The sequence below is a fragment of the Diplotaxodon limnothrissa genome, linkage group LG19 (assembly GCF_057381915.1).
Source record: "Diplotaxodon limnothrissa isolate DT_005_m linkage group LG19, D_limnothrissa_male_GT1.1, whole genome shotgun sequence".
NCBI lineage: Eukaryota > Metazoa > Chordata > Actinopteri > Cichliformes > Cichlidae > Diplotaxodon > Diplotaxodon limnothrissa.
The window spans coordinates 15,382,858-15,454,946 of NC_140614.1; the positions used below are offsets into that span (position 1 = coordinate 15,382,858).

The following is a 72,089-nucleotide window of genomic DNA, read 5'->3' on the forward strand; positions in this document are numbered from 1 at the left end:
TCGGACAATGGGATTATTTGTTTCTTTCTTTAATTGTTTTGGCTGCGCAGAGTATAAGTACAAGTTTAATGGCATTTTAAGAGAATTTGCTTCCATCCCCACCCAAGATGGGGTATTTTGGGATGGAAAATAAAACATTATTGTCCTTAGTTGAACAGCCAGATAGTACCAGTAAAAATTGGGGCATTTCAACCCCCCTGCATCAAAGGGAAGATACAACAAAGACAAGCGAATGTGGAGATGCTTCTTGTTCCAAATAAACTCTCTGACTAATGACGCTAGTTTTGTAAACAATCCAGTAGGAGGAGCCAGTGGGACATTCTGAAACATATGCAAGAGTTTAGGTAATACATTAATTTTAAGAACATTAATCCTTCCAATAATAGATAGTGGTAAACTTGTCCAACGCTCCAAATCTTTGGAAATTTTCTGTAGAATTGTATTATAGTTAAGTACCACCACATCTTTTAGTGAAGGAACTATTTTAATGCCTAGATAAGTGTGTTCAGAATTAACAGTAAAGCCAGATATATTCTGACTTACGTTTTGATTATACCCTTGTTTAAGTAACATTAATGATGATTTTGTTACATTTACTTTATACCCTGAGAAGGCCCCAAACTGATCTATTAAATCCTTTATAGCAGGCACAGAAGTTTTTAGTTGCTTTAAAAATAGCATGACATCATCAGCAAATAAAGCAATTCTATGCTCCTTTCTACCAATCCTAACACCTTGTATTTGTCCACTGGTTCTAACAGCTATTGCCAGAGGTTCAATAGCTAAAAGGAATAAACGTGGAGATAATGGTGAACCCTCCTTTAATGTCAAATGGTACAAAAATTACCTCATTTGTCTGAACCTGAGCAACAGACTGACAGTGTAGTAGCTTGATCCAATGCAGAAATAAATTACCAAACCCAAATCTAACAATGACATCAAAGAAATATGGCCATTCGATTCTATCAAAAGCCTTCTCCGCGGCAAGCGAAAGGATGACTGTATCTTCCTGTTCACTTTGATTATGAAGAATGTTGAGGACTCGTCTTACATTATGAAAACCCTGCCTATGTTTAACAAATCCATTTTGATCATCTCCTATAATAACTGGAAGAGCACTTTCTAATCTTTTGGCGAGAATTATACAGATAATTTAGTGTCTGTGTTAATTAAGCTTATAGGACGCATGTTTTCACACTTGTTATTTAGTTTTCCAGGTTTAGGAAGGAATATTATCAGGGACTCCCTCAATGAAGCAGTAAGATTACCAGTATTAAAACATTCTATATACATATCTAAGAGGGGCTGTGCTAATTTATCTTTAAAGTATTTATAAAGGTCGATTGGAAATCCGTCTGGGCCAGCTGTTTTACCAGCATTTAGAGAGTTTATAGCATCAATAATTTCATGCATACTAATTTGCCTGTCAACATTTTCTTTGTCCTCGTCTGAAATTTTTGGTATACCAGTTTTATCTAGAAATAAAGATTGTATTCGAGTTGCATTGTTGAATTCAGAATTATATAATGTTTCATAAAACACTTTAAATGCATTGTTTATCTCTAATGGGTCTACTATGATATTTCCATTTAAAGTTTCAAGTTTTGTAATTGCCTTTTCAGATTCCTGCTGTTTTATACGCCAAGCCAGGAATTTGCTGGGTTTTTCATTTTGGACATAGAATTGTTGCTTTAATCTCAATAAATTTACAGCTGCTTTTTCGCTTGTCATTTCGTTATATTGCGTTCTCAATAGTAATAATTCTTTTACATTGTCCTCATTATTTTGGCCTGATTGAAAGCTTGTCTCTCCTAACATTTTAATTTTTTCTTCCAGATATTTTATCCTTTGGTTTCTTTCTCTTGTTTTCTTACTAGAATAGCTTATGATTAGCCCTCTTAAGTATGTCTTGAAGGCTTCCCAACTCACACTTGCCGATGTTTGATCTGAATTGTGCTCAAAGTATTCATTAATTTGCTTGCCTAAAAACTCAAGAAACTGTACACTGTCAAACTGGATGTGTGGAAGGAGCAAAAGATGAATAGCAATCGTGTGCCAAAGATCGTGGCACAAACTCCAAAATAAAAAAATCTAACCAAAAAGAAAATAATGGCTCATTGTCACAAAGCTGGTTCGTCATATGTAGGATGAGATTATTATTAAAGATAGAGACTAAAAACACATGTTAAAAGCCAACTGTTTTTTTACCCGCATCAAGTTTTTCTTCCATTATCTTGAATAACACAATATGTTAGGCATGAATGATTTCACCACAAGAAACATTTTAGCTGCAGTTTCCAGAGGGACTTCTGTTCAAGTCTATGCAACAATCCCCTGTACCCCGTGTGTTTGATGCCAAGACCACCCTGACTGGTCCTTTACTTTGCAACATGGCCTGTTTTTCACCATTAGATGTCAGGCTTTATACATAGTCTAAGAATTTGGGATATTGTCCTTCTTTTAGAAGGAAAGCAACTGGATCTTGTACTATGGTGTCCAACAGATGTTCATATTTTTCTAATTAACTCACCTTTTTCCACAGTTTCACTGTTATGTCTCCAAGGCACACTTCTAGCCAACCCCTTATTCCTCCAGATGACTCACACTTCAGCTGGTGCTTGATCAGATGGTCTCCATTAGACTGCTCTTCCATATCCTGTTCCCCAGCTATGGATCACTCTTCACCACAGTTATTTATTCATTTAGCATCTTACTCAGAATATTAACAGAAATATACTGCAAATTCCTCAGATTATTACTTTAATCTTCTTCTCTGTTAAAAAAACCCGATCATTCACTGTATAAAATCTGCTCTTAAATCCCCAAAATATAAAATCAGAAATGAAAGAACCACAGTGGGAGGGTGGAAAGGGAAAGAGAGCTGGGCTTAAAGGGAAAGAAATTGAGGAAGAAGGATACAGGGAGGGATATTCTCCTCCAAAGCCTCTTACCATTAAGCATTCACAGCTTAAGGCAGGCATTTGAAGGTCAATTGAGGAGGTGTGAACCAGGAGATATGCTTTTAAAGTGAGGAAGCTTATGAATGTGTTCCCTGTGTTGGTGGGGTGAGCTCTTCGATTGGCTGCCGATGGGAGAGGTTGGGCTCGATGGGACAGCTCAGGTGAGGTGAGTGACACACCTGTTCTGCAGATTCTAATCAGTCCCTCTCCATATTTCAGTACTGCCTCCTCTGCCGGGCCTCCAGAGGTGGTGCACGTAGCTAGCAAGGAAAAGAGGACTGTTAAGAAAGCATGTGCAGAGTTGGGCTTGTAATAAAGAAGCTCTGTTAATGTGTTTCTCATGTTTGCTGAAAGTGTTTGTGAGAAACCCTAGAACTGGGTTGGCATTCTTTGCTGGCGGTAAACCTACGAATGAGTGAGCTTCGTGTCATATTCCCATTTGTGAATGAACAGGACAGCTGTCCACCAGTAACCGTGGACTTTTTACACAAATTAATCAAGGAGAGTTGTAGGAAGGGGTTTTGTTTCCCCTCTCATCTTCTCCTGTAACTCTCCAGTGGCTCGAGTTCCTGTTTAAACATTTACTCCATGTCTGCTTGCCTCATCAGCTGCTGTAATTTAACACCAGGGAGTGATATGGTGATGGGGGGGAGGGTTTTGGTTTTGAAGACTCTCACTCTAATTAAATTGTGTTATCAGAATAAAACACATAATTTTCATTGATATTAATATTAATATATTAACCTAAATGCCACCCAAAGCGGGAAGAAGAACCACAATAAACACTCAAATTGCTTGTAAAGGTCAGCAATGACTCACCATTAGTTCTGTCAATTCAATTTACTTAATTAAAACAACAGTGTCTGTTAATTGAAGTGAGAACATCAATTGGAAATTGGCTGTCAGAACAGTTTCATGTCAAACAATTTTTTGGTAATTTAATTTAAAAGTGAATCAATTTCCTGCATTGATGTTAACTAATATCGACTTCACCCATACTGAGTGTGGCCCACAGCCTTGTTACTCTTTGTGTTTGTTGATGTGGAAATTCTATTTGGAAATTCTTTGTGTTCTTATTTTGCGCGAGTATATGGCACATTCTGATTGTGGAGTTTACAGGCTACATTATGGAGGTTTTTGTCCGTTTGAAATATTTCTAAAATCGACAAATCTACTAGCACAAAATTGCACAACAGAATGTTTGAGAAAAATCAGCTTTTAGTGTCGAGGTAACACCAGGACTGCCAAGAGATATAATCTCTCCAGTGTGTCCTGCATGGGTCTACCCAAGGCCTCCTCCCAGTGGGAGCCCTTTGTTGTGCTATGGGAGTTAGCCCTTCAAGCAGGATGTCAAAATGCCAATTTGCCGACTTTCATTTTTGAGCAGCGTAGTCTCATGTTTGATGTTAAAATACACAACCCAGTAAATGTTGGGGAAAAAATAACTACTGTGCACTGGTCTCATTTGAAGCGCTGCCTTATGGTTCCACAGCTGTGGACTGTTCAACTGAAAATTGTCTGGTTGTAGCTGTAGCCCAACCTCTCATCAGCAGTGATGATTCTTAAATTTGGGTCAGTATGAAAAAGACGTTGATGTTTGATGTCTGGTTTGTCAGCTGTAGTGGGAAACAACACCCAGGCTCCTCTCTAATTTTCTTGCTCTCGTTTTGATCTCCAGTTTTGTAATCAAGTTCTTCTCGTGCCCTAGATTTCCTTTGTGTGCCAGCAAGACAGGCATCTGTTAATTCTACTCACCACCAAATCAACCTCATGCTTGCAAATATAGCAAGCATGACTGCCACTGTTCACCGGCTTCTCTGGCATCAGCGACATATGTCATCACAACCCCATTCACCTGGAATCATCAGCCCTTCAACTCTACTGTCTCTTTTGAGGAAATAATCTGGGTTTAAACGTTTTGTTATAACACAGAGTCCTGCAAAGTCCACCAGTTTTAGTTCAGAAATATACCCAGTATATGATAATTCAGTAATAATGCTTTTATTACACCTAGGCTGGACTATTGTAATTCATTATTCTCAATTTGCTCGAAAAGCTGCATAGAAAGCCTTCAGTTGATTCAGGATGCTGCAGCAACACTACTGACAGTGAATAGAAAGAAAGGATATTTCTCCCACATCGGCTTCTCTTCATCAGCTGCCTGTTAAATTTATTTAAAATCCTGCTCCTCACTTAGTTCTTGAATAATCGGACGCAGTCTTATCCTAAAGACCTTATAGTACCATATAACTCCAACAGAGCTTTGCTCTCAGACAGCTGGCTTACTCATGGTTCCTAGGGTATTTAAAAGTAGAATGGGAGGCAGAACCTTCAGCTTCCAGGTCCTCTTCTATGGAACCAGTTTGGATTTGGGAGACAGACACCCTCACTATTTATAAGATTAGGTCTAAAACATTCCCTTTTGATTAAGGTTATAGTTAGGGATATATTAGGTGACCTTGAACCCTCCCTTAGTTATGCTGTATTAGGCCTAAAATAGAACAGAATAGAATAGAACTTAACTGTAGCCTTCACTGCAACCTTCTGAATCCACGTAATATTAACCCTCCTGTCTTCTGTACACAAGTGAAGATTTTTATGGTTCTTGCCTGTAAGTCAACAAAAATCATTTTCTTTGGCAACTTTGCTGTGCTTCTGTGTGTCCTTGTTACCACATTCAGATTTTGGATGTAGATTTTGTTGAATATCATTCTGGTCCACACATAAGACCTTTTAAAAACTCACCACAGACAGAGATACAACAGAAGGTTTCCTTTGAGTGGGGAGGATAGAAGCTCTTCTGTTATAAGAAGTGCCTGTTACTTTAGAAGAGTGCTCTATATGAGAATCATAAAGCACTGTATGGAGCTGAATTATTACTCCCTCTCTTATTTCTCACGTGCTACACAACAGTCTGTTTTTCATGTGAGCGCTATGATTGTTTTGTAAGCACTTAAAAACAGGTCACGTGAGCCTTACTCATTGGCACATTGGCAAACTGTCAAAGCCTCACAGGGAGCACTTTTTCCTAAATTGCTTCCCTCTAATAAATGCAGTCAGTGAGAGGTGGGAGGTATGGAAATCAGATTCTGTGCTGTGAATAAACCTCCAGACTACGTCTGTGTGTGTGTGTGTGTGTGTGTGTGTGTGTGTGTGTGTGTGTGTGTGTGTGTGTGTGTAACTATGCCTGAGGTTTTAAGGTAAACATCGATACATCGAATTATCAAAATATGAATGAAAAGCCGCATCATTCAAACAATTTTCCAATTGAAAAGATAATATAATATATAATAATGATATGAAAAACTGGAGCAATATGCCAGCACAGTATATTTTTTGACATGCTGTATATTCGCTGTAAAGCACACCCATAACATTCCCATTTTCATTTTATCCCTTTTTTATTTTACACAACATAACAACAGTACATGTTGTCTTTTTCTGTACAGAAGCTTTCCGTGAGCTTGTGACCAACACAGGCTGTATTATACCAGTGTCAGTGAAAAGCTCACAAGGTTCTCACGTTGCTTTTTTTCTTTGCTTTTTTTTTTAATACTTCGCTTTAAAAAATATCAATTTCATAAGAGGTTCATTAAAGTCTTCATCTGTCTGCAACATTTTGTCTTTATGTGTCCAGAAAAGGTCTGTACTCCGCAGTAGGTAAGAAAGGCTATGTGTGAAATCTCTCTTCCTTAATCCGTCCCCTCATTCGTGGAGCCATGGTGGAGTCCTAAATCCGGTTAAAGTATCTGTTAGTGAGGGTCTGTTAGTGCAAAAGAAGGCACCGACTGCTATTCTCTTGCCACATTATGGATGCACATCTCTGTGAGCGTGTGAACATTAAGAATGGTGTGCTTTTCCCGTTTTTGTATTTTTTTATTCCTCTTATTTCCTGTATTAATTCCCTTTTTGTGGTATTTTTCAGATAAGGTGATAGTGAATCGGGAAATGACGTGGCGAGTCCATTGTCTTGTTTTTCTTTTGTGCTATAAAGTGGAACCAACGAGACAACTCGAGGACGCTACGAGACAAGGCAAGTTATCCACTCGCTGAATGATTGACTGCAAAATGGATACTGTTGAAGTGGAAACAAAAGCAAAAAACAAAACTGTAAACTGTAAATCAAGTACAAATAACTGTGGAGAAAAGTTATGAAAAGACTGATTATTTTTTTAAAAAGCGAGCACACACACACACACACGTTTACCAGAAACACAGTCAACCTCTCACACGTTTAGAAAGAAAATTCAAACAGGAAAACACACAGTAACAACACGCAAAGTTTTTCGTGACACAAGCAGGCTTTTCACACATACGCCTATAAACAAAACTTTGATTCACACTGCACGCATCCACTCACACAAAGGACAAACAATGAATAAACCAAAGTTCATTTTATGGTCGCTGGCTCATTCCAGTTCAAACTGTGCTTTCTAAGATCCAGTCAGAGTCACACCGCCCTTTGTCCGACTCTTCGTCCCCATCTTTTGGGAGTAGCATACCGCTCATTGATTGGCTCCTTTTGTTCCGTATTACGCGCCCTATTTTGGGTGCTCCTCCTCCTCCCTGATGGGCGGAGTGAGTTTTTGAGCCTCCTTCACTGAGTGAGTACCTCCTCCTAGCTCTGCTCCTTCCTCCCTCCTCCACAGGAAGAGTCTGATATCTGGCAGAAGAGGCGGCGGTGCGAGGAGCCCGGCGCAGGATGGGCGTCTCTCTGAATCGCACAGATGGGACTGGGCTCGGTGTGGCGATGGGGCTGAAGAAAGGGGAAGAGGCAAAGGGAGGTGGTGGGGTCTGAGAGAGAGCGGTGGAGTTATTTCGGTTGGTGTTGAGGTTCTCCAGGGCACCGGGGGATGAGGAATGAAGGAGGGCAGAGGAGGCGGTGGAAGTAGAGGAAGGTGGTCGTGTCGAGGAGGCAGTTGGGAGGTTCTCGATCATCCCCTGGCCACTGGAGCAAGCAGAGCCAGGCTTAGTTGGGGCGGGCTTTCGCTTTGGCTTGTGTAGGGAGCCTGTGGTGGCGGTGGGTGATGCAATGCCGGCTTGAGCTCTCTCTTCAACTGTTTTCTCTCGTTCCTCGGCTCCAGCTGTTGGGCTTCTGGCCGACCAAGCCTGGCTGAGAACTGATGTGGCTGTGGAGCAGTCAGGCAGGGAAGACTCAGAGGCCTGAGCTATTGTATCCTTTCTCCCACCTCCCGCTGCTGCAGCACCACTCCTCTTTGTGCCTCCTGAGAGGTCGTCTAATCCGATTGAGCCGTGTTTAGAGGAGCTTGGAGTCACGGTGCAACCCTGAGATTGCTGCCCATTGGTCTGTGAGTGAACGTTGGTCATTGACATTGAAATGCCTTTGCCACCCTCACTAGGGTTGCACACCTGAGGAAAAAACATAGGGAAAAGGGAAAATTAGATCCGATTTTTCTCATCTTGAGTGTCTCCCTTTGAACCCTTTCAAGTAACAAGAAAAACACTTTTTGAGTTATACTTTTATGCATTTTAAGGCACACGTTTAGTCCTTTATGTCTTCACCTGGTTCTTCCCTTTTAAAATTCACGTTGAGTCCAACCTGTTGGTCCCTGTATCAGGACTAAGTTGCTGTTGTAAATAAAACAAAATATGCTATGATATTTAAAAATTTACAGGAGACCTAATACCACTATGACTATAACAGATGTAGCTTTTGCATCAGTTAAGGATACTTTAAAATGCTTCAAAATATCAGTTTATGTAGACAAATCATTTTAATGCTTTTATTTAAGCTCTAATTTACAGTTTTGATTAGAAAGATACAAAGAAGACCAAAAGATTAAAAAAAAAAAAAAAATCACTAGATCACTTTGTGACTTTTTCTTGTTACATGATCACCATAACGACAATCATTCAGCTAAATGAAAAGCTCTCTTGCCTCATTCCTGCTGCCTTATGGCTAGACTGGACAAGAGCGACAGAGATAGACCCACCTTATATCGTATCATCAGGATGATAATAAAAACTAGAACCGAGGCCACTATTATCCCTCCGATGATAATGATCATGGTCCCACCCAGGAACTGAGACTGCATAAAATGACATCTCATGTACTCTGACTCGGTGGTGAACTGCACGCAGCCGACCACTCGCGTCGCTGTCAGAGAGGTGATAACGTCATCGTAGATGGCCAGGACACAGAGGTCGTACTGGGTGCCTGCTGCCAGGTTGTTGACTAGGAAGTTCTTGCTTGATGGAGGGATCATTCTGTGGCAGGAAGACAGGGAAGGCAAAATGACAGTTCAACATGTGTGTCAGCAGTTTCTTGGCTTCAAGCTTCTTGAAGCCTTTTTGAGATGGCTAATATAGTCTACCTTAGTGGAAAACAGTAGCCTTCATAGAGAAACAAATAAACTAGTAATTATATTTGACTCAACATCTATTATTTGGATTTCATAACTAATGCTGTGTTTGCCTGCCTAAGGAGTGCAGATAGAAAGTCAATACTAGTTAAATGCTTCTATGCATGGTTCCCGACAAATAAAGAACTAAAGCAGTAGCAATAGTGCCTAAGAGGCAGAATAGCAAGAATCATGAGCAGTTACATACAGCGTTAATTAGCCTAGTCTATTCCCTTTCTGTGGCTGTTTTGGAGATTCAACATTTGTAAGTTGAAGGAAATTAAAATAATTAGCACTTTAAGAGATAGTTTAGGTGCAGTATCACAATTGCAACAAAATGCAACAAGGCTGAGTGGCCTCGCTATATTCAGTTGTTCTATTCTGTCCATGAAATGTTAAAAATAAAGTCGAACTAAACAGGGAGGTTTTCATAAAAATATGAAAAGTACATGAAATAATTGCTGTGGGAGGACATTACTCTTTTTTTTTTTAATTTCAAATGAACCATCATTCATAACCTTAAACAAATTTCTAACATCAGGTGAACTTCTGTCAGTTCTCTTGTGTACGACTGTAAGAAGATAGGCTCCTCATGTCATCATAGTGAAAACACTGTGCAGAAAATATGCACAATCTAAATAATGAATATACCCACTGCTTTGTTTCTACAAACATGTGACACCATCCTCCAGAGTAATAAAACAGTACAGTGCATTTTTAAAAGAAGACAGGAATGCAGAAAAAAATATCAAGAGTGACGAAAAGTGAAGTGAATGAAATGACACAGAGTAAACACACTCCGCTCCTTTGGATGCTGAATCCTCAAATAAAGGATAATTAAATGACTTATTATGGCACAGAAGGTTTGAGCCGACAACCTTTGACAGCATGGACCTGCGACGATGCACAAGTATACTTAAACCGTTCAGTCTTTCCTCGTCAGTTCTGACAATAAGGATGAATAAAGAATGAATCATTTTGGATATTCTCTTGGACACTCGGACATTTTGAGTCCAATTTGTTGCTCTTTACTGGACACTTGTCACATTGAGTGGAGGTTTTGCATATTTGCCCTTCAGTTTCTCTAAAATAAAGTCTTGTCAGCGGTCCTGGAATTTGTCATTAAAATGCTAATGAAATTCCTCATTAAATCCAAAGAGGGCAGCTAGTTCAGAAGCCCGTGGTCGAGCGTGCACTGAGAGCAGCAGAGGGCTACTTTGGCCAGGTTAAAGCATCTGGTTTTGAGTTCGAGTTAAGCGAAGGTTAGAAGACTTGTTAAGGTTTAATGGTTAGTATTAAGAGCTCGGGGATGAATTTAATGGCAGGTCATGACTATACCCTCTATGGAATAACAGCACAAGGCTTTAAGTGAATGTGAGTGCATGTGAGGAAGGGTATTCATACAACCCTATGAATACTAATAGGATCATCTGAACAGTGGATGACCATGAGAATTCTACCCTTTGCTTCTCTTAATGGTTTTATCACAATAGTGGTGAACCTTGACTGCACGTAAACACACATCCTGAAAATGCCATTAGTTCTATGGTGGGACACATACAAGGATACTGAAGATAGCAGGTTAATGACAGGAATGAAAGTCACTGGTACCTACAAGCTCAAACACAAGCAGCTGCATTTGGATACACATGCATCCACAGACAGGGATTAATTTCTCTATTAACTGCTGTGCTTGCTTTGGGCTTCGTTTGTGTGCAAGAATGTATGTGTGGCTGTGTTTAAAGCAGTAATATCTTTCTATAAAAAGCGTTTGTTTTCATAATTCCTGGTAGGTCTCTGCATTTTAACTTAAACTATAGGCATTTATTGATTATCTTTTGACAGCTCATACCAGCATTTCTTCTTTTAAAAAGTCAAAAATTTGGACAAACCCTCTCATTTAATGGCTTTTATTTATTTTTACTACTTCCTAAATTGTAGATACATAATGAAGAAATCAAATATATGAAGCAAGATACATGATGACACCCAGCTCTACATTTCTTCTAAACCCAATTTATCCCTCTCACCTACCTACAATCATGGTTCTCCTCCAATTTTCTTAAACTAAACAGTAATAAAACAGAAGTTTTAGTTGTTGGTACAGCCTCTATCTTATCCAAATCCCACAGTTTTTCCATTAACACTGAAAGTTCTCCCACCCTCCCCTCAGGTTAAGAGTTTGGGTGTCATACTTGATAATACTCTCTCATTCCAGTCCCACATTAATTACATACTTCCACTTAGGTAATATTAACCGACTCCATCCCTTCCTTACTCCCCATGCTGCTGCCATCCGTGTCCATAGTCGTATTACATCCCGCATTGATTACTGCAATTACCTCTTATTTGGTCTCCCTAAAAGGTCCCTTCATAAACTCCAACTTCTTCAAAATTCTGCAGCTCGGGTCACAACTCGTACTCTGTCAAGGGCTCATATTACGCCAGTTCTTCAGCAGCTTCACTGGTTGCCCATAGAAGCCAGGATAAATTTTAAACTCTTACTTCTCACGTACAAGTGTGTCCATAAATCTGCTCCTTCCTATTTGTGTGACCTGCTCCATATCACCACTGTTTCCCGATCCTCATCTGCTATTCATCTTACCAAGGTTATTATCGTTAACGAAAACTAACGAAATAACGAAAACTAGAAGTGAAAAAACATTTTCGTTAACGGAAATAAAAATAAAAAGAGGAAAACTAACTAAAACTGTAATGAGTGTTCACAAAACTAACTAAAATTAACTGAATTTATAGCAAAAATGTGTTTAGTTTTCGTAGATGTGTGTGTGTCATACAATAGTCAAGGGTGAAAATGAAGTTTAGTTTCCAGATTTTTTTCTTGCTGTCTCATTATGCCAGCAGGTGGCCAGTACGTTAGTCGAGTCGTCTGTGTTGCTGCGTCCACGCGCAGAATCATGTCAGGAAAAGTCAGGAGAAAGCGCCAGAGTCCAATTTGGGATTACTTTGAATATGATTGTGTTTTGGATAAAGCAAGTGTCTTGTAGTGGAAAGAGACAAATTATGAGGGACATTATGAGGGAAAAAAAAATCCCACAAACCTTAAAGTGCACTTGAAAAGCTCACACAAGAAGGCTAACCTAGCTTACCTTGAAAAGGTAAGGGAGCACACTCAACCCTCATCCCCAGAAACAGAAGCTAACCCCAGGCAAGGCAGCGTGATGCATCCCGAGACAACAGGACGGGCACATCTACATAACTGTGTGAGTCAATTGCCTTCAAAAAAATGTATCAATTCACTTGAACCAAAATTACGAACACCCGGTGCTGCAAGAGTTAATAGTCTCATTGGGGCCAAGATATACATTTTATAGTTGCCTGGTATCAATGGTTGTTCATCTGCCTTTATTTATTTATTTATTTATTTAAAGAACCCATAGGTGGGAATGTGAGTTGTCTGTCTCTGCGTGTTAGCCCTGCGACAGACAGGCGACCTGTCCAGGGTGCAGGGTATGGTAGCTGGAATAGCAACATACCCAAGGATAAGCAGAAGAGCATGACTGATATGATGAAACTGGGATTTTGTTGCACTTAATTATTGCAAACACAACTAAAACTATAACTGACACTAATCAAAACTAAACTGAAACTAAGGATTTTCCAAAAAATAAAAACTAAACTAAACTAGCAAACAACTGGTAAAAACTAATTAAAACTGATATAAAATTGAAAATCTGAAGTCAAAACTAAATAAAAATAAAAACTAATGAAAATTGCAAAACTATTAAAACTATTACTGTTCCGTCCGCACGTCTTACCACTATGGGGAACAGAGCCTTCAGTCGTTCTGCTCTTCCAGCCACTCTCTTCCTCCAGCCATAAGAAATATGACTCTCTTCCCGCATTTAAGTCACAGCTCAAAACACATCTGTTCAAACGTATTCGCTTTAGTGCTGATTTTATCTGTTGTCAAGTTCTGCTTTGCAATTATTTATTTAATCACTTATTTTTATGTATTTTATGACTATTGCTTTTATTAATTTTGTTCTTTTGTAAGGTGACCTTGGGTTTTTGAAAGGCGCCCTCAAATAAAATCTATTATTATTATTATTATGTAATTATGTAGCAAAGACAAAATTGATAAATAACTTGTCTTATATTTTATATTTTAGACTCCTCAAAGTAGCCACCCTTTGCTTTTTGACAGCACTGCAAATCCTTGGCCTTCTCTCAGTGCGCTTCAAGATGTAGTCAACTGAAATGGTTTCCATTTCACAGGTGTGCTTTGTCAGGGTTCATTTGTGGAATTTCTTGACTTCTTAATGGGGTTGGGACCATCAGTTGTGTTGTGTAGAAGTCAGGTTGGTACACAGCTGACAGCTGTTAGAATTATATTATGGCAAGAACCAATCAGTTAAGTAAAGAGAAATGGCAGTCCATCATTACTTTAAGAACTCAAGGTAGTCAGTCCAGAAAATAGCTAAAATTTGGAATGAGTTTCCAAGTGAAGTTGCAAAAACCAGCAACTGCTATGACGAAACTGGATTGCTGAGCCAGATATCCTGGCCTCCACAGTCACCTGACCTAAACCCAGTCAAGACGGTTTGGGATGAGATGGACCGCAGAGTGAAGGCAAAAGGGCCAACAAGTGCTCGGCATCTCTGGGAACTCCTTCAAGACTGTTGGAAAACCATTTCAGGTGACGACCTCATAAAGCTCATCGAGAGAATGCCAAGAGTGTGCAAAGCAGTAATCAAAGCAAAGGGTGAGTATTTTGAAGAATCTAAAATATGTTTTGAGTTATGAAAATAAATGTCATGAAAATAAAGAAAAGCCATTAAATGTGAAGGTGTGTCCAAACCTTTGACTGGTAGTGTATATTGCTTTTCAAGGTTATGCGGGTTTAAAAGTCATCAACTTTCAATGCAAAGTAGGAAATTGTGTTTCTAGTTTTATACTATAGAATCTTTCAAAAGTTTCTAGCCCCCATTTATTTGCTTTCAAATAGTCAGACTTCCTTGTAGTATTATTATTTTTATTATTATTTATTTATTATAATGGTTTTGAGGAATATTTCTTCAGGCCTTCTGATGTCTTTCAAAGTTTTGCTTTGGACATTGTTTTTGCTCCAGTCATTTTCAGTCCAGTTCTTGGATCACAAAATCTAGGCTGTTTAAATATAGTTTAAGCATATGTATCATAATCATCAACAGTTTTTGTCCACCTTTGTCTGTTAGAAAAGTAACTTAAAATAGGAAAATAAAATATTGCAGGGGAAATGCTGTTCTTCCTAAACAGTCTGGTGTTTTGTTGCTCCAAAGATGGAAATGTACATTTTCCGCTTTTACAATGGAGGCAGAAAAAATATGATTTTAAATAGTAAAAAAGCATTTTCTACTGTCAAAAACAAACCGGGAAAAGAATAGGGAGGAATAATGCACTGGGCTCGAGGGCTTGTTTGCTTCTTTGCCATACATGAATCTTTCCAAGAAACCATTAGCTGCACGAACCCTCCTTTTTACAGGTACTAAATCAGAATGTTTCTTCATTAAAATATCAGCATTTTCTGGCCAATGAAATAAGGAAAAACTTTTTCATTTTCAGTGTGCAAGCAAAGCTATCACCATTTATAATTTATGTATACAATCAACAATCAAGATGTTGAAAATCTGTTTGAGCTTTACTCAGCACACAAAAGTACATTTTTTTCCCATTTTTATGTGTTTTTTTTTTCTTCTTTTTTCTGTTTTTCCCTTACATTCCTTCTTGAGCTGTTAGCAGTGTGAACTCATCCAAAGTGACTCATTCATTGTGGTTAATTTCTTTGTGTCTGAGCTGGATCTTGCTGCCAGTCTTTGAAGCCCTACAGTGGGCAGATGATTGCCTTGGCCGAGACTATTACACTAATCTATCTACTCTGCTCTGCCAAGCCCTCAGCCCAGGGCGCCTCTGTGTGAGTGTGTGTGTGTTTCAGGGTTTCATTACACTTTCATTACACAAGAGAAAATGTCAGCTTGGATGTTTCTCTATGAGTATCCATTTATGTACTTATATGTGTCTGTACATGTATGTAATTATGTGTGTGAGTTCCATTACAGTAATATTCTTTACCACTGCAAGTCTACTATTCCTGCCGTTTGTCACCATACCTGGACTCCTGGACTTCATCACTGAAATGACTATATGATTGTAAACAGAAGCCTGCATGTGCACGGTTGTGGCTTCTGCGTTGTATTAGAGTGCATGTTAATCGAGTTTCACTTCTCTCGCCCCGGTCCAGGTCAAAGCAAGCATCTCAATTTGTTGCTTCCTGCTTTCTGTCTCATGACAAATGTTTCCATCCATGAATGGAACAGTGAACTCTGATACCAGATTGTTCTGTTTCAGACATTTTCACTTGATTAAACATTGGAGAAAGCCTAAAGGCCACAGATATGCAGTCTTTCAGGAGGTTTGAAGGCATGCATGGCAGTGGTGCAACACACAAAACCAGGACCTTCAGGTCAAGCTGGAGTTTTGCAATATGGGCCGAGGACTTCTAATAACTCAGCTGTAGTCTTTGCCCCCAGCAGCACGGTCCAGTTAGATCATATGTGACACCGTGGGTGAACAACACACAATTATTTTCACTGCTTTGTCTAGCTCATTAGTCGTTTTAGATATCTGCAGGGAAATCATTTTCTTTTCCATTTCAGAGAAGAGAGAGAGTTTTCTAGTTTTGCGTATGTGGCATTGCTGGCCATTGAAACAAAAATGAAGTGAAAGCCATAGCACTATATGAGTGAGCCACAGTGGAAATGTCCCTTTAAGACCTCCCTGTTTCTGACCTGCAAAATCCTGCCTTTTTATTTTTCTTTTCCAACTTCAGAGTTTGAGGGTTTTTTTTTAAGTCTGCAAGTGAATGCAAGCTGAGCAACTCTGGCAACAACAAAACAGGCACTGTTTGGGGTCATGCATGGATGATCTGATGTCAGTTTGATGTGAGAAGAGGGGACAACATTGGGCCTGAAGCCTGGATTTTGTGATTTACTTCCTTACATACTTTATTTACTTGTGATTACTTTAAGTTTGAGAGTGACCATGCAAAAAAGTACATTTGAGACAACAAAACAGTGTTTGCACATAAATGACCACCCATGACACCCCAACCACCAAGAGGGAAAATTAATAGAACTGGTCATCTCATTAACAATACTGATGGAGTTCATGTGATATGACGCACTACAACTGAATTCTATTTTAATTTTTCATTATTTGACCTGCTGTATTTAACCACTATCTTCTTTCCTTTCCACAGTAAAACTGCACAGCTGTGTTACTCAAACAGAGAAAGGACCAAAATGTGGGTCACAGATATCTAAGAGTAGGTTGTCCAATTATTTCAGAAAATTGTATGCAGTGCTTCTGGCTAGAGCTTTCCATGTTACTGCAATGGAAGCTAGTCTAGATTAAATAGCCCGAAACATAGAAAACTTTGTCAGATAAGCTCAGAAAAATAGCCTGCAAAAGCAGTTATAGGTTTTAAAAAACTTTTCTTTGCATAGCACTTTTTAAACATGCCTTAGCTTAATTTTATTACATACTTTTTTTGGTTTTGTGCAGTAAAAACGGTTCGCATTGCACAGCAATCACTCACATTAGTCATTACTTTCACAGGCTACTGAAAATAACTTTCTTCAACTTAATTTTCTAAACAATTGAGCAAACAATCTGACAACACAAATACAATCAAACCAGTTACGTATAACAGGTTTATATACACAAAGTGAAGAAGATTAATGGTAGCTCCACATCTGCTCCATTACTGCTAACCTCAAAGCTAATGTAGCTTACACAGCAGATGGCACCATGCCATGCTAATAGGTCCAAGTCTCTCGGGCAGACAGAAAACATTGCAGTAGTGAGCTTTATATCTCTGTGTTACCGTGCATAGTGCCCCTGACACCAGAACTAATGGTTAACAAGCACCTACGCAGCTTGTAGTCATAGGTGGGACAAGGACAGGTGGGCACTCCTAACAACTTGTGCATTTCTTTCCCATTTAACCCTGTATGCATTCAGATTGTCGGCAGCAAAGGAATAAAACAAAAGCTTTGAAAAACATTTCTACAAACAGTGTTAAGAAATTACTTTAATTACAGTCATAATATCACAGTTCCCAAGAAAACACACTGCCACCTCATTTAAATGTCAGAGTGTATCAGCATTATCTAAAAACTATAATTATCCCAACCCTTCAAATTGCTTTCCAGATAATCATCCTTACACACTAAATTAGTGAAAAATAAACGTAGCTTACAGTGTTCGTTCTCACTTGGCTGTAAAAATTTCAATCTGTTCAAAGACGACATTTTAGGGGTCTTGAGAAATCATAATGAATTACTGCTTGCAGTGAGAATCAATAAAAGATTTCACGAGTGAAGGAAGTTTAGTTCTAAAATTAGTTTTATGAATATTAAAAACACTCTTAGGGGTAACGTAACAGAGCGGACCAAACTGAGTTTATTTGTGATCAAAAGTTCCTAATTCAAAAACTGCTCTAGTCGAGATGTTTATAGTAACAGTACATTAAAATATTTCAAATGTGAAAAGGTTCTGCCTACAGTGTCAAACTAACAGAAAACTCTTAATAAACTGTGCAGCTTTTCATTTGCTTATTATAGTTTTGGCATTTTTACAACACATTCCACTATGAGCTAGACTTACCCACTTATGCACATTTCATACAGCACTAATTGTACTCATGCAGTGCTGCAATGTGCATGAGTGATAACATGGCCTCACATATGGATCAGGGTAATTTGGAGATGGAAGCTTGCCAAAAACAAAGGACTTGAGAAGGAACATGCAGACTGAAGAATGGCCTGCTCTAGCTCCTGTACCGCAGTCACCTGCTACACTTTAATACTGTATTTTGGATGATTTCTCTCATCATCATAATTTCCAAAGAAATTAACGTATAAACAGCCCAGATGAAACAACCGCAAATTACCAAAGAGCATCCAAAGATAGCCTCTAAAACACACCGTAAATCTTTGTGTGACGTCAGTGGGAAGCAAAACATTCACGTTTCTTTGCAAGCTCCTTTGACCAGAAATATGATGGTGAATGAAACCTAAGACTGCTCGACTTCTAAACCAAATGAGGCAGTAGAGCAGGATCGGGTAACACAAGAGTGAATAAATTCATTTATATAAGTAAAGTATACAAAACCACTGACTTCATTTAAAATATGTAGAGTGAGGAAAACAAAATTAGTAACTTATATAAGATAAACAACCTGCAGTGAGACTAAACAATTATTAAATAAATAATGTAAAAAAGTCTTAGCTGAATCTCATTATAGTTATGACTAGATGTCAACGTGTCATGTAGCTAAAGCTGTCCCAGATGTTCAAAAGATGTTTCAGCATTATCTGCTGCAAGCCGTAGACCTCCATCTGCCCAGCTCAGCTCCATTCTTCCAGCTTCGCTGAGTCATCTGCATCTCCTTAATGCTGTGGCTGGCTGCTTCTATATATCCTTCCTGCATAATGTTACTTCTTGAATCTGTTGTTTTGATCTCCCATTAGCTTTTTCATGTTTTTTCTGTTCCTTTCCTTATGCCTCCTTTCCATCCTCCATCTTTGCCATTTACTTTCTTGCTTTTCATCTCTGCTGCCTTCTTTTTTCAGCCTCTTTCTCCCTTTCCTAAATCATTCCTTTTCTGAACAACTTCAGTGTGGTTATTCTTCCAGCTGCCCTCACATTCCCTCCCCTTCTCACACCCCCTTTATTACCACATACCTCCATGTTTATTTTATCATTTTACCCTCTTTTTATCATTCTTTTCTCCCTCCTTCTCTTTTCCCAACTGTTCCACATTTTCAGCCTTTCTCTGCTGCACCAAGGCATATAAATCATTATGTTCCCTTTGTCTACCCCTTGTTTCACTTTTATCATGACTTCTTTCCTTTAGACTCATCCTCACTGCTGTGGTACTTTCCTTGTACTTCTTATGTTAGCTTAAAACCCAATAGACTACTTACAGCAATAAAAGTGTTATGTTAGTCCTGCTATGGCACTATAAAATCAGAACTGGAACATTACGGCAGGATAAAGGCGGATGCTTTTTCATGTCTTAAGCGCAGTTGAGCTAGGTGTTACTGTATACTTGGGCCACAGGGACCACTGGCAAGGGTAAACTACTGTACTTCCTGTTACAGAAAGAGGAGAGAGAGAAACAGAGGGAGTGAATGTAAGCTTGGATTCATCCCCCGCCCCCTGTTGTGTGGTCTCATAAAAAAGCTTTCCACACAACTTGCTTGATGTGTAGTTTTTCTGGCAAATGGCAACCAGCCCCTGTAGCTCGATGGATCTGCTGGACTGGAAAACAACAGCTGAAAAAAAATATCAAAGAACAAATGGCAGCACAGTTCACAATAGAGGTTGTGTGCATTTCTATATTACTTAGAGAGTGTCAACGCTGAGTTAATGTCTTTTGATACGCCATAGCCTCAGATTTGGCAGATATTTTGAAGTCTTTATGTCACTGGACCTGTTGTAGCTTTAAATAAATTGCTACTCCAGGGCTTGAGTTTATGGGTGTATACAGTACAGCACAAGTTCTTTTATTTAGTCATTTTCAAAAGTCAGTTTGGTTTCGCTCTTAGCTATGATGTCAATTTTCTCTGTCTCTCTCTCCCTCTCTATAGACAAGTAAATTTCTGTTTTTTCTGCTCTGAGGAACCAAGACTTAACTGGATATACTCACACATAGTTGTTATCTGAGTGGATATTAATGGAGCACTGTGCACGTCGTTTCAAACGATCTAAGTTGTTGTTCTAAACTGTTTTTTAATTAATGGATGTGACTATGTTCAAGTGTCTCTGGAATTTTTTGAAAATGTTTTTTTTTCATAAAGTTTCAAACATCATGTATGCACATCAGGTTCAGTTAGGTTTTACACAAGACTGCTGTGATCGAGTCTAACGTTTTAAAATCGGGAAGACCTTTAATGCAAAATTCATTGTGTGGATGCTTTAAGCATCCACACTATTGAGTTCCTGTTTCTCTTTATTCTTTATTATTATTATTCTAGTTGCTTCCGTACACTTTTTGGCACTTAACTACTTCCACAATTTTCAGCCGATTTTCACCGTTCAAATTTTAAACTATTCTGCTATTTCTGCTAATGTACGCTACGATTTTTGCTATTTTTAACTATTATACTTTTTAAAATATTAAGCTTTTTTCCTTTAATTTGTCCCATTGAAATGAATGGGAAACTTCTGCAATTCTGCTAAAATTTGCTTGTTTTTGAAACTTAACTACTTCCTCATATTTTCACCTAGAACAACCATTCAAACTTTAAAATGTTCACAAATTATTGGGCTATTCAGGTATGATTCAGCTTTTTCAAATGTTTTACTGTTTTACTTTTATGCCTCTTAAAGTTTTGAGTTGCAAAATTGTGATTTTTCACAAAATACATGCGTTGTTATGGTTGCTATGCTCTTGGCTTCCAGTGTGCCACTGAAGGTTTTGCAATTTTCACTTCATGTCCGAACAACTTCTTGCTACTTGCTCAATTTTCACTCAACTTCCACAAATTATACATCAAAACGTAGGTATTTTTGCTGGCTTTCAGAAAATGTCACTATCATTGTTGTGGGATTTATAGAATTTTTGCAAATCTCCTCAGACCAACACAAGGTCTCAAAACTCTCCATATAAAGTCAATGGAGAGCTTGTTCAAAATCATCGCTGGATTTCTGTAATGAGAGGCATATTCGAATCGTCATATCTCCTTAACGAAGCGACTTTAAGACATGAGGCTTGTCCCCGAATATCTTCAGACACCCCTGACGCTCACAATTCAAGAATTTCTTTCTCACCCATTACCGTTCTGAAATGAGTTGGACTTGTTTGAGGGTAGGAAATTCGTCCTTCGCTCAGATTTCTTCAGATTTAAAACTCTGGAAATGAACCACTTTTTTCTCTCGTCATAATTTTTTTTTGGATTTCCACAGAGACCTGAAAATTTCCATGACTGTTCACCAAAGCCTGCTGTCTCTTACGGTGAAAGAATGATATCGATACTCCAAATAGATTTCGAGTTACAAAGCGTTGTTTGAGGGCAAGTCAAGGCAGTTTTTGCTTCGCTCTACTCAGTTATGGTGCATTAGAAGTCAAATATCTTTAATAATTCATATTTTAATGATAAATTGTAAACACTGGAAGATTCCCCCATCTCTTCTGAACAAAACGGTGTAAGAATGACCGCTCTAGCCCCTACGGTTTGGGAATTATGGTCATTTGTTTGAGGGGAGTCCTCACTATGAGAAATAGGCTGCAATAATCCTGTGCCTCTCTCTGCTGCGTGTGTAAAAAGATGCACCTGTTTTGGCGGGAAAAAGTACACAGGCTCTCTGATTGGTGGATTCAAATTCAGCAGCTCCCAGGCTGACCTAGAAACTTACTTCTCTCTCCCTGTGCATTTTTTTGCTGATTTTTTCATTTAACAAGTATATTTGAGGGACCCTCAGCATGTTCAGCATTTTTTCAGCTGTCCATTTTGCTTTTCCAATTTTTCTGTTTAACTTATTACTATTGTGCTAAATCATACTATTTCTGCTATTTTATAAGATTTGTGCCTAATATAGTATTTCTGCTAAATTACAGTATTTCTGCTTTTTATACTATTTGTGCTAAAACATAGTATTTCTACTAAATGTAGTATTTATGCTTAATCATACTATTTCTGCTTTTTATGGGATTTGTGCCTAATATAGTATTTCTGCTTTTTATAGGATTTTTGCTCAAACATAATATTTCTACTAAATGTAGTGTTTATGCTTAATCATCCTATTTCTGCTTTTTATAGGATTTGTGCTTAATATAGTATTTCTGCTAAATTATAGTATTTCTGCTTTTTATAGTATTTGTGCTAAAACATAGTATTTGTACTAAATGTAGTATTTATGCTTAATCATAGTATTTCTATATATTTCTGCCAGGTCCCCAGGCAGCCAATTCTCTGTGAGGACTGAGAAATTCAAATTTTCAAATCAGGGCCTGCACGGCTTCCCAGCCAATCATATATGTGTCCTGAGGCATTCAAATTTGCATATTGGGGCCTTCATGGCTTCTAAGCCAGCCAATCATATCTGAGGGCTGAGGAATTCAAATCCACAAATCAGGGCCTGCACAGCTTCCCAGCCAGCCAATCATGTATGTGGGCTCCAGGTATTCAAATTTGCATATTGGGGAATTCGTGGCTTCTAAGACAACAAGTCATCCATGTCATATATCTCTAATAATTCATATTTTAATGATAAATTGTCAACACTTGAAGATTCCCCCATCTCTTCTGAACAAAACGGTGTAAGAATGACCGCTCTAGCCCCTATGGTTAGGAAATTATGGTCATTTGTTTGAGGGGAATCCTCACTATGTGAAATAAACTGAAAGAAGCAGGTCTATGTCTCTGTGCTGCGTGTGTAAAAAGATGCACCTGTTTTGGCGGGAAAACGTAAACAGCCTCTCTGATTGGTGGATTCAAATTCAGCAGCTCCCAGGCTGACCTAGAAACTTAGTCCTCTCTCCCTGTGTGTGTGTGTGTGTGTGTGTGTGTGTGTGTGTGTGTGTGTGTGTGTGTGTGTGTGTGTTTAGTGGGAGAGAGAGGACCCTGCCCTTATTTGACAGCATGTCATTGTAGGATTTAAATTGAACATAGTTAGACTGGTTGACTGGATTAGAGCCTGTGTTTGTGTGTCCCTCTGTGCATTTGTGTTTCAATAAGTTATTACTATTCTGCTAAATCATAGTATTTCTGGTACTTTTCGGTACTTGTGCTAAATACAGTATTTCTGCTAAATCATACTATTTCTGCTTTTCATAGGATTTATGCCTAATATAGTATTTCTGCTAAATTATAGTATTTCTGCTTTTTATAGGATTTGTGCCTAACATAGTATTTCTGCTAAATTATAGTATTTCTGCTTTTTATAGGATTTGTGCCTAACATAGTATTTCTGCTAAATTATAGTATTTCTGCTTTTTATACTATTTGTTCTAAATTATAGTATTTCTGCTTTTTATAGGATTTGTGCTTAATATAGTATTTCTGCTAAATTATAGTATTTCTTCTTTTTATAGTATTTGTGCTAAAACATAGTATTTCTACTAAATGTAGTATTTATGCTTAATAATAGTATTTCTATATATTTCTGCCAGGTCCCCAGGCAGCCAATCCTCTGTGAGGACTGAGACATTCAAATTTTCAAATCAGGGCCTGCACAGTTTCCCAGCCAATCAAATAAGTGTCCTGAGGCATTCAAATTTGCATATTGGGGCCTTCGTGGCTTCTAAGCCAGCCAATCATATCTGAGGGCTGAGGAATTCAAATCCACAAATCAGGGCCTGCACGGCTTCCCAGCCAGCCAATCACATATGTGGTCTCAGGCATTCAAATTTGCATATTGGGGAATTCGTGGCTTCTAAGTCAACAAGTCATCCATGTCATATATCTCTAAAAATTCATATTTTAATATTAAATTGTCAACACTTGAAGATTCCCCCATCTCTTCTGAACAAAACGGTGTAAGAATGACCGTTCTAGCCCCTACGGTTAGGAAATTACGGTCATTTGTTTGAGGGGAGTCGTCACTATGAGAAATAGACTGCAAAAATCCTGTGTCTCTGTGCTGCTGCGTGTGTAAACAGATGCACCTGTTTTGGTGGGGAAAAGTGCACAGCCTCTCTGATTGGTGGATTCAAATTCACCAGCTCCCAGGCTGACCTAGAAACTTACTTCTCTCTCCCTGTGTGTGTGTGTGTGTGTGTGTGTGTGTGTGTGTGTGTGTGTGTGTGTGTGTGACAGAGAGAGAGAGAGAGAGAGAGAGAAAGCCTTTTAATGGGATGATCCCATTGTAAGATTCAAATTCAATATATTTAGACTGGTTGACTGAATTGGATCTTGTGTGTGTGTCTCTCTGTGCATGTGTGTTTCCTCATGTGTACATATTTGTAATTGTGTGGCAGTCATAAATTTTTTTGCTGATTTTTGTCATTTAACAAGTATATTTGAGGGAACCTCAGCATGTTCAGCATTTTTTCAGCTGTCCATTTTGCTTTTCCAATTTTTCTGTTTAACTTATTACTATTGTGCTAAATCACACTATTTCTGCTATTTTATAAGATTTGTGCTTAATATACTATTTCTGCTTTTATAGGATTTGTGCTTAATATACTATTTCTGCTTTTATAGGATTTGTGCTTAATATAGTATTTCTGCTAAATGTAGTATTTATGCTTAATCATACTATTTCTGCTTTTCATAGTATTTGTGCTTAATATAGTATTTCTGCTAAATTTAGTATTTCTGATTAATTATAGTTTTTCTACTAAATCATAGTACAGTATTTCTGCTTTTTATGGGATTTGTGCTAAAACAAAGTATTTCTACTAAATGTAGTATTTGTGCTTAATCATACCATTTCTGCTTTTTATAGGATTTGTGCTTAATATAGTATTTCTGCTAAATTATAGTATTTCTGCCAAATTATAATATTTGTGCTAAAACATAGTCTCAATTTAAAATTACAATATTCATAGTTCATCACAGTGTCTCTGGTAAATCACAATATTTCTGCTCTGTTGTACTATTTTTCTAAATCATAGTGTTTCTGTAATGTTTAAGTATTTTTGGCTAAATATATTCTTTCTGTTATCTTATACTATTTCTCCTAAATTCTTGTATTTTTGAGAAGTTATCATGTTTCTGGTAAGTTACAATATTTCTGCTAAATTCTGCTATGCTATTGTATTTCTGCCAAGTATTATGTTTCCTCTAAGATATTGCAGTTCTGCTAAGTTATTCCATTTTAGCAAAGTTCCTTTGCTTCTGCAAAGTTTTTACAATTTCTGCAACTTTTCAGCTTTTTCAGCTACTTTTTGCATACAGCTTCAGCTTTAAGCATCCACACTGCATTTTCGCAGGAAATGCAAATTTTTCTAGTTATCTTTATTTTTGCTTTTGCTCCACTTCACTGGAAAACAGCATTCATCAACATTTCTTTCTATGTTCAGCGCACACGTCTTTAAGAGGCCTTTTACCATCACCATTATAAAATGCTGCTCATTGACTAAACAAGACACCTATTCATCTTATAATTTGCAAATTGATTTTTTTCTCTGATCCAATAATAGATTGTATTCATCCAAACCTTTAATTAAATACAGAAATTGGTTCTTCACTGTGATAAGAATGTGTTACACTTTGTGGCCATTTTGCAGTCGCCTGTATCGACGCTCACTGTGAGCTTCAGCATCATCATCGACGTGGCTCTGACCTCCACGATGAAACCAGTGAGGTGTTAAGGCCAGGGACTACATGTGCTGCTTCTGCTCTAGTCATGAGTAAAAGGTCATCACATTATTTACTCAATACCACTCTTTACTTGATATGACCCTGAAATATCAGGCTGAAATTTGGAAATGAGCTGTGTTGTTGACTCAATTTACTTCCTCTGGCAGTTATTTATACAAATCCAAGTTTAGAGTTATAGAGACCATGACAAGAGATGATGATGAAACTTAACAGCTGCTAAACAATTTAACTACAAATATTTTTTACTGAATCCACAGTTGGTTCTGCATTATAAAGTGGCTTGAATTAAATGGTGTGGCGCTCTTGGTACGCTCGATTAAGACCTTGAGTACCTTGTAAAATAAGGTTGATTCATTTTGCTTTCAGACAAAACAGCTCTCTTAAAAGTTCCCTGAAAAAATGTACCAAATTTATTTTTGGTCACTGTGGTTGATGAACAATGAAGTTTATGGAGGACAATTTGGCATTGATAAAGCTTTGGAAAAAATCACTACAAACTGGGGTCATAGCCAGTAGGAATATCTTGGTTTATGCTTTAATCTTAATTCTGTGATATAAGATATTTGCCAGTATCGGGTATGATGTGATTCTATTTACATACATGCTGATTAAATATCAGACACACTGTAAATACCTAATTAACATGACACACCTTAACTTGCCGCTAACTACTTAATCAAAATTTTGATGAGTACTAGACTAGAAATTCTGCAGCATGAGTTCACAGTGACGCTTCTGTCACCACCTAAACAATAATTAACATTAATTAGCAAAGCTGACCTTGCTTGTTGTTGGCACCATTTATCATGTTACTTAGTAAAAGTGACAGTGAGCGCCAGCAAAAAAACATCCAAGATACTTCTGCCTGAATGTAAGTTATATGTGAAGAATCCAATTTAACAGCAATCTATACCCCGCGAAATAGAGCAGGCCTTTAATTGTGGAAAGCAGCTCAGGCAGATAAAATAGTACAGAAAGGATCAGAATTTGATCAGCTTTATTTCATTGGACACTGGTCCAAATGGACTGAGAAGTGATTAATAATCACAACTCGAGACTTCAAATGTTCTGTAGAACAAGAATTGTCAGATCTTCGACCGATAATTTAGTCATATTTTAAAGACAAACCAAAATGTTATCTTGTTTAATATTTTAATATGCAAAGATTTGCAAGATTTCTTTGAGTTAAAGGAAACTGATATGTATTTTTTCTTTGCAGTTAATTCTTTGCAGTTCTTTGTCCATTAATCAGGACAATAGGTCATTAATCAAATGTTTTTTAGATTGACATATAATGTCAAATTATATTTTGTTGCAGTCCAACTGCCATTTTTGGGATTCCCAATATTCAATGTAACTAAAATGGCTATGGAATAAATCCAGATTATTTTCTTACTCATCTCCAACAAAGCGATGTACCTTCCTGTGAAGAGATACCTTGAGGACAACATTTAGACAATAATGTAGGTGAATATGTTTTATAGAAAATATCCTTAAACAAATAAGCTAACATGCATGTGTTTGAACACAAGCACAGAAGGGGCCTACACACAAATCCCCAGCAGGACACAACTTTAGAAACACTGCTAACCACTCACCATAATGCTACCCACCCTAAATAAAACTAATCATGGTGCACTTCCTTTTCTTCATTATTCCCTTTAGAGGTCACCACAGTGGATTACCTCCCTCCATCTCACCCTATTCCCAGAATCAACATTCTTCACACCAACCCTCTTCTCTTTTCCTCCTGCCTGTAAGCTGCATGTTCACCATCCTTGGTCCTATATATTTACCATCCCTCCTCCACATATGTCTAAACGATTCTCAGCTTTACCTCTGTAACTTTGTCTCCAAATGATACATTATAAACTGTTCCTTTCACTCTTGCTCCTGTCTTTCTGTCACCACTCATCTTCACCCACTCCATGCTATCTCTCTTGTGCACCGTCCGTTGCTTTGGATGGTTGTCTCTAGGTATTTAAACTCAGCTACCTTGACTACCTCTACTCTTTCCAGCATCTTTCCACCTGTCTCATTCACACACATGTATTCTGTTTACTTCTACTGACTTTCATTTATTTTCTTTCCAGAGCATGCTTTCTGAAAACATCATACTCCATGACATTCATAGCAAGTACCCTGAATATACTGTCTAGTGGTAGTCAAGTCTCAGAATTCCATCATTTAAGCACTGTCAGGCCAAGCTGGAAGACGACAGTTTGAGAGATGCATGTTCCAGATTCTAATCTACGTCCCCATATGAAAAAAAAGAGACATACTGTCTATAATCAGACAAACGTGTGGCTATTCATTAGGGCTGGGCCATATTATACCGTTCACGGTAATACCGGTATAATGTTAGGCAACGATAGGAAAATGAAATATCAGAATCAGAATCAGAATCAGAATGGGTTTATTGCCAGATGTTGAGGTTTACAACATTAGGAAATTGCTGCGGTGCTTCAGTGCAGACAATAAGAATTAAAGTGCTATGTAGAAAGAAAGATATGTGCATGAGATATACATGAGATATATACATGAGAATAAGAATTATGAGTGCTACGTAGAAAGATATATACATGAGTGCAGGTGGTGATCAGTGCCAAACATATATACATGAGAATAAGAATTATGAGTGCTACGTAGAAAGATATATACATGAGTGCAGGTGGTGATCAGTGCCAGACATGAAATGATGCAGTGACACAGCGTAGGGTCATGTGTTAGTGGCGGGGACAGTCATGTGGTTATTGTTCATGTGTCCAACAGCAGAGGGGAAGAAACTGTTCTTGTGGCGAGAGGTTCTGGTGCGAATGGACCGGAGCCTCCTGCCTGAGGGGAGCAGGTCAAACAGACTGTGTCCAGGGTGAGAAGGGTCAGCTGAGATCCGGGCTGCACGCCGCAGTGTCCTGGAGGTGTACAGGTCCTGCAGAGATGGGAGTCTGCAGCCAATCACCTTCTCAGCAGAGCGCACAACACGCTGCAGTCTCTGTTTGTCCCTGATAGTGGCTCCAGCGTACCACACGGTGATGGAGGAGGTGAGGATGGACTCGATGATTGCAGTGTAGAATTGCATCATCGTCCGTGTTGGCAGGTTGAATTTCTTCAGCTGCCTCAGGAAGTACATCCTCTGCTGGGCTTTCTTGATGACGGAGGTGATGGTGGGCTCCCACTTCAGGTCCTGGGTGATGGTGGTACCCAGGAAGCGGAATGAGTCCACAGAGGTGATGGGGGTGTCAGTCAGGATGATGGGGGGGAGTGGGGCTGTGTGCTTCCTGAAGTCCACAATAATCTCCACTGTCTTCTGGGCATTCAGCACCAGGTTGTTGTGGCTGCACCAAGACACCAGACGTTCAACCTCCCTCCTGTAGGCAGACTCATCCCCGTCAGAGATGAGCCCAATGACGGTGGTGTCATCTGCGAACTTGATTAGCTTGACAGACTGGTGGGTGGAGGTGCAGCAGTTGGTGTACAGGGAGAAGAGCAGAGGAGAAAGAACACAGCCCTGAGGGGAGCCGGTGCTGATGGTCCGGGAGTCCGAGACATTCTTCCCCAGCCTCACGTGCTGCTTCCTGTCCGTCAGGAAGTCAGTGATCCACCGGCAGATGGGATCAGGCACATTCATCTGGGAAAGCTTGCCTCGGAGATGGTCTGGAAGGATGGTGTTGAAGGCAGAGCTGAAGTCCACAAACAGGATCCTGGCGTAGGTTCCTGGGGAGTCCAGATGCTGCAGGATGAAGTGTAGGGCCATGTTGATGGCGTCGTCTACAGACCTGTTGGCTCTATATGCAAACTGCAGGGGGTCCAGGAGGGGGGCCGTGAGGGTCTTGAGATGGGAGAGAACTAGGCGCTCAAATGACTTCATGACCACAGATGTCAGAGCCACGGGTCTGTATCGCGATAGAATGGGAGTAAAACGCGCATGCGCAGTGCCTTTGTTTTCATACGCACATGGCCGATTGTTGAGTGAAACAGATGAACCAGAATTGGTTTGTAAAAATGGTGCAACTTCAGTGATGTGGAACTGGTTTGGTGTTTGTCCGTCAGATACACAACAAAGCACATTTTTTTGCAGAACATGCAAGCAGCCGTTGTTATTGTCATATTTGTCGGACTAAGATGCTCTTAAATCTGGGAGTAATCTGGGTCCTATAAACTCCGTATGCTTCAGGTCAAACAACACTGCAGCATCACTTAGAGTTAAAAATTGTCTAAATTCTTTCATCTTTAATAAAACGATCAGCATTGCTGCTTTACCAGGTGTAACTATAAAGTTTAACTTCCAGGCATCCATGAAAACAAAAGTTATTACATTTAACGGAGTTAGAAGTTAGCAGGAAGCTAGCGGAAGTTAGCTCGCTAGTTTCGCTAGTTACCTAAGCATGATATAGCATGTTCTGACGGAGAGATTTCTGAAAAAAATCAAACGTACAGCTCTGCTATCACTTCCAACATAAATGAAGACAGGAAACTAAACAGCAGTGACGTTTGTAGGGTTACTGAAGTTGGGCTAGCTGGTATATAATGATGTGCTACGTGATCGCTAGCGACACAGCTATGTTAGCATAACATAAACAGTGAAGCTGGAGGACGAACACTAACACTTTTCCACTTATAAAAGTTAACGTGAAGGTTCTTCATGGTTAGAGACAAATGCAATCGCATGGCAGGATGCTGTAAACGGACCAAACTTCAGTCAGGAGAACAACTGAGATAATCCATCCACAATACGAGGTTAGTCATTAATATACTGCAACAACATGGGAATAGAGCAGCTGCCAGAGAATTCAACATTAATGAATCAATGGTACAGAAGTGGAGGAAGCAAGAAGAATGAGTTTAATAAAGTTTGATTTATCTGACTGCTTTGTTTCGCTTAATGTGCCTTATAATCCCGTGCACCTTATGGTCCGAAAAATGCGTACTGCACACTGCAGTTTAATGTTGCAAAGCACCTCTTTTTAACTTCAGTGGATATTATACATGGTTATGCTCAGGATATGTCAGCCCATTTCTACTGGAAATGCCTTTTGGTTAAACTTTCAGCAAGGAATTTGCATTTGCACTGTTACATTTTTATAAAGCTTTAATGTACATAAAAACCAGCTTCTTGTTTAAGTGAAAATAAATGGAAGGTTGTCTTTTTGCGCTAGTAATGTTGTGGAGTTGTATTTTGTCTCGCATCAATTATATCGTCGGTTATATCGTTATCGCAAATTTTCAAATATATATCGTGATAAATATTTTTGGCCATATCGCCCTGCTCTACTATTCATCTTTATTTTTTCTCTCTTAAAGCCATGCAGTTTGCTGGGCTGTCTCTCTAACATTAAAGACAAAGAAATTACTCATGTTAATAAAAACTAGAATGCCAGTGAGATTGCTTCTCTGAAGAGAGGTTTACTATGGACTAGACCGGACTCCGCAATAGAAATACAATCCTTAAGCAGCAGGACTGGTGTTAAAACAGCAGTACTGTATCAGTGAACATCTGCCGGTCTCTCAAGTGTCCTTGAGCAAGGCACCAAATCCCTGTGAGCTCCAGGGGTTCTGTTCTGCAGCTGACCCCAATCTCCCTCAGGAAGAAGTAGTGGGTTTAGGTTTCCCTGCACAAATCGATACAGAATCAAGTATTATAACTCTTACTTTTCAGTTTTGCAGCAACTAGCAGGGTCATATGGTTAACATAAATGAAAGGGTACACTTGTGAAGATTTAAACCGTCACTCACTGCATTCGACTCACTGGGGAGTAAAGCACAGAAATGTCTATTGTGGCATTGAACCTGAAAAGTAAGAGCCCCACCTGACAGTGACAGTGGGGCCATGTTACCTGTGTCTATCATTCTCTTTCCTGCCTACATTCACAATTTTTTTCCTGCCATCTCCCTTCGTGTTCCATTCATCCTTCTCTTTTCTCCCTCTTTTACTATTCTCTTTTTACCACTCTGTCCCTCCTCTCTGTCTTTGATGTGCAGGTAATGAAAAAGCAGAATCAATTGGCTGCTGCTTTGTGCAAGCAGAGGTGTTGAATGGAAATCAATCCGTTACCTAAAGACAAGGGAACTGCAAAATAACACAGACACACCAAAAACTTCCTACTGAAAAAAGGGAGAGTAAGGGGAAGTGGGGAATATGAAAGGACAGGACGAAAGAATAAGCGATCTAACGAAGAGAGGAATGATCAGCGTGGGTCGTGATAGGCTGTCTAATAACTCCCCCTCTGTGGCCCCACAGAAAGCTGCTTGTTTGTAGTACTTAATGTAGTATTTTGAAGTCTCAAGGTGAAAGTCTAAATGCACAGACTCTGTGCTGTGAATCTAAGCGAGAGCAACAGAACAGCTGTAATGTTATCTTAAAAAGACGGACAGCTATAAACCCTACTTGTCCCGTCTCTGTATGTTACACTTTCTAAACGGGGTTTAGCGACAAAGAATTATGAAGAAAGAAGACTTTCCTGGAAACCAAGGTCACGGTCATGATGACCCAATTGGTCATTCCCGGTGTTCCCGTTGACCATTATGCATATTGATGTACGTGTAGGGATTAGTAGCGATAGGAAAGAGATTTCCCTATGGAAGCTTGAGGTGTTTGCTAATTCCCTCCCCCCCCTAATTTACTGGAGTAAATATTTGGCTCAAATAACAATCATTCCCTGTGAGACTGATCTAATCTGTGTAATCCTGTGCAAACAACAAAAGTCAAGAAAGGCCAGCAGAGCCCTCGCCGTCAAGGCCATCCTGTTTGAGTCAGCAGGCTGGACTGTTTTGTGTTAGTTTGCGAGATTGTCAAACACTCTCATGTTTCTTTGCTTTCCATCCTCGTCTCATATCCTTGTTAGTCTAACTTGCCCCGATATGAACTTTTTGTCTGTCCTGTAAGGGAGTAAATAAAGACGGATTATCTGTGCATATGCTCTGATAAAAAACAAGCTTATTGTCTTCCACTTTAGGATTAATTATGCAAATTTCAGACAAGGAAGTGTGTAGGTTGAAAAAAAAAAATCCCAGTGAATACATAATCATTTTCATGATCAAACAGAATTGGCAAATACACATTTTTTGTTTGTTTTTTAGGGTATTTTAACCTAGAATTTCCATGGTCATGGCCTCGGTTTGCCCATGTGCATAAATCTCACTTACCTTCAAGCTCATGCAGAGACTTCATAGTGACCTTACAACTCCCACATGTATCCCTTTCACGGCCAGCATTCTTTCTTCGTAGTGCCCCAGTAGCCCACTTGGAGTGGCCTAATAACTCCCTTATAGTCACCTTGCAGTGCCAATATATCAGCCTTGTAGGTATGCCAGTGCCCAGATGCCTTACATTCTGTCATGGTCCTGGGTCGGTGACCCAGTGTTTTTGGTTATGTACTTTTACTTTTGATAGTTTTGTATTTTCTAGCATTTAGTGGTGTTCCCTCTGGTTGATGTCTTCCCTGCTTGTGCATTTCCTTAGTGTAGTAAGTCTCTGTGTTTAGTCCGCGTCTCTGAGTCTGTGTCATTACGTGTATGTGTTTCCTGTTTTACTTTGAAGGGCTCTGTCTTATGTCAGTGTGTTCTGTTTACGTTTCCCCTGCCTTGTCAGTTATCATGTATTCCAGGTGTGTTCCCCTCCTGTTTCCCATCCCCTGATTCCTGGCATGTGTATTTATAGTGTGTGTTACCGTGTCCTCGTTGCTGGTTCGTCTGTGTTGTTTCCCCTCGGTCTCCCTGTATGTATTTCCCCGGACCTCCCTGCACCGTCATTCTTGGTTTGTGTTGTTAGTTTACCCAGTTTAGGTTTCAGTTTCATGTTCCTAGCACCTTTGTTGTTTGCATTTTTGTTGTTAATAAACCCTCACCTGCACCAGAGCTGCCGCCTTTTGGTCCTATATATATTCCACACGGCTTGCCCCTGCAAACCGTGACAGAACGAACCAGCCACCATGGACCCAGCGGCTGTAAATCCGTCCGAGGAGCTCCAGGACGACATCACGTACAATGTGGAGATCCTTCTCAGCCTATGGCTGGAACATCCCCCGGAAGAGCTTCGCCGCGCAACAGAAGACCGGCTGCAACGGCTCTTTTCCGGCCTGCCATGGCTATTGAACTCGCTTCCTCCGACTATGCAGGCTTTTCTCCGGCTCACACCGCACCTTCTCTCGGCCACTCCTGCCTCGCTGCCCGACTCGCCGGATGTGATCTTGCCCGGCCCGTCGGAGCCGTCTGCGGGGAGGAGACGCCAATCGCGCCGCAAGCGCGCCACCCCACAGCTGGACGTTCGGACTACTAATTCGCCGGCTGTGGTGAGTGAGGACTGTTTTCCATTTGCGGACTGTATGACGGTTCATTCAGGGGCGGTGTTCTGTGCGGCAGATGACTTTGTGAACAGCATATCACCTCCCGCGCAGCCACTCTCAGCCCAGTTAGCTCCCCCGCAGCCTGTGCCACCCTCAGTTCAGTCTCCAGTGCCACCCTCAGTTCAGTCTCCAGTGCCACCCTCAGTTCAGTCTCCAGTGCCACCCTCAGTTCAGTCTCCAGTGCCACCCTCAGTTCAGTCTCCTGTGCCACCCTCAGTTCAGTCTCCTGTGCCACCCTCAGTTCAGTCTCCTGTGCCACCCTCAGTTCAGTCTCCTGTGCCACCCTCAGCGCAGGCCCCAGTAGCTCCAGTGCCGCCTGTAGCGCAGGCCCCAGTAGCTCCAGTGCCGCCTGTAGCGCAGGCCCCAGTAGCTCCAGTGCCGCCTGTAGCGCAGGCCCCAGTAGCTCCAGTGCCGCCTGTAGCGCAGGCCCCAGTAGCTCCAGTGCCGCCTGTAGCGCAGGCCCCAGTAGCTCCAGTGCCGCCTGTAGCGCAGGCCCCAGTAGCTCCAGTGCCGCCTGTAGCGCAGGCCCCAGTAGCTCTGGCTCCAGTATCATTGGCTTCACTCATTCACTCCGTGCAGGGAGAAAGTTTAATTTCACCTCAAGGTGCTTTTCCTGGTTCAGCCGCCATTGGCACTGTTTGCCGCTCCAGGGCTTCCCCAGAGGCTAGGTCCCAGTCCTCAGCTGATTCTGGACCCCTGGAGTTTAAGCAGCCACCTGGGAAGTGCCCCGTGTCAGTGCTGTCTGAGCAGGGCCAGTGCTCAGCACAGCACCCATTTCCTTCATGTCTGCCAGTGGACTCCATGCCTGCGGGCTTTGTGATGGCTTCTGCTGGAGGGTCCAAGGGGCCCGTCCAGCCTTCGTCTCGTGTCTCCGCTGGAGGGTCCGACGGACCGCTCCGGCCTTTGTTTCCTGTTTCCGCTGGAGGGTCCGAGGGACCGCTCCGGCCTTTGTCTCCTGTTTCAGCTGGGGGGCCCGAGGAGCCCGTCCAGCAGCCTTCCTCGTCAGCTGGTGGTTCCGGAGAACCACACCAGCCTCATGCCTCGTCGGCTGGAGGGTCCGAGGGGCCCGTTCAGCCTCCTGTCTCCGCTGGAGGGTCCGAGGGGCCCGTTCAGCAACCTTCCTCGTCAGCTGGGCACCAGCACCATGCTACATCAGCTGGGGGGCCCGAGGAGCCCGTCCAGCAGCCTTCCTCGTCAGCTGGTGGTTCCGGAGAACCACACCAGCCTCATGCCTCGTCGGCTGGAGGGTCCGAGGGGCCCGTTCAGCCTCCTGTCTCCGCTGGAGGGTCCGAGGGGCCCGTTCAGCAACCTTCCTCGTCAGCTGCAGCTCCAGCCTGTGCTTCGTCAGCTGCAGCTCCAGCCTGTGCTTCGTCAGCTGCAGCTCCAGCCTGTGCTTCGTCAGCTGCAGCTCCAGCCTGTGCTTCGTCAGCTGCAGCTCCAGCCTGTGCTTCGTCAGCTGCAGCTCCAGCCTGTGCTTCGTCAGCTGCGGCCTCAGAGTCTTCGTCCTCGTCTGGTCCGGCCTCAGAGTCTTCGTCCTCGTCTGGTCCGGCCTCATCAGAGTCTTCGTCCTCGTCTGGTCCGGCCTCATCAGAGTCTTCGTCCTCGTCTGGTCCGGCCTCATCAGAGTCTTCGTCCTCGTCTGGTCCAGCTGCCTGTGCTTCTGCTACGTCTGGTCCAGCCGCCTGTGCTTCTGCTACGCCTGGTCCTGCGGCCGCCTGTGCTTCTGCTACGCCTGGTCCTGCGGCCGCCTGTGCTTCTGCTACGCCTGGTCCAGCCTCTGCCTGTGCTCCTGTTACGCCTGGTCCTGCCTCTGCTTCAGCGTCGCCTGGTCCTGTGCCCTCCAAGCCTCGGCCGGTGCGCCTGACACTTGGGCGCCGCCGCTGTCTTCCGCGCGGCCAGCCCCCTGATCGCCATCGCCTGAGTGGCCGCCGCTGCCTTCCGCACGGCCGGCCCCCGGACCGCCATCGCCTGAGTGGCCGCCGCTGCCTTCCGCACGGCCGGCCCCCGGACCGCCATCGCCTGAGTGGCCGCCGCTGCCTTCCGCACGGCCGGCCCCCGGACCGCCATCGCCTGAGTGGCCGCCGCTGCCTTCCGCACGGCCGGCCCCCGGACCGCCATCGCCTGAGTGGCCGCCGTTGCCGTCCGCACGGTCGGCCCCCCGAACTGTTTTGGACTCCTGTGCTGTCGGCCCCCCGAACCGTTTTGGACTCCTGTGCTGTCGGCCCCCTGGCCGGCCCCCTGAACTGTTTTGGACTCCTGTGCTGTCGGCCCCCTGGCCGGCCCCCTGAACTGTTTTGGACTCCTGTGCTGTCGGCCCCCTGGACTCTTCTGTTTTGGACTGTTTTTTTTTTTTTTTTCCTGTGTTTTGGTGTGCTTCGTTTCTTTTGGTTTTGGGCTCGTTTTTTGTTTTTGGTCTTTTGGCCTTCTGGTGCTCCGGTTTTGTTTTGCTTCGGGCCCTCCTTCCTGGGCCCCCGCCGCCCGCCCTGGTCGGGTTGTTTTCTGTTTTTTCTGGCTGTTTTTGTTTCTTGTTGGGCTGTCTGGAGCCAGCCTTTGAGGGGGGGGTACTGTCATGGTCCTGGGTCGGTGACCCAGTGTTTTTGGTTATGTACTTTTACTTTTGATAGTTTTGTATTTTCTAGCATTTAGTGGTGTTCCCTCTGGTTGATGTCTTCCCTGCTTGTGCATTTCCTTAGTGTAGTAAGTCTCTGTGTTTAGTCCGCGTCTCTGAGTCTGTGTCATTACGTGTATGTGTTTCCTGTTTTACTTTGAAGGGCTCTGTCTTATGTCAGTGTGTTCTGTTTACGTTTCCCCTGCCTTGTCAGTTATCATGTATTCCAGGTGTGTTCCCCTCCTGTTTCCCATCCCCTGATTCCTGGCATGTGTATTTATAGTGTGTGTTACCGTGTCCTCGTTGCTGGTTCGTCTGTGTTGTTTCCCCTCGGTCTCCCTGTATGTATTTCCCCGGACCTCCCTGCACCGTCATTCTTGGTTTGTGTTGTTAGTTTACCCAGTTTAGGTTTCAGTTTCATGTTCCTAGCACCTTTGTTGTTTGCATTTTTGTTGTTAATAAACCCTCACCTGCACCAGAGCTGCCGCCTTTTGGTCCTATATATATTCCACACGGCTTGCCCCTGCAAACCGTGACACATTCTCACTTCTCTCCAGCTGTTCCACTTGTATTTCGAGTGAAAACATTTTCCAAGAGGATTATTAAAGTTAGATCTATTCTGATGTAATTTGATCTATGCTGCTCAAGCTTGGCTCATTCTCTCAGTAGGCCACATCATATTCAATTTCTCACTCTGTGTAATGAATGTTATGCAGTGATGCTGTCAAGATTACCTGTAAACCAGTGAGTCATCCTGGCTTCCGTTATACTGTATCTGGAACATCCGAATTCCTGGTATATTCCTCTGGAAGTTGAACTTGATCAGTGCAGTTGATGACGTGGCCTCAGCTGTCACCACCCTCTTATCCACACCACTCTTCACATCACCAGTCACGTTGCTCCCGTTGGCGCCGCCTCGGGTTGACGTGGAAATGTCCGACGATCGCGTGTCAGACTCCTGGATGTTGTTTGTGTTGTTGGAAATGTGCGGGAGTTTGATAATAACCAAATCCACTGTTTGGTGAGCCTCGCCGGCGGGGTTGGAGGAGATACAGGTGAACGAGCCAGTGTCTTGCACCTTACTGATGACAATGTCCAGAGTCCCGTTAGCGTAGACAAGTGTTCTGGAGGAATTAGAGACCAGTTTACCCTCAGGAGAGATCCAGTGAATGGCTGGCTCTGGGTCACCTCTTGCCTTACACCTTAAAAGACAGAAAACCAGTGAATTGAAACTTGAAACAAGACAGCACAGGGACAACAGTACAGTAGAAGCAAATCTTAATGCTTAATGGTTTCTGGAATCCTGCTACTTTTCCTCTGAGACTTGGGTGAAAAGTAAGAGGCTGAAACTTATCTACTATGTTGACAGAGCACATTTGAATTAGAGTACAAATGATAGCCTTTGTACTACAGTTGGTTAGCTAATAATGGAGTAGTATTAGGTTGTAGTAGTATTACTTCTATATTAAAAGGTTTCTGGGTCAATAAAATTATTATAACTCAATGCTGACATTTAAAAATTCCTTGTCTTGGTGTAAAATTAGTAAGTTAAGATACTAAAAAAGTAGTTATTAATTTTTTTTGTGTCATAGTTCATAGCTCTTTTGAGACAGAGATCCAAATAAACAGCCAGAAATGGTATCAACCAGTCAAATTCTATAGCTTAATTCATGTCTCACATGCTATAAACCAAAAAAGAAGAGTCAGAAAAAAACAATGTTCATAATATTCTATTTCATCAAACAAAAAATGGTTTCGCAACAAAGCAGACTCAATTTGAAGGATTCAAATTAGAAACAATCAAAGTGAGGAGCATGTTTGTCAGGGTAATTTAGCTTTCCCCTTTTCTGCAGATAATTACAATTACTGTGAAGTGCTTCAAAAGTTATAGAATAAGAGCTAACAAAAATCACATTTTTAGCTGGAGTCACACTACACATTCTCCACACATGGTTGTTAATGTTAGAAATGAACTAAAAAGGGCTCCTGGGATGTGAAGTTCATTTGAAGTGAAAAAGCGAGAAATGAAAGTGACACAAACACATACATTTAAGCTGTTTCAACCCTAACCCCAGACTTTTTAAAGGGTAAAGATATGCAAATTGCACTGTGTGTGCATTTCTTCAAATTTAATTACTAAAGATTTGTGTTCATTTGTTGACATTTTCTACCAAAGGTTTTTAAAGTTAATTGGTAATTATGTGACAGCGCACCTCAGATGTTGCAGAGGAAAACTTGAGTGGTGAAAAGTGTGTAAAATAATTCCCCCATTTTTTAAAAGCAACAAATAATGGTCACTCTTTTGAGTAACAATATTACTATGATAAAGTAAGTGCTGGGTATAAAAATGTGTTGTCAACACCTAATTACCTAACCATACACTTTCTCCACTTTTTCAATTTCATGAAATAAATTTGTATTGCACAAGATTGTTAGTAGAGAGTATTTCCTTCCCATATGATTGCTGGGTTTTCTCTGAATCTATTATTGTACGATCTACTGTACAATATAAAGCGCCTTGAAGCGACTGTTGTTGTGATTTGGCGCTATATTATATAAATATAACTGAATCGAATTGAATAGAAAAGCTGTTGTTGTCTTGATTTAGTTTTGTCCTGTAAAGTCTTTGGTAATATTTGTGTCTGTCGCTGATGTTTTATGTGTCAGTAAGCAGTGAGGCTTTTCATATTCTTGCATGTTTGTGCAAGTCAGGTGGTTACAGGATGATGGCAAAACTGCACCACATAATAAAAACTTTACTCCCTGATTATTATTGATTTCATAACCACCATATTATGTTTAGATGCAATTCTAGCAAGAACTGATACCTGAGAGCAACTCTCTGGCCTTCAAGGACCCTCATCTCGTGAGAGTATCTGGTGATGAGTGGAGGCTCGCAGAGAAACTCCTCTTCAGGGATGGACCAAAAGTATCGGCCAGACAGGTGCTGGGGTGTGGCACACGTCTCCAGGTCATCCTCCCTGCTCAGCCTTCGCAGCCAAAGTAACTCACAGTTGCAGTGGAGAGGGTTGCCACCGAATGACAGTGCAAAAGAAGAGAGGTGCATCCCTGACGTTGCTAGAACCTGGGAGTGCATTAAAAAAATGTGAAAATTAGAACAGCAACATTTTTATAGACAATTCCACTACGTTCGGTCGAGTTTGGTCAGTTGAATGTGTGGTTCCTTGCTCCATCATAAACATAAACTACTTAATAATGAAAATTAAGAGAGCTGGAGACTTGTCCTTACATTTGACTCTAGAATACTTTGGTATACAAAGGAGCATGGTCAACTCAATGATTGCAAGGTGCCCAGGACCTGAGGCTGCAAAACAAGTCCAAATAATGGGCTCTCGATTCTATGCATGACAGTTGGTATGGGGTGTCTGTGCAGATAGGCTGTGACTGGTGATCACCAAATGTGGCACTGTGCTTTATGGCCATCAATACTTCTACTCTGGACTCTTCTTTTTAGATAAGAAAGGTTTCCTTCTTTCAAATCTTCCAAACAAACCATACTTTTCACTTTCCTTGTATTTGTACTACTGCAATTTTAACATTTAACATGCTAAATAAGGGCTGCAGAGTCTGAGATGCAGCTGCTGGATTTTTGCAGTTTGTCTGAGCATTGCATGGTCTGATCTTTTGCTGAGATATTCAGTGTGCTCGAGCCCAGCAAAATGCACATACTAACAGTTTTTAGAGGTGGTCACACCTACTTTGATTGCATTTGATTTGCAGCTTTTTTACATTACAGTAAAATAAATTGATTTAATAATTGCACTGAAAAATAGATAAACAGCTTTAGCCTGCTGATTCACAACCTGTTTTTATTTTATTTTGCGTGAATTCCCCAAGGACTTAATTGCCTAAATACGGTGGTATTGTGTGGTAGGCTGTGTTTAATGTTTTTGATTGAATGTGGTGGGAAAGAAAATTCTAAGAATACCTGTGCTCGTTGAAAAAGTGGGTCAGGTGGTAGCTTTTGGAGTTTATTAGAGGTGACATCCAGCCGGTTTAGTTTCTGTAAAAGGGAAAAGGTTCCCTCTGGAATGTATTCCAACATGTTGTGGTCTAAACTCAGCGTGTGGAGGCTTGTCATTCGCTGGATAAATAACAGAATAAAAGAGACATTTATTATTGTTTCTTTCAATGTGGTTAATTTTTCACACATTCGATAATGATAAGGGGAACAGAGCAAGGAAACAAAATGTGTGGTGAAAAAAACCTCTTTTAAAGTTTTAAAGTTGACTATACTTAGTTACCAAGCATTACAGTACTGACATTACCTACTAACACAGGGGTCAGCAACCTTTAACACCCAAAGAGTCATTTGGACCCGATTTCCACGCAAAAGAAAACACTGGGAGCCGCAAATACTTTTTGACATCTAAAATGTACCCAATGCACCCAATATCCTTCGGGGTCAACCTTCAGGATCAATAAAGTTTTATTGAATTGAATTGAATTGAAAAATGAAGATAACACTGTATATATTGTTTTTTACCTTCATGTATGTGTTGCTTATGAAATCCATGAAGTGCTACAGAGAAAGTTACATTTTATTTATGTAATTAACACATTTTGAACTCTTAAAGAAATAAAACAAAAGGAAAGACACCCAGCTGAACTAAAATGATCCATGCAGCAAACAAAAACTGTTGTGAGCCGCCGCCCTTATATCGCCTTTGGGCTTTTGGAGCCTTGACCTGACTTTTAAAAAATAATTTGAAAAAAAGCACTATGCTGCTAAAAAATGAAAAATAGATATTTGCAAAATTCTGCCTAGTATGTATTTTACCTGGTGTGTGGCGGGACGTGGTCTGCAGCGCCGCTGCAGGGGAGGCGAACGCAATCACGCCTTGCCGCCTTTACGTCTGTGCTATCTATGCTGTTGTGTTGGTGTGTGTCAGGCTGTGAGCTGCAAAGCTACAGCCGGCTGTATGCGTACAGCAACCGTGTGTGAAAAGTGGTCAATAAAGAGATGCTGAAAAGCATGTTCATGCAAACATCGTCGGGTCTGCTGTGATGTGTTTACAATGGAATTTCTGGTCCTGAACCTCTGCGCACAGCGTCTGCAAATCGGGGCTGTATGAAGTCACTTTCATCTTTACGCAGGACTGTAAGCTGTCATCTGTGAGGGGTGAGCGGTGTTTGTCTTTAACATTGTTCACGGTGGAGAACAGCTGCTGACATAATGTGGATCCGAAGATCCATAATTGGCCTACCTGGGGTTGAAAGTCTCAATAAATGCACGGTGTATCGGCGGGTATACCGGCTTCCGCGAGTGTGACGCTTATTTTGAGCGATGAAAAAATAATAGAATATAATTTTATTTTTATATTTCAATATCACAATAATCTTCCAATTTAGAACTACAAGTTAAAAAAGAACTAACATAAATAAAATATGCTTCAGCTAAATACTTCTATTTTATTTTCCCAAACCACGCGGAGCCGCACTATAAGGACTAAAGAGCCGCATGTGACTCCGGAGCCACAGGTTGCCGACCCCAGATCTAACACATCTTGGCTATCAGTGAAACTGCATATACAGTTATTGAACTGTCAACATAATGACCTCTGCTTAGTCCCAAAGCTCATTTAAGTCTAAAATAAATGCACCCACATTTTTTAAGGACTTTGCCTCGGGATGCTTTTTTTTTCCAATGCCCTCCAGCCAAACAAGCTTCAAAGTAGTGTTGCATGTTAAAGAGGTTCTAACCTGGATGGCCTCCCATGGAATAGTGTCGAGGTTATTGTAACTAAGATCCAATTCTTCTAGTGCCAGCAGGTCATTGAATGCTCCCTGGTGAATCATGACCAGTTGGTTGTTGTTCAGAATCAGGTGATGAAGCTTGGACATCCCACTGAATGTATCATTGCCTATCCTCGTCAGTCGGTTGCTGTGGGAAATTGAAGAGAAATAAAACTTCAGAGAAAACGTATAAATAAGATTTCATATTGTAAGACATTATTTTTAGTTCATACCTGTTGAGGTGCAGGGCTCTGAGGTTTTCCAGATCAGCAAAGGCATGAGGTGTGATGTAGGAGATGGTGTTTCTGGATAATGTCAGGTCCACCAAACGTGTCATGTTTGCAAAATCTTTTCTTTTCACACTTTGGGCAAAGATGAGACAAAAATAAAATATCGTTAAAATGAGGTAACTGCCATACTAGTGACCCACATTACACTTATAAAATACAGTCTAGCGAGAGTGGCAACTCATATAACATCATGTACTGCAGTAATGCAGACGTTCTACCAATAGAGTTTCAACAACAGCTATCGAAGGGTTTTAATGTAAATGGTTTAGTCTCATGAGTATCGTTATTATTGATGTGACGATCACCTTGTGACAAAATTGTCAGCCAGTCGTAGCTCCACTGTATGTCTGTCAATGTTGGGTGGGACAAATAGTAGACCTTTCTTGGCACAGAGGGTTGCCAGGTTGGGTGACAGTATTTGACATACGCAGCGTTTTGGGCATATCTGTGCCCGCACAGCCATAGCGACGGCCAGCATTACACACAGTACCAGCCTTTCCATGGTTACCCCCCGTACCTGGAAACAACACCTAAAATAAATGGAAACAAGACAGACCAAGAGAGAGAAAAAGAGATGTTAATGACATTTGAAATGAGATGCATATAACTAAGTGAACTGGTCCCATCAATTGGCCCCAAACTCCTGGTTTGCAGTCACATACACTTGTTACTGCCATCTGGAGGCCATTTGGATCTGTTTGATATTTAGTAGGAAAGAAGGAAAAACTTATGGCAAAAGTAAAATGTTAAAAACAAATGGAACGTGACAAAGAAACTGAGATAAAACATGCTTCCCCATTCAAAAGTCTTTTTAAAAGGAGAAGGATGTACTTCCTCAAGCTTCTCTGTAATAATACATTATCTATCACCAACTGCACATCCTTTGATATCAACTCAAATAACTGAATGCAAAGATGTATATTAAAAGTCAAGTGTAGATATGATGATGAGTGCAGTACGGAGACAGGTGGCTGGGCCTCTAAAAATCATCTGTGGTGGATTTTTTGTGCACGTTAAAGAATAAAGTGATCAGTCATGGTGATCAGAAAAAAAACAAACTTTATAACCAAACATGACTATGACCACCAAACAAGAAGAGGGTTTTATTAGTCTCATTTATTGCTCAGCAGTGTTATTGTGCATGAACATGAGTGAAAAGGCACACATACTCAGTCATCATTAACAAGCCGCAGTGCTTGTAGTTAATTAGAATGTTAGTGCGAGAGTGCAGGGTGGTCAGGGAGAGAGAGAAAATCCTCATTAATGGCAACCTTGATTTCAGGTTTGAAGGACATGGGAGAATCACCATTAAACAGATCACAGTACAAACAAGCATGCACACGCAAACATCTACGCATTCACAGAAGAACACAACACAGACATAATGAGGGTGAAACAGAAGTTGAGGATTTGTCTCTGTGAACTTTTCTCACACTTTTTATTTGAACACAAATGCAGCAAAACAATAGAAACAACTTGTATGCTGTGTGTTCCATAATAGGTTTGTTAAGATGTTTTAAAGTTACAACTGGGAATGCTCACTCTCTCATAAGATAACCTATATGTATAGGTAAACTGTTTTATTCATGGCCTGCTACTGCTTTATAAATCAAATCCAAACCAAAAAGGGAAAAATATCCCACAAAACAGATTTTTACACTCTGAGAATCCAAGAAGGGTAAAAACATCAACCTCAACCTCAACAATAACGTCTTAGTTTGGTCTGCTTTGAGAGAATTGCCCATAATATGTCATTACTTTGAAGACTGATTTGTTCCAATCAGTGTCTTTGCAGAGAAGCAGCCAGTTAGTGGAAAGGACATGAGTGCAGAATGAAACAGCAGCAGCATTTGGAGCCATTTCAACAAAAAAATGAATTTTAAGCCAGAGTATTTGCAAAGAAAGCACATGGTACGGCCGGTTCATCTAACCAACTTGCGTAGCTGGTGTTCATACCATTACCCGAGTCCCTGTGTAATAAAGGAGCCGCGCAACCAAATGTCTTGTAGAAAGCAACACGTCTCATCAGTCCTTGGATGTCATTCCCATCACTAACAAGCACACAGTGAAGGTGTTAAAATCAAAATGCTTTTTTGTTCAATTTTGCCTCCATCTGTGGTGTGAATTCATCACTGTGGTGTTCCTGCACTGCACTTCCCAGACATAGACTGTTAGTACAACCAACACTGCTCATGCTAACCTCATAGTTCTCTTGTTTATTCCAAACTGGAACCACATTTTGTTTTTGTCAGATGTATTTTTCCTGGAGAAGAATTACAAGATCCTACCACTTCCAGTCTCTCTGTGGTGGCTTTGTTTTTGTGTATCACTGTTTTTTATTCCATTGTTATCATTTTGTTGTCATACTTAGCCTCTTCATGGTTGTTTTGCAGCTCTTATCTTATCTTATCACATCACTTTGAGGATATTTTATTGCTTTTTCCTTTGTTTTTCTTATGTGTGTTACTTAGGTTGTTCTGCATCCCTTCCTCTCTTGTCTTTTGACTGGAAAAGACAAATCTGAGCCAGGTCTTCTTGACCCTTTGCATGCCTGGGTCTGTGTCCATGTTCAGTTCAGTAATCCTTCCATGGCCATTTAATGTTGGGGTGAGTGTCAGGTTCCTGGGCTTTGGAGCACTGGCCACTACATAACCTACCTGGAGATCAAAAGTATTTTTTGTATCCTACTATTTGCTACTGTAAATGGCACCTGTATGTTAAGACCAGAGTTTAATAAATTATATAGAGTCGTGTAATATTAACACACTACCCAGGACTGATTACAAAACCATTCACCAATCTGTAGTCTAGTTGTGAGGTCCTCTCTCTGTACTTCTTACATCTGTGTGAAATCACTGACATGAAATTTGCTACGATGTCAGAGGTCGTACAAGTCCAGTTTTTCTTTTCCTCTCTGTTTGAGTGCAGCGAAAGAAGACCAGAAAGATGGAGCAGCAGCTAAATAGATCACCGGATGACTCATATGCTCTGGTGCTACAGAAAGAGCAAGAGAGCGAGCGAGAGACAGCTCTTGACCTTTCTGACACGAAAGCAGATATCACCTCATTAATTACTCTGAGAAATGACTGTAATGAGAATGAACGAGTGAGACAGAGAAATGGAAAGGAAACGGGGAGAATTATCAGAGAGAGTGAGGAGGAAAAAAAGAGCGATCAGAGAGCCAGCTAATTAAAATGAGTGCTGAGGTGTGAAAGAAAAAGGGGGAGAGGGACGAATTTCATTTAGAGAGAGGAGACGAGGCAGGATAGATGAAGAGGACGTTGTTCTGTCACGCTTTGTATGCGATATGCAAACCGTAAAGCCATCCGCTACACAGGAGGGATAAGGTTATATGTCACACACATATAAAAGTGAGCATTTCACCAGCACTGAACTTAATTTTCACACAAACTCTTCTTCACTCGCAACCTGATGTAGCTTGAGGTGACATGTAGGACCACTGGGATCAAATGGAATGGTGAATTAACCAAAGGGATTATGGGTAAGGAAGACAAATTAAGCTCTGTTTGCAGCGATGTGTAAAATACGATTCTGTTTCACACATGTGTGTGCTGCTTTATCCACTTCTTTGAAATCCATCCACCCTGTTCCCCCGAAGGTCTCCCATAAAGCCAGTTTCACCCCTGGCTTGCTCACTGATGAACAACCGGCTTCCCCGGACAGCTCAAATGGATTCTCCACACGCTCCATATACTGAAACTGATCTCGGGCTGCATTCAAATCTCACAGGGATAACCAGAGGCACAACTTGGCAGTTAAGAGTGGTGGCTTGGAAGTATTCGCACATTCAAACTTCTTTGAAGCTGTGGAGAAGCCACCATTGAAGACTTTTTGAGTGTTTTTTTTCCTCCTGATGAGCTTTTCACACATCCAATAAGCGAGTGATACAAATGTGATCATGCACTTTATGGTAAACCATTTAAATGACACTTTAGCAAATTCTATTCTCAACAAACTAATTCAACTCCCCCAACGCTTTACCACGACCACACAGTTATTAATACGCAATATAATAATAATAGCAATTAGCACAAGCATACATGCTGACAACAATTTCAACCGCTTGTATAGGTTATGTCATAGGGTCAAACAAAGGTTCAACAAAGTTTCCCCGCAGAAATCTAAATCAGACCTTAGACTGCCCATCATTTGAAGCTTGCACGTAAAGTAGGAACTAAGCGCCTAGTCTATTTCTCCAGTGACTTACCACAAAACCTGGCTAAATTTGCAAAAGTGATGCACAAAAGATGAAAGTTAAAAACTACCTGCGATTATTTAAAGTGACTCATTAAATAAAACAGCACCTGTTCCGCTGGTATTCATCTCTGAGTGACTGTTGTAAGTCGAGAGCTCGTAGCAACAATCTTTACCACGTGACGTGGATGTAGCATCAGAAGTAGGAAACTACTCTGACAATCCTAAAGTGTCATCCAGTGGTTTTGCAGGGCTCTTTACTGAGGAGTGTAAGGTAGTTTACTACAGCACTTGTTGTGTTGAAATAGATTATTTATGTCAGTGTTAGGAAAACCCTTCACGCGTTTAAGGGTCCTCCCACAGTCTGAGAGGACTGGGCTCTTGTTGGTGAGAGTGACATTTGTTTACTGCGAAGTATTCTTCCTGACAGGAAAAAATACACTGAAGCTTACAACCTCCAGATATTAAAGTGATATAGAAAATTAGATTACCGCAGGGACTACATTTAAGAACATTAAGCATTAGTTCAGGTGCATCTCAATCACCTATTAGGGAAAATAACATGCAAAGCTCAAGCTAATCTATGACATTACAATAAAGCTGTTGATTTTGTATCATTTGCAGGTAATGAGTCTCGCATTTTAGTTATCTGTGGCTTATAACTCACCTCATAGTTCTTCAAAAAAGTAAGTGCAAGATGTTATATCACAGGCCTTTCCTGAATGTTTTCGTTCATTTGGAATATCCCTGAGTTATTATACAGTGGGGCAAAAAAGTATTTAGTCAGCCGCCGATTGTGCAAGTTCCCCCACCTAAAATGATGACAGAGGTCAGTAATTTGCACCAGAGGTACACTTCAACTGTGAGAGACAGAATGTGAAAAAAAAATCCATGAATCCACATGGTAGGATTTGTAAAGAATTTATTCGTAAATCAGGGTGGAAAATAAGTATTTGGTCAATAACAAAAATACAACTCAATACTTTGTAACATAACCTTTGTTGGCAATAACAGAGGTCAAACGTTTACTATAGGTCTTTACCAGGTTTGCACACACAGTAGCTGGTATTTTGGCCCATTCCTCCATGCAGATCTTCTCGAGAGCAGTGATGTTTTGGGGCTGTCGCCGAGCAACACGGACTTTCAACTCCCGCCACAGATTTTCTATGGGGTTGAGGTCTGGAGACTGGCTAGGCCACTCCAGGACTTTCAAATGCTTCTTACGGAGCCACTCCTTTGTTGCCCGGTCGGTGTGTTTTGGATCATTGTCATGTTGGAAGACCCAGCCTCGTTTCATCTTCAAAGTTCTCACTGATGGAAGGAGGTTTTGGCTCAAAATCTCACGATACATGGCCCCATTCATTCTGTCCTTAACACGGATCAGTCGTCCTGTCCCCTTGGCAGAAAAACAGCCCCATAGCATGATGTTTCCACCCCCATGCTTCACAGTAGGTATGGTGTTCTTGGGATGCAACTCAGTATTCTTCTTCCTCCAAACACGACGAGTTGAGTTTATACCAAAAAGTTCTACTTTGGTTTCATCTGACCACATGACATTCTCCCAATCCTCTGCTGTATCATCCATGTGCTCTCTGGCAAACTTCAGACGGGCCTGGACATGCACTGGCTTCAGCAGCGGAACACGTCTGGCACTGCGGGATTTGATTCCCTGCCGTTGTAGTGTGTTACTGATGGTGACCTTTGTTACTTTGGTCCCAGCTCTCTGCAGGTCATTCACCAGGTCCCCCCGTGTGGTTCTGGGATCTTTGCTCACCGTTCTCATGATCATTTTGACCCCACGGGATGAGATCTTGCGTGGAGCCCCAGATCGAGGGAGATTATCAGTGGTCTTGTATGTCTTCCATTTTCTGATGATTGCTCCCACAGTTGATTTTTTCACACCAAGCTGCTTGCCTATTGTAGATTCACTCTTCCCAGTCTGGTGCAGGTCTACAATACTTTTCCTGGTGTCCTTCGAAAGCTCTTTGGTCTTGGCCATGGCGGAGTTTGGAGTCTGACTGTTTGAGGCTGTGGACAGGTGTCTTTTATACAGATGGTGAGTTCAAACAGGTGCCATTCATACAGGTAACGAGTGGGGGACAGAAAAGCTTCTTACAGAAGACGTTACAGGTCTGTGAGAGCCAGAGATTTTCCATGTTTGAGGTGACCAAATACTTATTTTCCACCCTGATTTACGAATAAATTCTTTACAAATCCTACCATGTGGATTCATGGATTTTTTTTCACATTCTGTCTCTCACAGTTGAAGTGTACCTCTGGTGCAAATTACTGACCTCTGTCATCATTTTAAGTGGGGGAACTTGCACAATCGGTGGCTGACTAAATACTTTTTTGCCCCACTGTAACTGAAGTATCTTATGATGTACCCCAGTTTTAAAAGTTTCCCTTATGGTGTAAGATCAACATCAGATATTATAATGAAATCCTTTCAGTGAATTTGTTGCTGTTACATGTGTTAGTTATCGTAAATCCACTTTATACAACTCGCCTCGTTCCCCCATTCATACAAGCACTTTTTCTATGTTTTTTTCCTTTCTATTAAAGTGCTTTTATCTAACTTTCATACACATTCACACTCTGATGGATGCATCAGTGAGCGACTTGGGTTTAATATCTTGCCCAATATTTGGAGCAGCCAGACATCAAACCACCAACCTTCCAGATTAGTCGATGACCTGCACCACCTCAGACAGCCACCAGGTAAGAACAAGCAAGCATTTTTTCTTTGATCTGGATGAATTCACGTTTTTAATCATTTAAATTTTTCAAGCTGACTCGAGGATGACAAAAAAGAGAGGTTGGCTTCAGAGTTGTTCTGTAGCTTTTAACCACATTGCATCAGATTATTGACACAGAAATGATCACATTTAATTTTCTGTTTTTTCAGCACATTAAAGAGAATATAGCCCAGCAGATTCTACCCTACTTTTGAAGTTTCCAACTAAAGTAACAGCCCCAAAATCCAGCAAGACATGTCTTCAGAATGTAATTCAAAATAATAACCTTGAACTCTGTGGATAAAAAACGTGTGAGAATTTTTGTCCTAAACACTAAACGAGAAGGATTTTTCTTTTTTAAAGGTTTTATTTTAGCCTCTTCCAAACTGCAATTCAGCTGCAACCCTACCGAATGGGATGCAACAGAAATAAAGCAAAGCATTGTATCCACTTTAATATTTACTGATGGGCCATGCTTGGAAACTTTCTAAAAGTGGCAGCGGGTCAATAACATAACCTTGTACAGGAATCACCAGGGTGGAAAGGGTTAAAGTGCTCGTAGATATTGCCACTGGGAGCTCATGTGACATGATTGAGAGCTCCAGAGCAGTTAATATGTGGACCCTGTGTTTTCTTTAGCTCGGCACGAGACATGAGCCATACACACTAAATGACAATAAATGCAACTTATTTGTGGTTATTCACGTTAATAATGATGTCAGATCGAATCAAAAAAGATTTGTTGTGTTTCGTGTGTTCTTTTTTGACTTGGAAAAGCATGTTGGAAAAAAGCTCCCACTTCCCTGTTAATTTCACTCATTAATGCAACTAAGCACTTGCAGGAAATGCACCCACCTATTAAAGAAGGATCTGGGTCAATCGAAACAAAATTTAAGCTAAATGCAACAACATCCAGCGCTAGTGTTTGCATGCTCACAGACTTTAAGAGAATTAAAGCTTGTAGGTTATACTTGTTGTTGCTGGAAATACCTTTCAGCTTCTGTTTTTCATTTTGTCAATCAAATTAATAGCTTACATGGTCTTCTGTGGCTACAAGCCTGCACCTTTCATGGCTTATACCAGCATCTAATGCATAACAAAATGCACCAATGCCCAGACCACTTAAAGCAAGGGTGTCCAAACTTTTTTCACTGCGGGTCACATACATAAAAATATAGGAGGGGCTGGGCCACCTACTAGAAATTAGGTATATAACCTTAACTTTAGTGTATTAAAGTTAGAAAAATCACTTAAAAGTGATCGAATATGTTATATTGTTGAATATAATTAAAGACAAAACTGCCTTCATCACAGCTTTCCATAAGCACAGCTTCATCAGACAGTTGCAGTTTAATGTTGGCTGACAAGTCTTCAGTGCGTCGCACAACTGTATCTCTGGACACGCTGACGTTGTTGAAGTCCTGCACTTTTTCCGGGCACATTATTTCGGTGACTTTAACGAGGCCGTGTTTTATGAGGTCTCCATCTGAAACAGGCTTGCCATGTCTTGCGATGAGTTGGGCGACCTCATAGCTGGCTATTGGAGCCTTTTCCTGGACAATTTGAGCACGAAAAAAATACTGTTGCTGGCCCCGCAGGAGAGCTACCATTTGCTTTAATTTCTGCTCTCGCTCAGCACCAGTGTAGGATGCATAGGCCTGATGTTTGGTTTCATAATGAGGTCGTACATTATACTCTTTCATAACTGCCACAGTTTCAGTGCAGATCAAACAGACACACTTCCCCTTGAATTCTTTGAAGAAATATTCACTCTCCCACCGTGTCTGAAATTCTCTGCATTCACTTTCTACCTTTCGCTTCTTTGGTTCTGTTTAGTAACTTGGGGTACATTTCTTCTGTGATTGTCCTTTTAGGTGGAGCAACTGCCTTGATCAACAGCAGCTCCCCATGATGTTAAAACTAAGAAGTGCAATACACTCAAGCAAAAGTTGATGTGCGGCCATATTCTATTCTATTTATAAAATTACTTGTGGGCCAATTAAAAATGGCCCGCGGGTCACAGTTGGCCCGCGGGCCGGAGTTTGGACACCCCTGACTTAACGTAACCTGCTGGCTTTGTGTTCTCTCTCCTGCACCGTTTGCTTTGTTTTTCTGTGCGTCCACTGAAGTAAACCTTATGCTTAAGCTAATGGTTTACTCACTTGAACAACAGGGGTCAGCAGCTGCCTAAATACATCACAATTACTCTTTATTCAATTAGTGCACTGTGAGAACGTAGCGCTGAGTAGGCCTAAACACACACACACAGGAAAATGAATCCCAGCCGCACCAAGACTTAAGTCTAATCTGTATGCATGCTTTGCATTTAAAACAGATACTCGATACCTTCTGTGTACATACAGACACACATTAATTATAATAGTGATAGATTTGCTAAAGATTCCACTTAATAATTTTAAAAAATATCAACCTAACCTAAAAATGTGTTAAAACATTCTTCAATTAACCTTTTCATCTCAGTGGTCAATGTGCAAAAAACAGGCTTTATCAATCACTAAAATACAAACTACCACTACTTGTGGTGATGCATTTATCTGAGAAGCCTGTTGGTACTAGTATGAGATGAGCAGTGAAGCAGGTTTAACACCATAGTTCCCACAAACACTATCCTGAAAAGACTGTTAGAATGCATAACTTGAACAAAGAAAGGCTGTAATATAAATATTTTTTATATACTGTAAAGAAAAAAAAACAATAAGACCAACTTATATCAGGATTGAATGGAGTGCCACCTTTGCAGGTAATATTCAGGTTGACCATTTTAATCCATAATTGTATAGTTAAGCTTAATATTTTGGTATTGGGATAAGGACTAATCTGTGTAACAACAGTCATGGAAACTAGAGTATAAATGTTCATAAATAATATGGAGCAGGTACAGTTTTCAACTGCGAGTACCTAAAATTACCTAAAAAACAAAAAAACAAATGCCGCTGGATACTCGTTACTACTGCAACAGTGTTCAAGAAAGGGATGTATGCTTCTGTTTGCAGCAGGTGAACACATTGTGCAATCCATTTTTTATACTTCTGGTCTTTGTGGCATTTAAAAAACGTGAGTTTTGTATATAAATATCTCTCATTCCCAGCTATATGTATTACCAGAACAACTGCTGGTTAGGAAAGGGGTTTACTGAACAGTCTATTTCAGTCTCTCCACCTGACTTTATACTGAATTCATTCTGCACATGCATGTTTTCATTGCATTAAGGATGAAAAATCCTCCTTAAGCCTGCCTCCTGTCCTGCATCACAATCTCCGCTTCATGACAGAATTGGATTTAATGGTTCAAATCAAACCAATCAAAGGCAGATACAGCCAGCTGGATAATTTATAGGAGTACACGAGCTGCCTGAAATTCAAGATGATCACCGCCAAGGTCATTCTGGTAGGAGTGGAACGTGAGAACACACACATGCCCAAAAGCCATAGGCGACACACTGATGTGGAAGCATGTTTAATGCATGCACACAGAAATGTATACTAGATGTACTATCCTGAGACATGTATTGATTTTAGATTCAGTTATAAATGCACTGGCTTCTGTTTTTGTATGACTGAGAACAGAAGAGAAGCAGTAAAAGGAAGAAAGCAGTGAGACAGTAAGATTTGTAACATGAGATCTTGGCGGTTTGGTGCTTTAAGTGCCTGATTCATGGAGAAGCTGTGTAATATCTGGTCTACAATTCTATTTCTGCAACATTGCATCACACCACTATTTTTCAAGAGACAGCAAAGTATCACTGAATGGATGCACCCTCATGTTCACAATACACTTTCTATGCTATAAAATCTGTCAAAATGCACACAGATGCATATATCAAAGCGGCTGAAGACACTGTGTAAAACTGTCTCAGCTCATTATTTTATGAGGTATCAATGACGTTTGGTGACTGTGGTTTAGATTAGAATGCATTCTGTATTAAGATAAAATCTTGAATGAGGCTAACTGGAAACTAACTGGAAAGCTAATTGGATTGTTATATTCAGAACAAAATACTTCAGAAATTGATCCCAGAAGATGAATCCCACTCACATTGGTGATGTCCTGAATTTTTCGAATCTGATATGTTAAACCATCGTTTTACTCATTTATTTCACATGCAGATTAAGATTTTGCATTTGAAATGATAAAGCATCCCATGGATTGCCTTGATGTTCACTGTAGTATACTTAGGTGATCCTTGGATTTAGATGTAGCATCAGGATTGGGCCAAGTATGTACAACATTTTAAAACATAAAAACATCCATAAAAGAAATGAGACTGTCAAAATCCTCAGTTGTACTTTTTGTTGGCAATGTCTGCAATTTAACATTTTGTGATTTAGCACAGTGATTTATTTTTGGGTGTTTTTGTTTTGTCATCCTAACAAAAAATGTTTTTATTCCATCAATTCGCAGGAAACACTTTAAAACCTCTAACATGTGTTAAAATAGTCGTGCATGTTCAAAACAAACAATTTATTTTGAGTACACCCAGTAAAAATCTAGGCTTTCACAATATGAAAACAATAATGGTTCCTAAATGCCCAGAGCTACTGTATGTGTAATGCAGGGTTGGTAAATAATAATTGCTATTTATGGCTGTGAGTATAGCTCGAAGGCCTTTTGGTGATCTTCTGCAAAGCTCTCTTAAGATTAACAAGCTTTGTTTCTGCTGGGCATCATTTTTTCTGAGTGCATGCAACAGGTGAATAAAAGAAGCATTTATGACTCATAGTCACAGGATGAAAAGTGACTGAGTCTCCTTTGAAAAGCATTCCCTTGATTTTGAATAAAGGCAGTTTGGAGACCGTTATGAAGAATTTTCTCGAAAAATATTCTCTGTACTAGTGCAGCACACAGATGAGGGTGCTTTTAGATTAAAATTGTGAATACATATGATAACAGAACGATGTGGATTGAAGCAAAGAAGGGCTCACTTCAATTTCATCAATTCATATTTAATACCTGCTTTCCTGCTCATGGCCATGAGGTCTAGCTCAATTGGAAATTCTTAACCTTGAGAACAAAATTCCTGGTTGTTTAATTTTAACTGAAAAAAAAATGAACAATCCTTCCAAAAATGTAAGGCTTAAAAGACTCATTAATAGCTTCTGCCTAATCAAAACTGCAACAGTGCATAAATAACAGCCTTAGATTAAGGTGTTTACTTTTACGCTGAAATAAAGAGTACCATTTATCTCACTGTCATCTAAATTTTTATATCACATACCACACGCATCCCATACTTGAAGCACAGGTATGTATGTTTCTTTCATTCTATTAATCTATACCACCTTTACAGATGCACCTCATTTTCATATACTCGTACATGTATATATGAGAAGAAATTAGAAGGACACACCTAACATATCTAAACTCTCTTATGTATGTCCCTTTACAGTGACAAGTCCCACCCAATATAGTTAAAATGAGAGCCATTACCAACTTTTGGAAGATTGGCAAACCAAGAGAAGGGAAGCATCTGCTGCCTACAACTATGACTTTCTGTTACATCCAAGCAAGCACACGTTAAAAAAATTAAGGATATTTTAACCTACAAAATGGCACAAAGGAAATATAGACAAAAAAGTGTCGACAATATTGGAGGGAGAGTGGATATTTGAGGATTCAAGAACAAGGGTGATGTGCAGAGCTGTAGTAACTACAGAGGGATAAAGCAGATGAGCCATGACGCGAGGCAAGAGAGGTGACAACAGTGAGCAGCAGCATGGCTTCATGTCGAGAAAGAGCACTACAAATGTGATGTTTGCTTTGAGAGTGTTGTCGGAGAAGTGTAGAGAAGGTCAGAATGAGCTGCACTGTGTCTTTGTAAATGTAGAGAAATCACATGATAGGGTCCCAAAAGACGAACTGTTGCACTGTCATGAGTGGCAGATAAATTGGTGAGGGTTGTGTAGGACTTGTATGAGGATAGTGAGACAGTGATGAGACTTGAAGAGGTGGAGATATGATTTGGAGAGAAGAGGAATGAGTTCAAATACCTGGGGTCAACAATACAACGCAATCAACTATGCGAAGAGACGCAAAGAAGAGAGCGCCCTCCATCCACTCCCCCCACTTAGGAAACCTGCTATGATTTATGGTTTGCAGAAAGTGGCATTAACACAAAGGAAACAGGCAGAGATGGAGATGGAGAGTTAGAAAGGAGTATATCACAGGGACAACTCACGTTGAGCAGTTTGCATATCCTGAACAAAGGGCGGTGAAAATGGAGCTCCCAGGCAGGAGAAAAAAAACCTCAGAGGAGGTTTACAAATGTAATGATAGAGGATAGAGAAGACTGGAGTGACAAAGGTGGATGCTTTGGACTAAAATGGAAGCGAGATTAATTCAAATTAAAACCATGTAGGTTGTTATGGTGTAACATTTATTTCAATATACAAAAACATTTTTAAAAATGTGTCTTTCTCAATATTAATACTGATACATGCTTAATTAGAAAATAGTCGCGTGTCAGTAATACACTTTTATTGCTAAAAAAATTATGTACTGTAAATGTCTTAACCCTGTTTAGACGGTTGGAAGTCAACATGGCAGCAAAGTGAGTGCACACTTACAAGCAAACTGAGCAAAACCAGAAGGAATGATAAACTTAACCAGCAGGGTTATTTTACAAGCAAAATGTTGCGTTGTTTCTGACATAAATAAATGCAAAACAAGTGAATCGACCCCTTCTGCAAAAGGAAGTGGGATTACTGAGATGAATTTGAAGAAGAGGGGGAACGATACACAGAAAGGGTTTATTTTCATAATTAGGTCTCTAGGGTGAAAAAAGTATTAATGGTGAATTGGAAAGGGGCAATGAATATTTTATTTAAGCACTATAAACTGGGTCAGCCTCCTTTATATTAGAATAAATGAAAGATAGAAACTGGCAGTAATGGATTCAAATACAGTACTATGGTAAGTAGGATAACATAAAATGAAGAGAGAAAGACAAAAAAAAGAAAGGGACAGTCTTTTTATTTAAGACATCAAAATGGCTTTAATATAGCTAATAAAAATGCATCCCAGCAAAAATTAAATAACTAGAAAAAAGTACTTAATTATGGGCTGATTTATCATTAGATTTATCTAGAAATTACAAAATATTTCTGACTAATATTCACATATTCTTTAGTATTGATGTAGAATGACTTTATTTTATGGGTTGTTTTGGGGGTATTAAAACTAATCATGAACGCACCACCTACAGGATTTCAGAAAGTTAATAATTAATAAGCAAAATGCAACACAATCATCAGAAACAGAGCAACATTAACATTTGTTTGGAGTTGTATTTCTGGCCTAATCTCTGTTTTGGTCTCCACCATTGGGTGACTGTTTAAGGAGTGAGCTCTTTTTTTCTTTGATCAAGTGCTCTGACACTATAAAAGGAAAATAATTTACTTCCAGATACATATTCACATAACCTAGCCACAAATATATACAAAGTGACATGGTGAATTGGAGTTAGTAGCAAAGTCATATTGTAGCAGTCTTTTGTAGTGTCTGAGAGCACCGTGTGCACAACTAGCGTTTTTAGTTTAGAGAAAATCACAGTCAAAGTTTTGCTCAGTTTTCTTTCTCCATATATTTTTATATAGATAGCTTAAAATGCACAGCAACGCTAACAAAACTGTTTTATTGATCACAGGAATCTTTTCAAGCTTAACACAATGAACACATTTACCCGACTAGCTGCGAACACCATCTTAGTGTTACGTGTTGGGTTCCCAACAATATGCCCCATAAAACAGTCTGCTTCATAGAAGAATAAAACACTTTGTTTTACGGTGTTTAATTTTTGAATTTCTTCTAATGTTTTAAACCGTCCAGCTTCACCTCCTGGTCAGCTGGTCCGGTAGCTGACATGGAATCACTCACAAGTGTCTGCACCAGCTGCAGAGTCTCCTGTCAAAGATGCCTAATGGACACACTTAGTTGAGAAAGCTTTATTGAACGGGACTATTTCCTCTTCCGTTACTCTAGCAACTGAAAGCATTGCAATATGAGGCATAATTTTAAATGAATGCATGGGTGTTATCTGACAGCAGCGTAGGAAACTGATCATTTCATAAGGAATAATAAAATGCAATAAAGCTGCATTTTTCATTACTAAAATGCATTGAAAGGCTGCCTAGAACACTCACACATACGTTGAACCATTCACTCACTTTTAGCAGTCACTTTTTCTCCATCATTATGTGCGTTCAGATTTCATAATTAAGTGGCTATTTGCGTATGTCGGCACTCTAATGCTAGTCTGGAAATGCCTTTTTTTGTGCCAATAAAGTACCTTTGATTTGAATGGATGAAGACAGAGCAGGGAGAGAGAGAGAAAGACAGAAAAAGGTGGGAGGATGACAAACAGTTTCCATCATCATCCTCCAGGCAAGAGGAGGCTGCACGCTTATATAAGAATACACATGCAAAACACACACACATGCATTTGAATGCGCACAACAACATTGTTTTTGTTTGTTTATATGCAGATCAGTAAATGGGGCTGGCCTACAGAGCAAAATGTTGTGGGAGGGCATGGCAAACATATTATGGCATTAGCTTGTAATGACACTTTGTCGGTCTGTGTGTGTGTGTGGTATCTGAAAATAGCCTGCATGAGAGCACAACGTGGAATGTGGAAGCATTACACTCTGGTCTCACATATCGCATGTGCCTGTCTGTCTCTCATCTTATTTTCTACTGCACTGCACTAGTGCATTTGACAGATAAGATTGCAGAAAATGTGCATGTGTGTATTTCCCTGTGCACATGTGTGCATGTGTGTAAGGCACTTGAAAATGATAATCGAGAAGCAGTCAACTTTAGTCTTCCAAGGAATTAAAGATAAAACAGCAATATTCTTGCTGGAAAACCACAGCTTGCAAATCTAACAGAAAGGATATTTCCTAGAGGAGTAGAAGCTTCTTCTTCCCAAATTCTCCTCCGTCCCAGCACTAGGCCCTCACATCTCAACTATTGACTTTTCTCTGTGTTGGTGCAGAAGCAATCAAACAGCTACAGCCTTTAACAATCCCCAAACCAACAGCGTCTGCAGTTCTGAATGTAACCTTGAACGTCAATTGCTTCATTTTTAAAAAAAAAAAGAATTTCATCTTAAAAGAAGATAATCAGGTTTCAGCTTATTATATTGCAAATATGGATGTGTCTCCATCCTTTAATCACATAGGGAACGAATAATAATAAATATCCAAAGCTACACCACAAAATATGTAATTGGCCAAAAAGTGATTTTATTTCACCCAAGCAGTTCAGATACAGTTAATTGGTTTATGTTGATGAATAATACTTAGTATAATATGTAACTTTATTCTTTTTTTAAGCTTTATTCCATAACAAAATTCCAAAATGGCATCTTACATGTGCAACTCTTAGTATCATATAGTATGCATGTTTCCAAGACTTTGTCAGATCTAGCAAATGAAGCTTTGAGCAAAGCTGCGATTTGGTTTTTAAATAACATCTGTGCAATGATTCGGTGTTATTTGGCAGCATAAACAAGAAAATGTTTAACCACGACTGCAAGCATATTCTACAAATGCTTAAGTGAGTTACACATTCAAGAAAGCAAATCCTCACGCTTGTATGCCTACTGTCAGAACTGTTTGTTTTGTGATTCGGTCATAGTGTGTGGTGTTTTATACTACTTTTTACCTACATGACAAAGTGGGGTAATTAGTAATGGTTACTAATGCTATTATTATTATTATTTTTTAGTTTGACAACACAAAATAAAAATAATCATAATTTAAGTGTTTACTGAATGTCTTATTTGTATTATTTGTGTATAACCCAGTAATTACCAACATTATGTTTTCATTTATAGACATTAGTTACCTTACATCCCTGAGGGAATCAATAATACAATACTGGGATCTCTGTCAATAGTCAAACCAGCTATTGTCAGTCATCAGTGTGAAAGCTGATTGCAAATTATATCTGTCTAAATACCTCAGATTTAGTCACTGAGTTTCAGTTCTCATCTATACTTCTATGTTACCCCTATTATTTAGGCAACATTTAAATAGATAAATAATGCCCTGCCTATATATTTTATACTTATTAGGTTGTTGTCATAGTGACACACCTCGTTTTTTTTTTTAAATTTGATTTCTGTAGCCACACTTTGCTTTCCTGTCATCTTCATGCTGGTCTTATCTTTCACCTTATAACACATTTCTTTCTTTGACATTTTCATGACGTTCTCTTTTGCACATTTTCTGGCATGTAATCCTCGTACAGTAGAAGGTTAATACAAAAAGAATTAAGGGCAACATCCATCACACTAATTTATTCAGTCACTGCCTGATTTTAGGATTTACTTAAGAGTTAAATAGGACTGCACCTTTTGTGCTTTACTTTCTTAAAGGTTCTGCCGTTTAGTCATTTGAATAATGATTTTTTAAGGAAAGCTGAAAGCTGACAATTTAAGTTTTGTTTATGCGCAGTACCTCAGCACAAGCTATTTGGGAAAAAATGCACAAAGTAGAGTTACTTGGTTCGCTAAAAGGTATATAAAATATAAATGAAAATACAGAGCTAAAATACTTCACAGTGAGAGGTTATATAACCAATGGACTACCTAGTTTATCCTGCATCTTGGTGTTATCCAAGTTACTAAATAAAGAATGTTCATATCTCTTTCCCCCCCTGTGAGTGCAGCTGGAGGATGTACCAAAGACACAGTTTAAGTTTGAAAAAGACTATGCTAAATACTGGTCTCCAGCCAGGCCACTGAGATGTTTACTTCATGGAAAAAAGCTCTCTCGCTCTTGTAATTTTTAACTAACATTCTCAATAAGAAATGAGATACAGAGAGCAAAAGAGGAGGGACGGATAGACACAAACAGGTAGGACTGTAGCGTGCAAGCAGTCTGTCGCAGTGGATATTGTATTTGTCTGTGTGGGGGCTGAGGGTGGGATAAATAATTTATAGTCATCCAAACATGAGCACACTCTTACATTATTTACATGCAGTACATTTAACACCCAATCACACAGAAACGCTAAATTTAATGTGCTCTGCATTGGGAAAAAAAGTGAAAGAGATGAAATATTAACAAATGCACGGTAAGTGTACAGCAACAAAGAGAAAGGCACAAGAAGGAAAAACGAAAGGAAGAAAGAAAGATTAAAGGTGAATCTCAGTAAAGACATGGCCAGAGGAAATCCGCCATGTGAGGAAAATATTAAACTTGCACAGACCTTTGTCTCAGTGTTTACCTTGCTCCTTGGTGTCCCATCGTGTCATAGTAATAAAAATAGTAGTAGAGTACTTCAAAGTGAACAGGGGGTGAGAGTACTGTGGTCAGGTCATCTGTGGTTTTTCACTGCTTCTTTTTCCCCAAAGCTGATAGTACACAAGCAACAATTTTTAAATATAATTCCAGAATTGACTTAGCCATACAGAGACCAGCATTAAACAGGCCAGTGGTTAAATCCAGAACAATGTGGTTGTACCAGCCATTTCCCAGGTGTCAGTGTGTGTAAATGTAAAGTAGGTTTTTTAGCTGAAGGGAAAATAAATACACTCTTTGCTCTGAAAATAGCTATCTGCTGTTTGTTGCATTTCCCAAAACCACTTCATTTAATTTCATTAAATTTAAAGATTAAAATGGTCTTAATGATGTTACAATTAATATTAAGAGTTATTCATATAGGACTTCTTTGTAACAGTTACAGAAATTACCTATGATTGATAATGCCTTATCTATATCCACCACATTTCATTATACTTTTTATAGATTTTATATTTAGATAATGGATCCCTTTAAATGATATTGGTTGATTAACATTGATATTGCCATAATTTTCTGACGTGCTCTATTTTACTTTTGGACTAAGATGCAAAAGTTGTCAGGGTCCTGGGACTGGGCGACCCAGGATCCCTGAGCAGTCATGTATTATATTATTATTATTATTGCTGTGTATTTTGGTGTTGCTCCCCCTTCCCTGTGCTTGTGTATATGTGTGTGTGGGTGGCTGAGCACTTGTTTATAGGCGGCGTCAGGCCTGGAGGGTGTGGCCCTGCAAGGGGACTGGCCACACCCGAAGCCACACACCTGCTGCTGATCAGGCCTCGTCGGGGGAGCTACTTAAGAGAGTCTTGGAGCTCCCACCGACGCGGGATCATTCCTTGAGACTCCACGTTAGTCGTCCCATTGAATTGAGTTATCGTACCAAGTTAGTGTGTCAGCATATGTCTGTGTTGTTCGTATATGCCCGCCGAGGGTTAGTGTTGACGGCTGCCTCTATGGTTTCCCTGCAGGAGGAAGAGTGGTCCAGAAAGGCAGCACGCACGGGGTGTGCGGAAACACAACAGCGGGGAGCACGAGCACGAGCACAGACGTCGGAGGGAAGCACGCACACGGGGTTCAAGGGAGCAACGGGGAGTTATTGTGTTTACAGTTTTTCACTGTGAATAAAGAGCACTGTTTGCATCGCAGAGTCTGCGTTTTGGGTCCTCCTTTCCCCACATCCCCACGGTCTGCCAGCCAGACCGTGACAGAAGTTGCACGGAAAAATATGAAAAGTGAGTTACAAACATCTTACAACAAGGCCTCAAGTCATAGTCGATATGCATGTATGTATGTGTGTGTGAGAGTGGATGTGCTATGTTGCCTTTAATGTGTGACAGACTTATCAAGAGCCACTGGCTAATCACTTCAGTATCTAGGTTAAATACAGATCAATGGTGTATGTGTGAGTCTCAGTGTGTCTGTTTTCATGTGTGTACATATAAAAATATGCACAAACAATCAACAATTAGACTAAATACAGCTTGTGTTTGTGCGTATGCGTGCTTACATTAGCTGTGGCATAAAAATACATGCACGCCTATTTTTATACCAGGATTTATACACACTTCACAGCATCTGAGAGTGTGACTAATCTAAATTTATCCATCAAAAGCTACTTGTCAGCTCACAGTCATAGAATGATTCAGTGACTGAGGTGAAAGATGATGATGATGATGTTTGTGTGTGCAAAAAAGACTAAGCTTAAAAATCTCACATCTTTTAGAATATATGTCAGAGACAGCCCCATAATAACTGGAGTTAACTGTTTTGTACTGTTTTTTTTTTATGAAGCAATCTCTCGTTACGTTTTGCCCACATTAATTAATAAAAAGAAAAATAAGTTGCTTTACCAAGTAGTTATACTTTTATATAAATTGATATAGATAAATTATATGGCCATATGCAATGGCACATACAGCTAAACAGGTTTACTGACCAAAAATAAATCTTTAAAAAATGTTTAAATAAGCATTTTCAGAAGGTTGGTCATGTGTTGTTTTGGGGTTTTTTTTGTCTAAGCATATTTGTTTAGATCTGATTCAACAACATCTGTGTTTACTCACTGCATCTAGCAGCTTTGATTAAGGTGAAGCAAAAAAAAAAATATATCATGATTTTCCTGTGGTTTTCTGAATGTCATTCTGGGCAAGAAAAAGTAGATTTGTTATATCTGAAAATTCTCCCAAGCAACTCTTATTCATAGAGCCTAAGGTTATTAATTTTGGACTGACAGTTGGTGAGGTATTACCTATACATCTATATGCCCACAGCAACCCTTATCCATCATTAAGTTGCAATAGCATAAGGTTGACATGAGCTATGTAAGGTACGGTAAGCGATACCATTTGAGAAGTCATAATTTAACTTTTGTCAGCAAATGTATATTTTAGAAGCAGGTATTAAGCATTCTTCCTTCTTTTCATTAACTCAAACTTAGAAAATCTTCCTAGAAAGTCTTTATCTGTAGCTAATCCTGGGCTCGCATGCACACGAGGCAAGCTAAGCAAATCGGTTAGGTCGTTCCTGTCACAAACAGCCTTTTACAGGTTCTTTTGAGGGATTTCAAGCCACTCTCAGGCCACATGAGGGCTAAATGTTCTTAAATTTCTGATCTCTGACCAAATGTCTGAACATCTTACTTTCCCCTTTAGTATGAGTCCTGCCACACAAAGGAGGAGGCTTGGTTTGATCCCCATCCGATTCTTTCAGTCACTAGCAACTGCAAGTGAGAGTTGAAATGAGCCCCTAATGTTCCCTCAATGGTCCAGTAGATCCTCTGCATTACTGTTGATATCACTCCATTTCTTTTTGACTTTTGCTTGAGAATAAGAAACCAAGATACTTGAAGCAGTAAAACTGGTCTGAAAGGCTAGGCAGTGATGATTTATGTAGTGCAGCGAAGAAGGTTAAACATAGGTTCAGCATGTTTTATTTTTTTAACTTCTCCCAAAGGAAGAGCTTGGATTTATGCTTGTGGTCTAGCATAGTGTCTTTGGAGGCTGTGGCACTCAGCGGCTCCACAGTGTGGTTCTACACTGATGCTTCACCTCTGAGACTTCTCAGAAATGCAGATTATTGGCTAAGTGGCCGATTCCAAGACTTCCAAGGCTGTAGATACTCACACAGAAGTTGCATATGCCACTTAGCAACACACTCTCACCATTCAAGCTAGAGAGGTGTGGAGGTGGTGGGCTGGAAGGTCATGATAGCAAGCAGATTATGTTTCTCTCTCCTAGGCCTTGTGGTTTTACAAGTCCATACAGTAAAAGCAGATCCATTGCAAATGTGCCCAATGAAGTTGTGCCTCTCAGATCTGGAGTTCAGCTCAAGGAGTTCCCTACAGAAAATGGTGGTTGCCTCCAGGCAGCTATGGTTAGCCTTATGCTGGTTGGAAAGCAAAGAGAAATTCAGCAGTGAAAGTGAAGCGAAGCAAGTGATGCGTCTCCAATTGGTGGTGACAGATACATCCTTGGACAGTGTGAAAGACGTACTGAATCAGTGTCCTAAAGCTACGGGAAATGCTTTATCCTTTCTGTCACTTCTGTCCATATATTTAATACATCAAGGTATTGCTAGTATGTACAGAATACAACAGTATGAGAGTGGGCCGTATAGTTGAAGCATCTCACATCGACATCCTTTATTCTCTAAGCTGTTCGCGTTCCAGCCTGGTGAATGGACACTACTAAAATGTTCACTACTAATGCTCATCGTCAGCATTTTTATCAGCACAGCAGCAGAAGACAGCATCATATTTTTATGACACTGAAAGCTGTTTTTGTCCAGTGTGCATCCTGCCTTTTGCCTTTCTGTCATTTTAGCTCTGGCAAACCCCAAATCCCTTAACCCTGACTAGATGATCATTACATAAACAGATTAATGAATGCAGCAAAGCAAAATAAAAAGTTAAATTAGGTATTTTTAGCTCATTCCCATCCCTTATTCCTTTTGATTCTTTGGCTGTCTTTCTTCTTCAACCATCTGCCCCATGATAGCTTTGTTAATTGCTGATGTATGTGGAAAATTTAGACAGGAGATGCTCTGCTGCTGCACATGTATGGGTGTAGATGACTTTATTCTTTAGAGAAATGTATTGTGAACTCCCTGAACGGAAAATACACTTCCTACACTTTCTTAATGAAGGAACTGTGTGTGTGTGTGCGTTTGTGTGCTGTAAAACCATGCATATGACAGCAAAAGCTATCAAGTACATCTTGACAGTTAAGTCTACATAGTTTGATGAATGTCAGAGTAAAAAAACAAATCATATAATAACATGAAGCTAATTAAATATGAGACTTCACGCATAATTCACCAAAGCAGAACTGAAAAGCTTCATACGATCTTGCTACTTTCTATATGCATCTAAACGGGCCTTTAAATTCCAGTAGCACTGCCTCCGATCTGTTTACAGTTTGACAATCTGTTGTAGCAGGCATGAGAAATCTGGCCAAGGGGGCTACAGAAAACACAAAAACCAGAACACAAATCAACATAATAAGTAAAGGCAGAATTACAACTGATATTCAGTACAGGCAAGAGACCAAAGAAACCTGAATAACAGATCATTAAAAGAGCAACATCAAAAACAGTCATATTGACCAAGAGAACCTTGTCAGTATGACTGTTTCTGCCCTTTGAGTGCTGTTGAACCTATGAATTTTAGATGACGACTCTTTGGGAAACATATAAACTTGGATTTAACATCAACTTAAGTTGTGTTAAATGGGACTGAAGCACAGAGGGTTTGTACAACTTAACAAACAGACAGACATGTTCATTAATGCAGTTGAGAATGTTCCCCATTTCAGTTAAAGTACGTAAATCTTTTCCAACAAGAGCTGGAATCTCATTTGTGGTTGCATCCGAGTAAGAAGGATTTCTTATTTAAGTGGTTTTTGAAAGGTAGGACCTTTTTAAGGTTGAACGACTTATGAGCTGGCTTCTTCAGGGCAGAAAATTTACATTCTTTACTAACAGATAGTGGCACAGCATTTGTTTTTTTGTATGCAAATTCCAATACCACCACCTTTTTCTGAGGTGGTCACAGTGAAACAGACTGAATCTGTAATTCAATGATTCTGTAAATTAATGCAAAGTCTGTAATTAGGTTTCTAAGCCAAGCTTCAAACAAGAATATCATTAGCTGATGATTTCACTCAAATCTTAACCAAACTGAGTTTAGGAAGAGGACTTTGACATTTAGATGAGCAATACAAAGTTCAGATCTGGTTTAAAATCACAAGGAGTACTCAAAGATTTTTAATCTGGACCAGAGATGGGCTCTACGTATCCAGAGAAAAGCAGCAAGAAAAACAATGAAGCATTTTCTTTTCACTGATTTTAGTAGTAATACAAAAAGATTTCGCCATAGCCCGAAACCCTTACTGTGATCAACCAGTCATTGGAAAAAGGAAGGTCAATAAAATCAGGTAACATGAGATCTCCACTGATGTGTGATCAAGTTTGAAGAGCTTCTGAAAGATTTAAAATTCCAGGTTGTGTGCTTTGAAAGGAAAAAAAAAAGGTTCATTTTGTTTTCCAGGCTGTTCCCGCACCTCACATGGACAGAGAACAGTCAATAAAAGAAAGGAACCATACAGAAATACAAACAGGGAAAGACTGAGAGAGGTAACCTCCAGCCAATGTTAAAGTAGCCAAAACACCTAAGTGCATTTTGCTTTAGCAAGTTTGTAAAGTTTGTTGTTAGACAGTCTGGGGAGAAATCCAAAAATTTTCCAGCTGCTGTATGGAGAAGAGCTTTGGTGAACTATTGTTTGTGTTGTCTCCTCTCAGATTTTTTATGCCATCCATAAGTGATAATGATCTTCTGATTGCTAGCCTCTGGATATTGTTACAGATACAAGCCTGAGTATTGTATACCAAACTCAGGCTTGTTTTTTCACAAATCAGTACCACAGAAATGTCTTTTTAACTAGTTTTGGGGATTGTCAGTGCACACCAAAATGCAGACCAGAGTAAAAATGGATAAACACATCATTATGCAGTATGCAAAAGTAAGTTGCAGCTTTAAGTGGAGCACAGGGAAAAAATGGACCTGCTGAAACACCAAAGTTATCCTTAAATCTCCACAAGAGAACGTGCTTTCATCAATGCAAAATCATGCACTAAGCACTCTTTATATGAAGAATTCAGCATGTTCTTGAATGTATTTCTACATCTAGAGAGAGAGTGAGGTGAAGGATTACTCAAAGAGGCAGAAACAGAGAAAGAGATTTCTAACAAAAAGAAATAGTGAAATAAACAGAAAAAGAAATAGAAAGAAAGACGATGAGAGAAAGACAAAAGAAACCTTGTAATCTCTGGGTGCTCAGCTGAATAAGAAATAAGGGAGAGCGAATGGGACTTAAAGACAATGAAAAGAGATAGGATGCACCAAGCAGGAACAGGAAGGAGAAATATGAGAGGAGAAAAAAAAAAGAGAGTACACATCAGAGGCCGAAGCTGTAACACAGAGCCAGATATGTTGGTAGAGGCACATTTAGCTCAAGGGAAGGTAGGATTGCTGTCTGCCTGAACACATTGGTTTTAAAAGTAAATGGGGCGTCTGAGTGAAACAGAAATGTGGAGTTTGATGTGCAGAAAGGAAACAGCAAATTTTAAAAGTACACTGGGGAATATAACCAACACTAAGCGTTGTTCTTGTGATGAGAGCATATCCACCCAACAAATTCACAAAGTCAAGTCAAAAATATGCAGTTTTAAAACCTAAGAATCAAGTACTGTGGCCACCATTTTACAAAGGTTTTTGTTGTTGTTGTTTAAAGATTCAGTTAATTATTTAATAATTCTGTTAATTATAATATAATTAATATAATATATTAAAGTATATTATATCCAGTTCAAGGTCAAAGAAGCCTACCCCAACTCTCAGTGTTTTTTGTCCTGGACTGTAGTACCAAGTACAGAAAATCCCCACTTTGGATTTAAAGACCTTTTTGCTGTCAGGGAAAAATTGCTAACCACCAACCTGGAGCTGGATAACCCCACACACCAATAAAAGACTCTTCCGTTTGTTTGATATGTTAGTCCACACCTCTAAGGTGTAGATTAACCAGTGTTGGTCAAATTACTTGAAAATAGTAATTAGTTACTAATTACTTCTCCAGGAAGGTAATCCCATTGCTTTACTGATTACTTATTTTCAAAAGTAATTAGTTACTTTATTACTTAGTTCCATTTAAAAACATGATGCACAGCCTGAATACGTAATAAAGCAACAGACCTTTTAGCCCAATTCTGTTTTTTCTGCATAATCCATCATGTAAAAGTGAATCAAATGGAAAAGTCTCGTTTAAAATTTTTTTTTTAATTAGTTTTAATCTTTTAATTTTATGCACATTGCATCAAGCAAAAATTAAATTATATGCAATATATAATTAATATATAATTAAATTGACATTTAAACCTATTTTCTGCATATTCCAGCATATAAAATAAAATAATTTTTAGTTTTTACACTCACTCTTTCAAATAGATGCAAGTAAAACACAGCAAAAAATAAATAAAATGAAAGATTCAGCAGCACTAAGCCCTGTCTCTCTTAAATCTCTTTTCATCTGTTTAGCAGGAGTGGGGCAGGTGAAGGTTTGCCCAGTGCTGCAGCAGTCATGTCAGTGTGGGGATCCGGGGGTTTCTCTGTGAATTTCACATTCCTGTGGGGCGTGCTAGGTGCTTGCTCAATGAAATTAAATTTTTCACTGTAGAAAGAAGTTTTCTTCCCACACAGAGTGTACAGCGGACGCTAATGTTTTTGTCACTTCTTTACTGAATCAAACACAAAGGTCAGTATTTCCACGCTTTAAATGCTGTATGGTCGTACTCTCTCCTGCACTCCATATTATCCATTGTTGATCATACGTCATTGTCATGAGGCACTTTTACAAACAAAATCACGGTTTAGTAATGCAGCGTGCTTATGCAAAAGCAACAGTAATGTATTTACTTTTTTGCAATAGTAATCCGTTACTTTACTCATTACTTGATAAAAAGTAATCGTACTACAGACGTTACGTGTAACGCATTACTGCCCATCTCTGAGATTAACTTATACATTTTTATAGTTATTTTTACTTTGTAAAAAATAACCAGGATGAGGACCAGTGTCTGTCCCTAACCTCACTGTCTCTGTCCATCGTTGTCATCCATCATTGGTTTCTAGCCAGCCTGTGGGCTTTCCGTTTAAAATAAATAAGCATGGCTACCCTCACGTCTAGTTTCACATATTCCATTTCCTGCTTCTGCCTACGGTGAACAAGAACAACAGAGAGACAGAGACTTTTAGAAAAGAAGTCAGAAATAATACGAGCGTGTGCGATGTGACGAGGTAGCAATAGAGACAGGAATTCACTTCCTGTACGAAAGATAACAAATCCTGACAGGCATTCTTTGTGAAGAACGGCATTTCTAAATCTCATAAACAAAAAGAAATGGCCTTAATAAAGCAGATACAAAGAGGAAATGAGAAGCTTTTTCTGTTTGATATACATCCTTTAATCTTCGGTATGCAGCCAAACAAACATGTTCCACTTTTAAACATCCAGAAATCACTCCCAAATTAACTCAGTGAACAATATAGGCAGCGTGACTGCTGGCACCTGTCGTGGCAGCTTTATCTTCTTTACGCTTCAAAAAATAAAAAAACTCTCTAACATCCAGGTTTCACCTTCCATCGTCCATAAAGAAGCTTTAAGGTGATTAAAGTCATCTTATTCCACATAGTCTAACAGTAAGTGCCTGTTCCAGTCCTTCATTACATCCATATGATTTATTTTTTTGTTTTTTTAATATAGAGATAGCCTTTTTCTTTTGATAACTGATTCATTTAGAACAAAGCACACACTTTAACATGTGTCACAGCTGAGATTTCTTTGATTTTGTTTTCAATTTGCTTGTGTACCTTCAATAAATCATTCCCTTGGTTGGCTATAATGGACATATTCACAAGCTTTTACTGCTTTACGATGTATTGGGAAGATAAATCTTTTCAGTTGTAAAGCTGCATACACAGTGAAAAGGATTTGTTTGTCATGAAGCTGCCTGCTGGTCGCTGTGGACATGCCTTGCTCGGGTCACCTGGGTGACCCTCTAAAGCGTTTACTAGCAGGTCATATGTCAAACGTATTCTTCACTCTTATTGGTAGTCTCTTCAGTCGCTTGCCAGAAAGCTTATCAGGGGTCCGAGTGGCAATTTACTGATCTGCCATTTGACTAGCTGGCAGAATTGGTAGTCTGGTTGTTTGCAGTAACAGGATGGTGGGTGAACAGGTGAAATGAGTCATAGATTAAATAACTGTTTTAATCCAACCTTGATCAGATCCTTATTTTAGACACATACATAAAATCTCAAACTATGTTACATCTATTCACAGTTTATAATTTTCATTTATCTTGTGCAGGAAATGTTCTTGCAATCTCTTTTTTCATTCATTTAAAAGAAAATTACACAGAAACCAGTTTGGAAGTATTCAGCATGACTAACAGCTGCACACAAAACAAAGAGACAGAAATAGGGATTTGTAAACATGACTAATTACCTTAGAGTGTGCGTCCTATGTACCTGCGTCTCCTCTCATGTGTGAATTATACTCCTCCTGTTGTTTTTTTCCTCTTTTATCTCTTCTCCCTGTCCTCTCCCTTTCCCTCCTCACACCTATTATCCCACAGGACCAGAGGCAAGGAAGGCAGGAATAGGTTAGTTGGGTGACCCAGACTATGCCTGGCCCTCAGCTGTTCTCGGCTGCCAAATGTCCCCCTGGGATGAGGGCAGTCCTTCAACTCTCTACTAGAGACAAGACACATATGCTAAAAGGCCATCACACAGAAAGGTAAGGAGGAGGTTAACAGTAGGAATGCAGTATGATTACACAAAAAGAAAGTGAGGGAAAAATGGAAACATGTGCTGAAGACTTGAAGTGTCAAATGAGAGAAGGAAAAAAGCAAAAGAAAAAAGTAAAAGCATCACATAAAGAGAGCAGAAAGATGTCCATTACAGAAAAAACAAGTGAGGGGGAGAAACGAGAACATGTGACTAAAAGTGTGCCTTACAGGAACATCATTGAAGAAGGTGATGGAAAGGTGAAACCCATCTATCCTTCCAACCTGTCACTTCATTCAGAGCTTCTTATACTTCAGTCATATATTCATTCCCCATTTTATTCCTCCTTCCTCCCCATCCCTCCATCAAGCCAGGTCTCCATTCATCAAAGTGAGCAGGGGACAGGCAGACTCGACTTTGACTTTGATCTGTTTTGCTAAGAAGTCGAGGGCTTCAGTGCAAATGGATACACACACACACACACACACACACACACACACACACAAGGGTGATCCATCTCTAAGGAAAGCATTCGTTCAAGTCGCTCACAAGAGTCTGCACGGTTGCAGGTTGAATTCCCCAGCTGGCATACAGGCCTCTGAGTGAACTGTCACGGCCAGGCGGATCAGCTGCACGCTGATCAGCCCTCTCTGTTTCTCTCTCTCTCTTCCTCTTCTCTCTCGCCGGGGCGGAACACGCTGTGGGTTCACGCCCTCGGCCCACGCCCTTGGGAGATGAGACACCTGGGTCTCATTAAGGGGAGCAGCATTTAAGCCAGGAGGTGACTGCTGTTCGTCGCTGGATCGTTGTCTACCACGCGTTAGTGAAGTCAAGCTACAGCAAGTTTAGTTAAGAGTGTTTTCCTCTGTGCGTCGTTCTTAACTCTGTCTCCCTGTCTACAGAGCTTCCTGGATTTTTCCAGTGCGATTCCCGTGTGGCAGTGTCGGAGTGTGAACCTGTGATCGTGTCAGTGGATATTCTGAAGAACGCGTGCTTTCCCTTGGACTTCACTGGAGGCCCCTTCTCCCCCCACTCAGCTGTATATAACACCCCCCCCCCCCCCCTGCACATTCTTGTATATACACCTGGTGACTTGTAAATAAACCCTTCTTGTGAGCATCAGAACCGGAGTCCTGCGCTTGAGTCCTCCAAACCGTAACAATAACGATCCAGCCATCATGGACTCAGCAGACTCAAATCCCACCCAGCAACCCGTCCTCAACTCTCCAGGCAATTCTGGAACGCCACGAACACATGCTTCGGCACATAAATCAACAACTGGCCGCACTCACGCAAGCCCTTGCTCAACGTCTAC

At 40.1% G+C, this 72,089-nt stretch overlaps 1 protein-coding gene across 1 annotated transcript; it reads right to left on the reverse strand.

The window, feature by feature from the left end:
* Positions 1-7,311: 7,311 nt before the first annotated feature.
* Positions 7,312-43,171, reverse strand: LOC146611929 (leucine-rich repeat and fibronectin type-III domain-containing protein 5-like). The gene is made up of 8 exons (XM_085342638.1): positions 42,959-43,171; positions 42,597-42,725; positions 42,331-42,511; positions 40,556-40,711; positions 39,435-39,691; positions 37,341-37,808; positions 8,915-9,188; positions 7,312-8,330 (listed from the first exon to the last, which is right to left on the reverse strand). Exons 1-8 carry the CDS (start codon positions 43,153-43,155, stop codon positions 7,380-7,382), a joined length of 2,613 nt encoding a protein of 870 aa, XP_085198764.1. The 5' UTR covers positions 43,156-43,171; the 3' UTR covers positions 7,312-7,379.
* Positions 43,172-72,089: the final 28,918 nt, after the last annotated feature.

What these genes read in the sequence shown, in the direction of transcription:
- LOC146611929 (XM_085342638.1), bottom strand. Translation starts at nt 43,155, where the DNA reads ATGGAAAGGCTGGTACTGTGTGTAATGCTGGCCGTCGCTATGGCTGTG. An exon ending in AGAGCCCTGCACCTCAACAG is followed by an intron (nt 42,512 to 42,596) that starts GTATGAACTAAA and finishes AATTTCCCACAG; the next exon opens with CAACCGACTGACGAGGATAG. An exon ending in CACTTTTTCAACGAGCACAG is followed by an intron (nt 39,692 to 40,555) that starts GTATTCTTAGAA and finishes ATGCACTCCCAG; the next exon opens with GTTCTAGCAACGTCAGGGAT.